Raw genomic sequence first — 72,089 nt, 5'->3', positions numbered from 1 at the left:
CTTTGTTTCCGGTTAAGGCACATATGTTCACACCCCTCACGTAACATCTCGAATTTTTCTGACTTATTATTTTTTCACGATATATCCGAATGTTGGTGAAATATGAAAATAATATCTCGAGCATATATTTATAATATTGTCTTTCTTAAATTACATGTAAAATGATTGTGTGCTTAATTCATAGACTGTTTCATGAAATCTAGATCATTTGCTCATATATTGTTAGTTTTTTGTTTTCAAAAGAATAATATTTATGAAATAACAATGATGATTTATTTTATAAAATTGACTTAGTATTTTAGTCATAATGATTCGTTATAATCCGGTTTGGTATTAAAAAGTTCGTTTAAGCTCGAAACTCATTCTAAAAGGGTCATTCTGGTAAATATGATTATTATTATATTAAATAAAATTCCCAACCCAAAGACGAAACCCAAAACCGACCTGCCTCCTCTCCTTATCGATTTCAAAACACACATACCCTTCAATTCAATCTTGATTCTTGTAATTGGTGGCTCCTTTGAGTGATTCTAACCATTCCTAAGGCTAACTGGTAATTTTTATGTATCAATTTCATGTTTTGACGAGTTCTTGAGAAACCCTATATGTCCAATTGACTCATTGATTGTTGTTCTGTGTTTAGAGTAATGACTACATGTTAGTTTGATCATAAGTGCTAAACATTTGATTGTTGTTTTATGAAAATCCTATTGCTCTTGGTGAACCCTAGGTCCAAATTTCCGTAACATTGAAGATATAACATGATTATGATATTAATTGATATTATTTTGTCGATTTAGAAGCCTAGATATATCATAAATATGTTAGGGTTTGAGTTTTGATGACAACAGTTTGCTGACATATCCATACTTATTTATTGATTGGACTGCAATTCGATGATAACATGATGCTTTTGATCGATTATTTGTTTTAGAATATAGTAATATGGGTCTAGTTTCTAGAAAGCTATAGTTTGTAATTTTTGGAAGAGTTTTTAATAGTATTTATGATTTTACAAGATTGTGTCTCAAATCTGATTTGGGGAGTCATTTTCTGGTCTGTCTTCCCGACATCATAACTCTTTCATGACAACTCCAAATGGGTTGATTCCACTTATGGAACTGAATTTTAAGAGTTATTAATATAACCCAGTTAGTCTTTTGCTTGATTTGAATCTATGTTGTTAAAGCTCCATGCCAATACTTTTCGTTGTACAATATGATGAACTGTTTGTACCTAGCTTTAGTAAAATGAATTATTTTGATCATTGTATGCATGATAAAAATATTATACAAATTGTTTAAGAAGCCTAAGTCATTTACGCTACTGTGTAAATGTTTCCATAATTTGTATTTATATTATACTAGGTCAATAAAATCAGCCTTTGCATGCTAAAATCTGTCTCGTTAATTGTATGATCAGAATTTAAGTTACATCATAAATGCTTGCCTGATTGATCATTGCATGATGTAGGATACAAGTTAGAACATATTAATACTATTAACATAAGGCTATCACTAACGAGTCATCGGGTCAAGTTGTGTATTGTGTGTGGGTCTTTACGTGAGTCGTAGGGTCATGTGTTGTTGAACACACTCTCATAGTTAAGAACTTGTACTCGGTATCGGGTAACGAGTCAAGCACGACCTTTTGCTTTCCGTGGGAAAATCTATTTTACATGCTCAACAAAACTTATTGTCGGGAATCCTGCATGGCCAGTGCACTTGTTTATTTTCTCGTATACTTAGACGTTTCAGTTAGCTCGCTTAATTGCAAAGGTGAGTAATCACACTCCGTTTTAATCTTGTATTTTGGGGGTAATATGCGTACCACTATTTCAACTGTTTATGTTAAACGAGTCCTCAACCACAATTCTATTAATATGTGTTATGTGTATTGCACAGTAAATTATTTATATGCTACTTGTCTATGTGTTTATTTGTTTATTGCTTTGGCAGTTGAGCCACCTCATCCTCATCCCCATTAGTATGATCATACTACTATTTGAGTTAATTGACTTTGTGTCAAGGGAAAAGACATACTTTTTATATTTGTTCGAGTAACCATTGACCGTGTTCGATAATCATGGCCAAAAGACATGCTATTCGTTTGTTTAAACGTAGTCTGAGTAACCATTGATTGTGTTCTAGAGTCATGGCCAAAAGACACCTCACTTGTTAAATTAATTGTTGCTTTACGGCATCTACAATATAATTGTCTTTTTATATCGTTATATTAATTAAACTTGTGTTTGCACACTCAACTTTATGTTGATCAAATTTATTTTAACGCGTGTTGCATGTTGATAAGCGAAGACTTAGAGAATCTAGAAGACAACTTAGATTGGCTTTAGGTTTGGTAACAATCAAATCATATTGTATAAATTAAATAGTTATTGTCACTTAATCTACTAGTCTTTTGAGCTAATTAACAATCAATGTCACATAATATAATCTCTCCCCTCACGGCTTAATATCTAGACTAGCAAAAAGTGTGATAGTATCTCTATGCCTTCTATGAGTATGAAGACAATGTAATAAGCTTGCGAGCCGGTCATATCTCCACCTATTACCCACCGGTTGCATATAGAATAGGACTAGGATTTTGCTGTGGCTTAGGTTCTAGTAGGAAATAGGATTTATATGGTGATTTATGGTGGATGTGACCCAATTTATTTAAACAACTAAACCAACAATCCAAACTACTGACTGACTGTTATTTACAACAAATACTGACCTCAAACATTAACTCTTTTTGAGTTTTTCTTTGATTTTTCATATTTTTTATAACATATATACTAATACTGACATGAGTCATACGTACATTGTGTACTATGCTCAACAAACAACTTATATACAACTCTTAACATACTGGGTTTCATCCCAAGGGTTAAATCAAAAGGCTAAGGCTAACACGACTTGTAACGTTAGTTTAACAAACGAAAGAGAAAAGGCACAAACTTGGCTCCTAAGGGATAATATAGGGTAGGGAATACACACACACACACATAGGATTAGAATCATGTGAGAACCATATTGAAATTGAGAACTTTGAGAACCATTTTAGACAAAAAAAACTCTTTTTAAAAAAAATAATAAAATTATAAAACGAAATAAAAATGCGAAAATAAAAAAAGTAAAAAAACCAAAAACTTTTATTTTTCATCCCGGTTTCATAAAAAAAATAAAGAAAAAATAAAAAAAATAACGATTTAGCAAAAGTTATACACATATGTATAATACTTATTTTATTTATTGTATACATGTTATTCTTTATAAACATATGTACAATTAGGATAAATGATAATGTACATATGTGTACATTATGTAAATCGAGATTAAATACAATACATATGTGTATAATTAGGTGGTTTTTTTTATGAAACCTAGATGAAAAATAAAATTTTTTGGTTTTTATACTTTTTTTTTAATTTTTGTTTTTTTTTCGTTTTATAATTTTTTTAAATTATGTTTAAAGATGTATCTTTGTGGCACAAAATGGTTCTCAAAGTTCTCAATTTCTTGTCTTAGTATCCTCACCATATGTTTGTGTGAATGTGTGTGCGTGTGTATATATATATATTATTTGTAAATGCCATTATATGTGGGGTTCTACAGTCATATTTTTCCATACAGGTGGTGACATAAAGATATCGACATGTATATGAAAAAAATATTCAAGATATTATTAACATATTGGTTTCACTCTTTATGGTACTCATATGACATGTGTATATATCTATATATTATATGTGAATTATATATAAGGCAAATCTCACCCACACACGGAAGGAAATGGGCTGTCGATATCGAACATGTGTACACGTCCCGTCCCCTTCACTCGTTATCCCCATCTCAACGATCCATTTTAATATCCCTTTTTGAAAAACATTTAATAGGAAGACTTTCGAGAAGCATAAAAAACTGACAATGACCAAAGACCTGTACTCGGCATTAATAATAGCAATTAACAATTTACAATTCCGGCTTTTGCGCACAATCAAGGTACTCTAAGGCAAAAATTTCAATTTTCCCCATCCCCACACTTGAGGTTAACGTTGTCCTTAATATTTAAAATTTAGCATTTAAAAGACATTAACGAGGAGGGGTTAAAATTTACTGTTTATTAATTTTAAAACCGGGCTTAATGTGATGGTCCTAGCAATTTATACCATTGCACTTTTAACAAACAAACTAACAAAACAAAGAAAATTCTGAAAATGAAATAACCTGATATAGTTTTTGTTTATATTATTTCTTGGTTGATTTTACATGAGGTTTTGGTGTTTTCGTGTGAGCAAATAATCTTACAGGTTCATGCATACGAGGTATTCCCATGGTAAAAAGCAGCTTCAGTACGATCCAGAAATTGAAAAAACAGCAAAGAGAAACCGAGCAGCTCAGAGAACGAATTAGAATCAACAACCAGAAACCACAACATCAAAACTAAAATAAGAAGATTCGAATAACCAGCATAATCATTACAGACCTGTCTATGAACTCGAAAACCAAGATTAACCACTGAATCAAGAGCAGCCAATCCCTCAAAATAACCCACCACCCAACCAAAACCATAATGCTAACAGTAATAGAAATCAAGTACACCATGGGGTGGAAACCGAAATCAGAGATAACAGCTAAAATTTGACGATAACCACTCAGTTAGATTAGCCTCACAGAATAGTCAAGTTCCAGTAGAGTTCTGAGAGGAGAGATGATGAGTTAATCAAGGTAATGTCCAGGTTGAGAATTGGAACATAGAGAATGATGCGGATCTTGATTATAAAGATGTAAAAGGGTTTGAGGATGTTCATGGGGTCAGTATCGTTAACAAAATCAAAATCACTACCCTCAAAATAACTAGATACCTCAACAAAACCACCCATAGGATCAGTATCCGGGAAATCAACAACAACAAGCACCTAGATACCAAGACGATTTATCTGACGATGATGTTTGTGATCTTCAATCCATGACTAATGGGTCATTTTTAACGAATGATGAGAATGAATAATGGAGACACTTAAAACGACATGCTATAAATTCCAAGAGACATTCTTACTCAAACAGAATGGTAAATAGGGCAGTTGTGAAAGCAGTAGACGGTAATTTTTCTGAAGGATAAAATGGTCAGATTAGAAAAGAAGTTGGATCAGCTAATGATCACGGGTAAGAAAGAGAAGAGTCAGTCAATAAAGACATACCCGATTTGTGAATAGTGTGGGGGAATTGGGACATGATGTGTTGAGTTGCAGGGTTTCCTATGATGAAGGGTCTGGAGAAGAGTTCAATTATATTCAAGGTGATAAGCATTATAACAATAACATGAATTCGAGCACCTACCACCCTGGCCTTAGAAGCCACCCCATTTTTAGTTACGGGAATGCGAGTTCTCAATCAAACCCGAATTTCCAGTGCAGTTCGCAGAGGACGGTTTATCAGTCAAATCGGAGGAAGTGCATATATGATCAAGGAAACTATGGGGGTAATAAAGAAGAGTTGATTAAACATGTCATGAATTTCCTAAAAAAAATGAAGAAAGATCAGAAATCTCAAAATAAAAGTGTTAATCAGAGACTACAGTTCCAAGAGAAGGCCAATGCTTCCAGGGGTAAATATGTGAGCCAGCTTGCCAAAGAGGTGGCGAGTTTGAAGAGACCCCGGAAAATTTTCCAAGTGACACTGTGAAGAACCCAAATCAACATAATAGCGACTCATCAAATTCTAAAAATGGACACGTTAGTGCCATAATGGATGATAACTGGGGTGAACAACGTGACTGAAGAATTTGAAACGAGGGCACCACTTATCCCTATTCATATTGGCGAGTTTAAGACCACCAAGGCATTAGTTGATTATGGTGCGGAGTGTAAGTGTGCTACCGGGCAGCGCGTATGACAAATTTGATTTAAGGCCTTTACAAGAAGTTGACACCACCTTGGTGCTAGCTGATTCTACCCGAAGACAGCCCCGAGGGAAGCTGGTTGGAGTTGCAGTAAAAGTTGGGAATTTTTATTATCCGGAAGATTTCTTGGTGCTAGATTATGCATCGGTTGAGAATGAAGAAGAATCCCATGTGATATTGGGGAGACCGTTTTTGGCTAATTCGAATGCTCATATTAATTTCCGAGATGGAACAGTTTGCATGACCTTTGGTAATCGTAAGTTAATATTAAGTATATTTTCAAATTTTTATGATTATTATTTTGAAAATAAATGTTCTAGGTTATGTGTTACTGATAGGTGTCTTCCTCGTACGAGTAAGGATGCCACCAAAAAGGAGACCAGTGTTGAATTTGACATGTCTAAACGTGAACGAGAGAAGGAAGAGCTAAATACAGTAGAGCTAAGAGTGGAGCAACAGTGCGTTCAAAAAACAATACTAAGACAGTGATGGTAGTGGTGGTCAATGAGGAAAAGGATGGCACAAGCAAGAAGAAACCACCAAGGAAAGAGAAGGTAAAGAAACCACATGGGTTTGAGAATGAACAAAAAAGGTTGTCATGTTTTGGGCCAAGGTGGAAGACGTCAGAACTACCATTGTGTCGGAGAAGCACATGAAGCGAGATGGAGGAAGGTAAGTACTCCATTCGACCATTTTATATTTTTTTTTATTCTTTTTGATTTTTTTTATGGGGGAACAATATCAATCCCCCCATCCTCACACTTGAGGTTAACATTGTCCTCAATGTTTAAAATTAGCATTTAAAATACATTAACGATGACGGGGTTAAAATTTATGGTTTCTTAAATTTAAAACCGGGCTTAATGTGATGGTGCTAACAATTTATACAATTATACTTTTAACAAACAAACTAACAAAACAAAGAAAATTAATAAATTGAAATCACTTCATATAGGTAACGTGGGTATACTCATGTTAACCTAGGCGAACCTGTCTCCTCAACCCACTCAACAAGATCTGCAAACTCCCAAAAGTGTAGAAGCACGCTTCTCATGTAAGCCCCCGATTCCGGTGCCCTACTTTGGCGTTAAATTTACTCATAAACACAGTTCTAAATATCAGAGTTAATTAAACTTTTCGTGTAATATAAAACTTCATCAATATATTACATAATATTTCAATTCATCTCATGATAAACAAACTTTTTTCATTAAAGCATAATATAAAAGTCTTATTAAAACATCACAACATTCTTCTAAAGATGTCATCCTCTTCAGCTCAATGCCATGTATCTTCGTTCAAGCTAGCTGCCTTAGCATATTTACATGCGTGCATAAAAAAAGTCAGTTACGCTGAGTGGGTTTTAGTTAATCACTCAACATACATTTCATACACTTACTTATATATACGCATCCGAAGATACATATTATATACTTTACCTGTCTACCTTTCTTTCTTACACACATTTATTCATTCATACATTCTTTCATACTTTCATACTTACATACTCTCGTACTTTCATACTACATTCATAACTATCTTTACCATCTCAGATGACATGCATAGAGCCCCAGGCATCAGAATCTAGGGGCGACAACCCCTAGATGGGTGGTTGTGGTCGAGCTGAAGTTCAAACCAATCGAATCGAGTTTTCAAACCACTCAAATCTATCGTTTACGTATGTATACACCGTATATCTATCGTTGAATTGGAAAATCACTTAGGTCCGTATAATTCATTGGGTGTATAAGTCATCCCAACGCATAAGTCATCCCCCGTATAAGTCAGTCCACGCATAAGTTAGTCCACATATAAGTTTCTCCGTATAACATATACGTTTGTATAAGTTATATGCATAAGTGACTTATGCGTTCTTTATATACATATTCGCTAAACATATACATATACGCTGAACATATACACTCGTATAACATATACGACATATATGTTCAGATATGGTTTCCCTAAACGCGTTTTCGGGTTTTTCCTCGACTCTGGCGCCGCCAACCTTCGTTGTTCGTCGTGTTTGGTCGTTTCTGATCTAGGTAGGCTCAGGTGGTTCATAAAGGGACTGTGGTGACCTTTAAGCTCATTTATCAACCGACTAACCACCTATTTCATTTCTAGATCTTGAATCTGACGAACCTCACGACGCCCTTTGGCTGCGGTGTCGAGTATTATATTATTGGCTTAGTTGAGAGGTTCAATAATATACCTTCGGCTTGCTTCGGAACGGATTATCGAGCGGTGCAGAGAGCGTTTGGCTTATGTGTGTGTTTTTGATGTGTAGGCTAGTGTGTAGAATGGATTGAGATAGAAATGATTAGGGTTTAAGGGGTATTTATACTCCATAAGCCCAAGGACCTTAGGCCCATCTTCATCTAAGTCCATGATTTAATTTCATCTATTTTAACCCACCATATTTTTATTATTTTTATTATATTATTATTATTTTCTAATAACTTAAATTAATTCTTCCGGAGTAATTAATATTTTAATATAACTCATGGAAATCTCGGGATGTTACATCTCACAACTGTTATGATAGGTCTTTTAAACCGTTTGCAAAACTGTTAATTGTAATTACCAAGTCGAGATAAATAAATTTCATAATTAAATTTGTTAAATGAGTAAAAATGTTAAAAGACCTAACTCACTTTCATAGGAAATACGATTGCATTTAGCGTATGCAACAAGCCCTTTAAACCTCTGGGTAACCTGGGTGAACCAGTGTACCATCCCGAAATTTCTAAGAATAATATTTAATATATTATTTACGTCGTAAGAATTATATTGAGTTAGTAAAATAATAATAAAGATAGAAGGATAGTAGGCTAATTAGATAGAATTAATTATAGACTTAAAAGGGAAGATGTGTCTAAGGTCCATGGGCTTAAGGAGTATAAATACCCCTTAAAACCTAATCCTTTCCATATCCATCCATTTTACTCCTTAGCCCCCATCATCAAAAACACACACTTAAGCCAAACACTCTCTACACTATTCCATTTAACGATTCAAGACCAACCGAAGATAAGAAATCATTTATCTCAGCTGACCCAACAAGATAAAACCGGACACCGCAGCCCTGTGATGCCGTATGAGCCGTTTGGATCTAGATCTAGCTTTATTCGGGTGTTTAATAAACCAAAAACTAGCTTAAGAACCACATTAGTCCATATCTGGACACCCTGAAGCTACTTGGATCACAAACGGTCAAACTCCGACCAACCATGGTGGTTAGCGACGGCTGACGGCGCCTGAATCGAATAAAAACATTAAAAACGCATGAAATAGAGCTGAACTGCCCTTATATGCCGTATAAGTTGTAGCGTATAAGTCTAAAAGCATATATGTATGTATGAAGCGTGTATGTATACAGCGCATATGTATGGAGCGTATATGTATGAATGCAGCGCATAAGTACATAACAAATATGTATATGTAATGCCCATATATGCATAAGGCGTGTATGTATGTGCCCGTATATGTATACCACGTATATGTACATAGCGTGTATGTATGCGCTGGATTTACTTACGCGACCATAGTGACTTATACTGACTTGAATAATTTTACAAAATAAACGAAAGATAAATAGCGTAATGATAGATATGGACTTATATGATGGGTAAGATAAGAATAAATAAATAATTAATAATGAAAGGTAAGGTTTAAAATGAAGATTTGATTTGATTAATTAATTGAACTTCAGTTTTTGACAGCTTAATCCCAGCCAGGGGCTCTACTCCTTGGACCCTGCTAGGGGCTACCTCCCCTAAAACCTCGCGGCTAGGGACGCTGCCCCCGGACCCTGTAGCAACGGGTTACAATAACCTAGAAATATGATATGGATATGGCTAGTAATTGATACATGTAATTGTTATACAGTTAGGCGTGCCCAATTAAGGAAAGGAGTTACCATTAACTCTGATTGGAATCGGACCCAGGTGAGTTTCTAGCCGCATTTCCTTGTTATGTTTTCGGGACTGTGGCATACTCAATGTGATTAGTTAATGCACTTACCTTAAATGGTAAGTGTATGATATGTGAATGTGTATGAATGATATATGTATGTGATTAGGAGTATGCATGAAAGTATATATTAAAATGTATGTGTAGAAAAGTGTATGTATGGTTGTATGGAAAGAAGGGACCAGACCCTACCAATATCTGAGATAGAAGGGACCATACCCTAATCATATCTGAGATAGAAGGGACTAGACCCTAATCATATCTTAGACAGAAGGGACTAGACACTACAAATATCTGAGATAGAAGGGACCATACCATACACATGTCTGAGATAGACTTAATACCAGGAGCACAGCCCGTCACGAAAGCACCTTACCACCTGGCGCCTTCCGAGATGAAATAATTTATGTCACAACTACAAGAACTCCTCGACAAGGGTTTCATTAGGCTGAGTGTTTCTCCGTGGGGCTCACCGGTGTTGTTTGTTAAGAAGAAGGATGGAAGTATGAGAATGTGTATAGACTATCATGAGTTGAATAAGCTTACAGTGAATAACATGTATCTGTTTCCATGGATTGAGGATTTGTTTGACCAACTACAAGGTTCGAGCTGGTTCTCACGAATAGATCTTAGATCAGGTTACCATCAGCTAAAGGTGAAAAAGGCGGATATCCCTAAGAAAGCGTTTCAGACGCGGTATGGACACTACGAGTTCCTCGTGATATTGTTCGGTCTAACGAATGCTCCGGCAACATTTGTGGATATGATGAAAAGGGTATGTCAGCCGATGTTGGACAAGTCAATCATCGTTTTCTATGACGATATACTGATTTATTCAAAGAGCGAGTCTAAACGTGCTGAACATCTAAAAGAAGTATTGGAGATCTTGAAGAAAGAAAAATTGGACGCTAAGTTTTCGAAGTGTGCATTCGGGTTGCGCGAAGTGCAGTTTCTTGGTCGCATAATCAACCCTGAAAGGATTTTTGTGGGACCCAGCTAAAATTGAAGCGATAATGAATTGGATAACTCCGCAGAACCCGAGTGATATACGCAACTTCTTAGGGTTGGCATGCTATTATAGGAGATTCATTGAAGGATTTTCCAAGTTAGCCACACCATTGACCGGTATGATCCGAAAGTCTGTAGTATTCAATTGGCGTAAGTTTCAGGAGCAGGCTTTTGAGGAATGGAAGAAAAGACTCACGCAAGAACCAGTCCTTGCTCTACCCAATGGTGACCATGATTTGGTTGTTTGTACAAAGGCTTCGCATCATGGGTTAGGTTGCGTGTTAATGAAACGAGGAAAAGTGATAGCTTATGCGTCCAGTCAGTTGAAAGTTCATGAAAGTACTTGCCCGACACATGACTTAGAGCTAGCAGCAGCAGTGCATGCTCTCAATATTTGGAGACACTACTTATATGGTACTAAGTGTACTAACTACACCGATTATAAGAGTTTGAAGTATTTCTTCGAGCAGAAAGAGCTGAACATGAGACAGAGGAGATGGCTAGAGTTGATGAAGGACTACGACTGTGATATCAAGTTCTATCCTGGTAAGGCTAATGTGGTACTTACACCAAGGTCTCTGATGGATATGTATGAATGCAGCGCATAAGTATATAACGAATATGTATATGTATAAGGCGTATATGTATGTGCGCCGTATATGTATGTATGTAAGCAGGACTTATACCTTCAGAACTACTTATACGCTAGATGACTTACACGTTGGAAAAGGACTTATACGCTGGATTTACTTACACGCCCATAGTGACTTACACGGACTTGAATGATTTTACAAAATAAATGAAAGATAAATAGCGTAAAAGATAGATATGGACTTATATGATGGTTATGATAAGAATAAGTAAATAATTAATAATGAAAGGCACATTTAAAATGAAGATTTGATTTGATTAAATAGTTGAACTTCAGTTTTCTGCAGCTTAACCCCAGCCAGGGGCTCTGCTCCTTGGACCCTGCTAGGGTATGCCACCCCTACAACGCCGCTTCTAGGGAAGCTACCCCCGGACCCAGTAGCAAGGGGTTACAATAACCTAGATATATGATATGGATAGGGCTAGTAATTGATGCATGTAATTGTTATACGGTTAGCTCACCCAATAAAGGAAAGGAGTTACCGTTAACTCTGAAAGGAATTGGACCTAGGTGAGTTTCTAGCCCCATTTCCTTGTTATGATTTCGGGGCTGTGGCATACTCAATATGACTAGTTAATGCACTTACCTTAAATGGTAAGTGTATGATATGTGAATGTGTATGAATGATATATGTATATGCTTAGGAGTATGCATGGAAGTATATATTAAAATGTATGTGTAAAGAAGTATATGTATGGTTGTATGAAAATAAGGGACCAGACCCTACCAATATTTGAGATAGAAAGGACCAGACCCTAATAATATCTGAGATAGAAGGGACCATACCCTAATCATATCTGAGACAGAAGGGACCAGACCCTACAAATATCTTTGATAGAAGGGACCAAACCCTACAAATATCTGAGATAGAAGGGACCAGACCCTACAAATATCTGAGATAGACTTAATACCCGGATCACAGACGGTCGAAAGCACCTTACCACATGGTGCCTTCCTAGATGAAATAATTGATGTCACAACTGCAAGAACTCGTCGACAAGGGTTTCATTAGGCCGAGTGTTTCTCTGTGGGCGCACCGGTGTTGTTTTTTAAGAAGAAGGATGGATATATGAGAATGTGTATAGACTATCGTGAGTTGAATAAGCTTAGAGTGAAGAACATGTATCTATTGCCATGGATTGAGGATTTGTTTGACCAACTACAAGGTTCGAGTTGGTTCTCATGAATAGATCTTAGATCCGGTTACCATAAGTTAAAGGTGAAAGAGGCATACATCTCTAAGATAGCGTTTCAGACGCGGTATGGACACTACGAGTTCCTCGTGATATTGTTCGGTCTAAAGAATGCTCCGGCAACATTTGTAGATATGATGAATAGGGTATGTCGGCCGATGCTGGACAAGTCAGTCATCATTTTTATTGACGATATATTGATTTATTCAAAGAGCGAGTCTGATCATGCTGAACATCAAAAAGAAGTATTGGAGATCTTAAAGAAAGAAAAATGTATGCTAAGTTTTTGAAGTTTGCATTCGTAGTGCGCGAAGTGCAGTTTCTGGGTCACATAATCAATCCTGAAGGGATTTTTATGGACCTAGCTAAGATTGAAAAGATAATGAATTGGAAGACTCCGTAGAACCCGAGTGAAATACGCGGTTTCTTTTGATTGGCAAGCTATTATTGGAGATTCATCGAAGGCTTTTCCAAGATAGCCACACCATTGACCGGTATGACCCAAAAGTCAGTAGTATTCAGTTGGGGTAAGTTTCAGGAGGAGGCTTTTGAGGAATTGAAGAAAACACTCACGCAAGAACCAGTCCTTGCTCTACCCGATGGTGACCAGGATTTTGTTGTTTGTACGGATGCTTCGCATCGTGGGTTAGGTTGTGTGTTATTGCAACAAGGAAAAGTGATAGCTTATGCTTCCAGACAGTTGATAGTTCATGAAAGTACTTACCGGCACATGACTTAGAGCTAGAAGCAGTAGTGCATGCTCTTAAGATTTGGAGACACTACTTATATGGTACTAAGTGTACTATCTACATCGATCATAAGAGTTTGAAGCATTTCGTCGAGCAGAAAGAGTTGAACATGAGACAGAGGAGATGGCTAGAGTTGATTAAGGACTACGACTGTGATATCAAGTACTATCCTGGTAAGGCTAATGTGGTTGCTGATGCGCTAAGTTGTAAAAACGAGAAAGTCATTGCAACTGTGAAGTCTTATAAGTTAATCATTAACTCAGATCTCTTCGAAGAAATCAACAAGGTGCAAACTGAGGTGCTTATAGATGAAGGGTTAGTGAAAAAGGAAAGAATTTTCGGACAACAAGACGAGCTGATGGATAGCACTCATGGTGTTAAGACTAGGTTTGATCGTATGTGGATTCCATGCCATGGGGAGCTTAGAGGTCGAATCCTTGAAGAAACTCATATGTCTATATGCTCGATTCATTCAGGATCCACCAAGATGTATCAAGATCTGAAGAGAGACTACTGGTGGCCGAGCATGAAGAATGACGTAGTAGATTATGTCAGTTTGTGCTTAGCTTGCATGAAAGTCAAAGTAGGGCACCAAATTCCTTATGGGAAGATGCAGCCACTAGAAATACCATAATGGAAATAGGAACACATCACCATGGATTTCATAAATAAGCTACCATGTACAGCTAAACATCATGACACCATCTGGGTTATTATGTACCGTCTAACTAAATGTGCTCACTTTCTGCCAATATGAGAGACTATCTAGCCAGAAACTATAGTAAACGTTAACATGGAGTGCTGATATCAATCGTGTCTAATAGAGATACTCTCCATACTTCGAATTTCTGGAAGAAGTTCCATGAAGCTATGGGAACAAGATTGAACATCAGTATGTCGTATCATCCTCAAATAGATGGACAGTATGAAAGGACTATCCAAACCCTTGAGGATATGCTACGTGCTTGTGTTTTAGATTTTGGAGGAAGTTGGGATGATCATCTGCATCTGGCAGAGTTCTCTTATAACAACATCTACCATTCGAGTATTGGTATGCCACCGTTTGAAATGCTATATGGCAGGCGTTGCAGAACCTCGGTATGTTGGGGAGAGATTGGTCAGAAAGAGATTGGGAGTCTAGAGGTCGTGCAAGAAACCTATTCAAGGTTTGATCAAATCAAGGAAAGAATGAAAGGTGCTCAAGACCTCCAGAAGTCCTATGCTGATATGTGGCGACGATCGATTGAGTGATTTAATTAAATAATTGAACTTCTGTTTTCTGCAGCTTAACGCCAGCCAGGGGCTCTATCCCTTGGATGTAATTGTTATACAATTAGCCACCCCCAATTAAGGAAAGGAGTTACCATTGAATCTGAAAGGAATCGGACCCAGGTGAGTTTCTAGCCCCATTTCCTTGTTATGTTTTCGGGGCTGTCTGCATACTCAATACGATTAGTTAATGCACTTACCTTAAATGGTAAGTGTATGATATGTGAATGTGTATGAATGATATATGTATGTGGTTAGGAGTGTGCATGAAAGTATATAATAAAATGTATGTGTAAAGAAGTGTATGTATGGTTGGTTGTATGGAAAGAAGGGACCAGACCCTACCAATATCTGAGATAGAAGGTACCAGACCCTAATAATATCTAATATAGAAGGGACCATACCCTAATAATATCTGAGACAGAAGGGACCAGACCCTACAAATATCTGACATTGAAGGGACCAGACCCTAATAACATCTGAGATGGTAAAGAAAGTTATGCATGTAGTACGCAATTACGAGAGTATGTAAGTAAGAAAGAATGTATGTATGAATAAATGTGTGTACGAAAGAAAGGTAAATAGGAAAAGTATATAATATGTATCATTGGATGCGTATATGAAAGTAAGTGTATGAAATCTATGTTGACTGATTAACTAGAACTCACTCAGCGTAGCTGACTTTTAGTATGCACGCAGGTTAATAGGTTAAAAGATCTAGCACGAGGATGACACATGGCATAGATGGAATGGCTGACATTTGCCGATGGAAGAATAATGTTTTATCTTATGTTTTATGTCGAGAAAATTATGGTTTCTAAGAAATGGATGACGTTTATTATTCCGTGAAAATTTTTTAATTAACTCTGATATTTAGAACTTTATTTATGAGTAAATCCAACATTTAAGTAAGGCACCGGGATCGGGACTTTAAACATTGTTTAAATACAACAAAAATATACACATACCTAAATCAACTGTAGCAAAAGAACATGAATACTTTGGGTAGCTTGATTGGATACTCATTAAATTATGTTTCTTTCACCGAAATGCTACAAAACTCCAACCTTTCTCGTGTGGCATACTCACACTTGACTTTTGCTACAATGGCACACTTGAAATAAAACGGTAAACACGCTACAAAATTATATAAAATATAAACTGAAAAATAAATCTAGGTTTCCTCCATTCAGCGCTAAGTTTTGTTAAGGTATTCAGCTAAAGAGTTACTTGATTTGGCGGTTATGGTGGTTGAATGGAACATTTACCTGCTGAGTTTCCAATAAAAGTTCGGTAGCTGACACGCCTCAGCATTGCTTCCTTTGTCATGTTGAACATGACTAATAAACTAATATGGGCCGATGAGAATATACATTTACCTTCAGAGTTTCCCACATATGGTAGTTAACAGATCCATCCTGCACCGTCTTTCTTGAGATAACATTAGGATTCGATCGTGGTCGAACTGAATATTTTCCCACCGAATTTCCCATGTATGCTCGTTAGTTGAAGTGTTGTATCTAGATTTTCTTTATTGTGGTGGACACGCCAATAAAACCAATATGGGGCCATCTTTTATTACTTTTCCCACTATCCTTCACCTCCATCTGCCTTTTCTTAGAGTTCAAACCATCATCCCCAATTTTACCTATATGAATATTGTTTAATTGAGGATAATCGGGATAACCCTAAACTATCTTAAACTTATATTCTTTAATAACAGCTAGGGTTAGGCGTTTGACTATATGCTTCGACAGATGTGGACCCATTCCTTCAAAATCATCATATTCAACAAACCCAAGTGTTCATTTTGTGGTTCTTTAGGGTTCTTTAGTAATTGATGGATTCGGTGTAGTATTAGTTTCCACAACCTCATCTTCAACTTCGTTCTATGAAAGATCGATAGCCTCATCTATCACTTCATCATTAATTATGACACCACTAGCCAACTACTCCGGTCTCATTTAATTTGGGCCACATCTTCAAATAGTTGACATATTAGCTTATCTTGGGCAACATGTGACCTTTATTGGCTTTCCTTGTACTTTTTTTTTCTTCTCCATCACCTCTTTCATCAACATCATTAAAGCATCATGATCACATCATCATGGTTATACTCTTTATGATCCTCATATAATGGTTTAGAGTATTCATGGTGATGATAATATCTACTTATTGATAACTTACAAAAGTTGGCGTCTCGGGCCCATCACTGTCATACTATGTGACTCATAAAAGCATTGATAATCAGGTCGAGGAGATGAATAATTTTGGAACTGCCTGTTGTGAGCCTGCTGGTTGAAGTTCCCTTAGTTATAATTATATGGCTCGTAATAGATTTGAGGGTTTGGTGAAGGTGGTCATGATATGAATGTGGATAATCCGAATCATCAACCTCCATGACCTTAGGGGGTGTTTGGTACAGAGAATGGAATTGTAGAGAAATGGAATAGAGAAATGGAATTGCAGAGAAAGGGAATTTGTCTGGAGAATGAGAATTGACTGTTCTGTTTGGTAGTACAGAGATTTCAGTAGAGAAATATAGCTGAGAATCATTTCTCTTGTTTGGTACATAGAAAATAAACAGAGAATTATATCAACTTTATCATTAGCACAAGTATTTTTTTCATAACAAATATTTATTAAAAAATAAAAAACATATAAAAAGATGCATAAATTCCAACCAAAATATGCATTGATCAAACCAATTCACATACAAAACATAGTTTTTAAGCAAAAAATATCAACCATAGTTAAAACCAATTCACATACAAAACATACTTCAACCATACACAACTATCCCATTGAACCATCGGTATACAACTCGACCATCTCAATGGTTAAAAATAGTTAAAAATCTTTTCGGAGTTGAATACAAAAAAGGAACTGGAAACGAGGAACATACACCCGATAAATGCAAGGAAACAGAAAATGTTGACCGAGGTACGCATTGTATCTGAGACAGCATAACACCGTTTATGTCATAACGACTCAAAACTGGTTCTGCACCCACAGCTAAAATCTGGAAATGATCGAAACAACATAAGTAAAATAAACAAAGGGAAGATAACTTTCACATAGAGTATATGGCCCACAAACTAAAATAAATAAAAGTAGTTACTTGATTATCATCAAAGCATATATCTTGGATGCAAGCACGTGTCGTGATCCCTGAAATTCTTTCAGAAGCTGAAAGATTCCACACTGATAAATTTCGCCCAGACCCACATGCCTACAAATATATGTTCAGTATTACTTAAAAACTAAAACAGAAACACATGCGAAGGCATGTGGTCACAAAAAACTAGAATATATATAAAGATTGTTGCCTTACCAGCCACTTTTCATTAGCATCAAGAGCAATGCAACTGACATATGAAAAGAACTCTTTAGATTTCTTATCTTTTCCTGGCTCAATAACATTAGTACACTTTCCACTTCTGCAATCTGCAATAAACTAACCAAATTAAGAGTTGGCCGGTCGATAACTAATACCTATAATTCGATTGCAGAAACTATAAAAAATAGCAATCTAATTATTTAACCAAAGTGTTTTGGGATACGTACCCCAAATTCTGGCTGTTCCATCCTCTGAGCCAGTTATAATCTACAAACAGAGCAGTGGAAAACAAGATTAACTAACAGAATACATTAACTGAAAACAAAATTAAGTAAGAAGAGAAAAAAAACGTATCAGCATATACCTGATTACAAGAATTTCGGGCAACAACAGAACGTAGATAACCAGAATGCCCTTTGAAAGTCAGTTTGATTTTAGATTTCTCCTGAAAACGTATTGCACAACATAGAACTCCATTTATCCAAAAAGGGAAAAAGAAAACTAATCTCTGTATTTGATTATTTAATCACATTCAGGAAATACATACCACATCCCAACAATAGGCACATGAATCACCAGCAGCTGCACATATGGAACCTCCCTATGGTACATGAAAAATCAACTCAAATCTTACATACATGTTTATCTAGTTATAAATGCCAACAAATGTTTTTTTAAGGAAAAGCATACAGACCTGAGTATCAACAGCAATAGCATTAGTTTCAGGGATAGGAGAAAGTGCACCCCAAGGACCTCTGAGGAGAAGAAAAAAAACATTACTTAGAACTAAACTAACACACTCATAATTTATCATCGTTTTAAGTTTATGTGACTAACTTATGTTGAGGATTTGCTAAGTCAAGTTGCGGCTTCAAAAGGCCACCTGCAAGAATAATGTGTAGAGTGAATAAAAAGTGTATCAAGATTTTGTCAAAGAACGAATATATCACATTTATTGGACTGTAACTCAAAACTTAATAAAATGATAATGAATAGAATTTCGCGTGACAAACCATTATGCTTTGCTTCAAACATATCCATCCACTTCCATCCTCGAATCCGACCATCATCACCACAACTAAATAAAAACATAAGTTAACAGATATAAGACGATGTTAATCCAACATAAATTGTTTATGTAGGTTCCCGGACGGATCTTACACGGGATATCGCTATCTACGTAGGTGCGGAATCCCTGCGTAGGTAGTTACGAGCGTAGAATACGTAAGACAATCACACGCGATACAAACGAACACGTTATATATTATAACTTGAAACCCATCTATTACAGACTCTATCTCTCATCTATAGACTTGCTGAATTACACGTGATTGACCAAAACACTCACTCCTAAACCGTAAACCCGTAGGCTATATAAATACACGACAACTTCGCCTCAGGCGAAGTTGTCAGTAACTTCGCTCGTTGAACAAGTTCGCCTAGGCGAACTTGTCGACAACTTCGCTTGTTCAACAAGTTCGCCTAAGCGAACTTGTTGATAACTTCGCTTACATACATAAACATAAACTTAAACATAATTACATTACAGACTCGATTACAAACGCTAGACTATGAGCTACTGACATTTATGTACCAACAGACTCCCCCTTGGCAGTAGCTTCATATCTTGATCTTCAAAGCTTGTGTCTTGTAATCTCTCGTCTTCTCTCTTCATCTCTTCAAGCATGCACTCCCTGTCTAACACATACAGAAACCAACTTCTGGTACTTCTTAGCTTCTTCTTTCCAAGCAGGAATGTATAAAATCTTCTTAGCATGTAGTACCTGCAAGTCAGCTTGAGACAGATTGACTAAGTGCATAGGATCATACACTCTCATGATCTCTTGCTCATCTTCATCCTCCATGACCGCTTCAGCAGTTTCACAATCCACGTACCACCACTTCAAGTCTTTCAAGACGTTCTTGGGCATCACCTTCATCGGCACTTCTTTTAAATGACGGACTGGTTTATACTTCATAACCATCCATGGTTTGCCGTCTGCCCTCATCCCTCTATCTTTGTCTTCTACTAACTTCCCTTTCTGAGGCTTCAGAAGTTCAAACTTTTTATCTTTAATGGCCTCCTTCCAAACAATTTTCCCAATTACTCTCGCCATGTTATCATCGCTTCTGTTTATCAGCCCCAGTCTTGCTAAGTCTTTCACCTCACACTCCGGTAAGGTATTCAGGGATCTTAACATCTTCTTGAAGTACTGAATGCCGTCGTAACGTTTGATCACAAATAGTTTCAACTCTTCATCGTACAACCAGCATATGATTCCCTTCTTTGATTCTGCATATCCCTTTATATTATACGACTTTTTGAACATCGTCGGTACTGCTGGCTTCTTCGTCTTTACAAACCACTGAGCGCAGCCTTCCTTCCAGTTTGGCTGATCTTCCCACTCAGTGTTGTCAACCACAGCATCTTCACATATAGTCGACTGTTCAACCACAGGGATCTCATGCTCTACATTTTCTTCAACAATCTCTCCTTCTTCTATCACATTCTCAACCACAATTTCTGCACCAATCTTTTCGATCTCATCGATTGGCAGAACATCATCTTCATTTATCAACTCATCATCCTCTAACATATCGTCTATCTCTTTCAGCGCATCAATCATATCATCAACATCTTCATCATCACCAACAGCAACCACATCATCACCAGCGGCAGACTCCCCCTCAGCTGTGGAAGCCCCAAGAGCTATAGTAGTTCTTGGCAACTCACCACCTGCATCTTTCGATGCATTGGGATCATCGTCTCGGTCTTCTCTTCTTTTGGTCCTCAGCTCATCTCCTCTACAGCTCATCTCCCCCTGAGATGCCAGGAACACCTTCAAGGCATCTATTACTTTCCCGTGCTCAGCCAGGAGGGATGCCTGCAGTTGATTTGCTTCCACTAGGCTTTGAATAGTCTTGGACTGCTCAGCTACAATCCGCTCTAGTGAAGCTATTCGTTCCGAGTCTGAAGTGGGCGTGACCGCAGGTGGTACCGTACCCGATAACCCTGCAGTAGTGGTGACCGTTGACTCGACAAATCGTGCTACTACCACCGATGGAGTAAGCGTTTGAGGTGGTAGAGACACAATTGCTGGAGTCGACGTCTGAACGGCCGTGATCGATGGAATGTCAGCCGACGATGTAGCCACTACGGGAACAACCGTAGCGCTTGTACTCGATACCTGCACAGAGGTAGGAACAAAGGACATACCAGACAGGGCAGGTGGAGCAAAACGTACCAACCGTGAAGTCTCTCCATCTCCTACACCCATACATGTCCTTTCCCTTCGTGAACGCTTTCTCACCAGCTGCACAGCTTCTTCTTCATCATCTTCCTCGTCGTCGTCGTCAACAATTCTCTTTTGTTTCCCAACTGTTCTCTCATGCGTTACCATCATCCGTCTAGCCTCTTCCATCACATCATCAAAATCAGCTTGTGGACCCGAGACTTGAATATTCTCTTGAGGATCAACTCGGTCCATATCAAACATTCCTTGGCCTCCCAACATGGCATCAAGGTCAATCTCTGCAGCTGACACAGTAGCAGATACAGCAGGCGCAGCTGATACAGCCTGGGGTGCTGCCGCCTGTTGTGGTCTTGGGTCTCTGAACTCGTCCCCTGCCGCAGGCACATACTCCGGGTTTATAAGGTACCCAAAGAGCGGAGTATGCCTGGGACGCAGCTCAGGCTTGCTTCGTGCGCTGGAAGTGCGACACTGTGCAAAGATACGTTTTGTCACACTTTCCACGTATCGAATAGGGCGTCGTTGAGGCAGCGTCGGAGCCACATGATTGAAAATCATCTGTAGGAATCGTGGATACATTGTAAACCGCTCACGCGCCACAGCCCTTCGTTGCCTATCGATCTCGTAAAAGATCATCTGGCTGAAAGAATATCTTTTATTATAAGTCAACGCAGTCATAGCAGACTGCATTGTCGCACCCATACCATCAGTGCCTGCCTTCCGTCCTGACATACATACGATCATGACGTGCATAAGGAAGCGCCACTGATCTAAAAGGAATCCCTTCCTCCGTTGAGTGTCCCCTAAGAGACCAGAATACCCCATCCTGAGGAACGCCCCATCACGGAATGGCGCAACAAACTCCGTTGGGTCATCCCTCGTCTCTTCACCAAACTGCAACGCCACCCGTATTTGTTCAGAAGAAAACTGAACAACTTGACCGTTTACGGTGGCTCGCATAACCGGAGGCTCAACCCGGCAATCGTACTCTACCGTCTCCCAAAAGTCTTCAATATTCGGTAGGGAAATAGGCAGGGTAGTTGTTATTGCGTGATATATCCGTGAGCACAGGAGAAAAGTAATTATCTCCCTGTAGTCCTCCACGCCCTTTGCATCTGGGTCAAGTGTTATGAACTGGTTATGAGCTGGGAAGAATTGTCTGTGATCATCACCGTCATCGCCTACACCTCCTGCACCTCCAACAGCAGCCATATCTGCACTAAACGAACCAAGTTAGATAAACGTTTAAGTTGTACACAAGTTCGCTTGATTACCAGGAGCGAAGTTGTGATCAAACCTGTATAGGCGAAGTTAAAGGTGAGGCGAAGTTGGGAACAACTTCGCTTCATCTTTAAGTTCGTCTAATTAATTCTAAGTAAAATGGTCTGGGCGAAGTTAGTGATAACTTCGCCTCTTCACAACATCGCCTCAGGCGAAGATAAGGGTTAGGCGAAATTAAGTCTCAGGCGAAGTTGCGGATAACTTCGCCTCAGGCGAAATTAAGCCCCAGGCGAAGTTGCGGATAACTTCGCCTAAACCCTAACTTCGCCTGCATCAGAATAGGCGACTGTTAGGATTCTGACAGCCGGAATCCGATGATTCGGCAAAGTTTGACGATCCAGGAGACTCTAACACATGATATTACGGATGGTTAGATGAAAAGATTGTCCATGAACACGTAATACAAGTTTGTAAATCTCGGTTTTGAAAGGTCACCGGACCGAGGTCACGAAACCGTTCAAAACGACCTATGAAAAGCATCACTGTCTTTGGATATACGGTTAATCGATAACACACACCTTGAATCTATTGAACGAAACGGAGAAAAAGGATCGAAATCGGAAACGAATCAAGTTCGCCGGATAATAGTTAAGTTCGCCGGGTTTCTTGGAACAACTTCGCTGATATTTTGAAATAATGAATATTTTACTGTTTGAAATCCTTATATAGGGTCAGAGTTGGTCAGGCGAAGTTACGGATAACTTCGCCTAGGCGAAGTTATCCACAAGTTCGCCTGATTCAACAACTTCGCCTATATTTTCATAACCAAACCTTATAATTTTGAACAATTTGAATTAACTCTTTAAAAACTTTCCTTTAAGAAATAAACGACATGATCAATTCTAAGTAACCAGTTAAAAAATCATAAAGCTATCTAAGTACAAAAACTTAATAAATTTAAAGTATAAGGGATCAAATTTCAGTCTCAATAGGGACTGCTACGTTTTAGAAAAGATCCGAACAGGAATCATACTAACTACGTGACTGTCACATAGATCCGTGTTTAGCTGTATTATGACATATAGAGACAGGTTGTAAGCAGGTAATATACCGCAGAATCCTCTTCACATAGATCCGTGTCGACTTCCGACTCTGATTGCACCCTCCATAATCAGAATCCGTATAAGCAACCAGTTCCACGTCTCCTCCCTTCGGGTACCACAACCCTAGCTTCGGCTTGCCTTTGAGATACCGCAGAATCCTCTTCACACCCTTCATGTGAGATTCCTTTGGGTTTGCCTGAAAACGAGCACAAAGACAAACAGCAAACATTATATCAGGCCTAGAAGCAGTCAAATACATCAAAGAACCTATTATAGCCCGATACTGAGTTGGGTCCACATCTGCGTCACCGTCTATTTCAGCTCCCAACTTGTGGTTGACGCAAATTGGAGTGTCAAATGGAGAAGAGTCCTCCATCTTGAAGCGCTTGAGGACATCATGAACATATTTTGTTTGATGAATGAACATCCCATCCTTCTTTTGATCAACCTGCAATCCTAAAAAGAACGTTAGTTCACCCATAGCACTCATCTCAAATCTTTTCTTCATGACGGCCTCAAATTCCTGACACATGGAGACTCTTGATGCAGCAAATATGATGTCATCCACGTAGACTTGAACTAGCAGGAAGTCACTTCCATCTCTCTTCGCAAACAGTGTGCTGTCAATCAAACCCCTTTCAAAACCATTCTCTAGCAAGTAGTCCGATAACGTTGAATACCAGGCACGAGGTGCCTGATGTAATCCATACAGCGCATTGCTCAACTTGTACACGTGATCAGGAAAGTCTGGGTCAGGAAAACCCGGAGGTTGCTCAACATACACAACCTCATCAACTTTCCCATTGAGGAACGCACTCTTCACGTCCAACTGAAACACTTTCATCTTCTTAAAAGCAGCAAACGCCAAAAACAATCTTATCGCTTCCAACCTGGCCACCGGAGCGAACACTTCATTATAATCTATCCCCTCTTGCTGATTAAAACCTTTAACGACCAGCCTCGCCTTGTTTCTTATAATAATCCCCTTTTCATCTCTCTTGCACTTAAACACCCATTTTGTGCCTATCGAATGCACATTCCTTGGTTTTTCAACCAAAGTCCAAACTTCCATCTTCTTAAATTGAGCCAACTCTTCTTGCATGGCCTCGACCCACGAGCTGTCCTTAAGAGCCATTTGATAATTTTTCGGTTCAATCTGGCTAATAAAGCATGAGTACAAACATTCGTTCATTATACCCGTTTCCTTAATGCTTGTATAAACACAGGTGTGCTCATTCAAGCTACTTCTGGTTTGTACACCGGAGGACACATCACCTATAACATTCTCCAAAGGGTGTTCTTTGTGAATTCTCGTGGTCGGAACAGCACCGACATGCAAATTATCTTCTAAATTAGAAGAGAGCTCATCAATGGTTGTTTATGGCTGAGAGTGAAATGGATTGATAAACTCTTCTTCAGGAGAGACAGCAGGGGAAACGATAGAATTTGATGAGGAAGGTTGACAATCATCAAATAGCTGCCTATGAGCCAAATTTTCCTCCTCATCTAGAATCATCTTCGTAGCAACACGTTCTTCTTCTTCTGTACAAAACAAATCAGGTATGTTAAAAGACTTGAAGAGCCTATCATAGTCGAAAATCCCAGGAGGTCCGATGCTCGGTCTTGGCGATCTGTAACTCGTAATGTCGGTGTTACATACCACCACAACCTTGCCGTTCGTTGTATTAAAGACACGCCTGTTGGGAGTCCCAACTTCATAGCCAACTAAGATTCCTTCATCGGCTGCTTCACCAAACTTTGAATGTGCCTTTAAAATTGAACACGGGGACCCGAAAGCTTCAAGTCCACACAAATTGGGCTTTCTCCCATGCATAAGCTCGTAGCATGTTTTATTAAGTCTTTTTACCGTTAAAACTCTATTCAGTACATAGCAAGCTGTAGAAACAGCTTCAGCCCAGAACACCACCGGAAGCTTCGAATCAGCCAACATAGTTCTGGCTCCTTCAATTAAAGTTCTATTCTTCCTTTCAGCCACTCCATTCTGTTGCGGAGTACACGGAGCGCTGAATTGGTGTTCAATCCCTCTTGACAGACAGAAGATCTCCATTTCAAAATTTTTAAACTCGGAACCATTGTCACTTCTGATGAACTTCACTCGTTTATCCATAATGTTCTCAACTTTGGTAATCAGATTCTTCACCATTTGAGCCGTTTGGTCCTTTGATTTCAGGAAGTATACCCACGAGTATCGTGAGTAGTCATCAGTGATCACCAAGCAATAAGTTGTACCACCTAGACTTCTTATATTCACAGGACCGAAGAGATCCATGTGAAGCAGCTCTAGTGTACTGGCAATTGAATTTACTTTCTTGGTGAGATGGGACTTCTTGTGCTGCTTTCCCTTTTTGCACGCAAGACATTTGTCTTCAAAATTGAAACTTTTTAAGGGAACACCCAACACAAGCCCATGTCTGACAATATGGTTCATCTTCCGAAGATGAATGTGCCCCATTCTCCTGTGCCACAGTTCAGATTCCGATTCGCTTGCTTTCGTCAAAAGGCACGATTCTTCCGTTGACATTTCAGTTGAACTTAAATCCATCATATACGTATTTCGTTCACGTGGAGCCTTCATTACTATCCACTCCTCTGGTATTTGAAAACCAGGCTTCAACACAATCGCATCAGTCTTCGTGAAGTGTACGGTATAATCTTTATCATAAATCTGCGACACACTCAGAAGATTGTGCTTCAGTTCTTCAACAAAGTTCACATTTTCTAACGTCATCTTCCCGTTAGTTACCGTACCCCTTCCTGTTATTTTGCCTCCACTCTCACCGGCAAAACTGACTCTTGCTCCTTGAACAGGTTTTAAATCTTGTAACAAATCCTTGTTACCAGTCATGTGCCGGGAACAGCCGCTGTCCACAACCCAAAGATTATTGGAAGCCCTGTTCAACTGTTCCTACACAAACAAAAGAGATTATTAAAATTTGGGGACCCAAGACCTCTTGGTCTTGGGTCGATTAACCTTCTTAACAGAACTCACACACCTTGGCTGACCAAAATTAGCATTAGATAAATTTCCACGAGTCCTAACAGGATACCTCCTTGGAGACTGATAGTGAGGCCAACCAAACCGACGAACATTAAAAGAATCAAAAGAATTATAGCATTTGGTTTGGTTATTAGTAGTGTAAAACCGAGATGTGTTTCTTTGAAAACCTGTATTATCTCTCAAATTTGAATGGTTTTCATTTTTAACATTTAAACGATTACCAAAAACCTTAGTCTCAGTTTTCGAGGGCCTCACCTCTCTGAAACGCTGCTTCAGAGGGCAATCAGCAACAAGGTGCCCTGTTTGATTACATCTAAAACAACACCTATGTTCAGCTTTCTTTTCAGCAGATGTTTTAGATGTGGAGGCAGTATTACCAACCGTACGTCTCACATAAGGTGGGACATATGGGTTGAGTGGAGTACTCCTTTTAGTTGAATTAACTTTTTCTCCACTAGTGGGTAACACTTCCTTCTCTTTTGTCTTACCCGACTCGGATGACTTATCCGAATCAGATGAGACTGGACTTGAAATAGAAATTTTAACTTTTGAGACAGGCGAACTTGTTTCGCCTTTACTAATTTCCGGTACTCTACCAGTTTCCTTAGCAGGACCTGTCTGATCAGCTACAAAATTAACAGATTCATGAACACTAGGATTGAAAGTATAATTATGGTTATAAGGTGGTGGAACCTCATGGTAACCAATTCCTCCCCTCTTAGGTGAGGAACCTTGATCACTAACTAGGTGATCAAGAATAGCAGAGGAATTCCGGAATTGCTCCAGTTTCCTATTTAGTTCCACCACTTTTACCTGGTGATCAGCAATCTGTTTTTCTTTCTCAGCAATTAACTTGGTTTTCTCTTCTAAAACCTCGTAGCTTAGATCGATCACATCAATTTTTTCAGCTAATTTTGTTTTTAAACTTTTAACGTCTTTTTCACAAGCTTTAATTTTTATTTTATAATTATTTTCTCTTGTCTTTGTGAAGTGATGATCTTCTTTCAAGGTTTTAAATTCGGCATCCAACTTAACATACTGATCAGTAATTGTAGCAAGCTGTTCAGACAAGTTCTCACATTTAGTACAGATAGGTTTAGTACATACCTCGGAGTTCTGGTCATTAGCCATGAAAGCTTTTTCATTTTCAGCAGCTTTCATACATTCTTCAGCTGCAACCTTCGCCATGTGTGCCTGCTCAAAGAGTTCTCCAGAGAACATGTTCCAGTTGTATTCACCAGCATCAGACATCATGGCATTATCCCCATTGTTATTTCCACTTTGCTGTGTAGTCCTCCCCTGACTACGTTCTACACGTGCATTAGTGCACTCCTTTGCAAAGTGTCCATTTTGTTGACAATTGTAACACCTCACCCTTGACTTATCAAATCCTGGCTTTCCACCTACGAACTTTCTGCCAGTCTTCTTCATGAAACGCTTCACTCTTCTGACTATCATCGCCATCTGCCACTGCAGATCCATCTCCTCCAGATCATCAGGATCGATCTGGTTATAGTCTTCTTCCAAAGCAGCAGGGTCCACAATCTTCCCTTGTATGTAGTTCTCGTAAGAAGCAATAAAAGATGCATAGAGTGCAAACTGCTCTTCAGCAGATTTGACACTCATTGGCATCTTAGTGTAGTTATTGCTTGAGGCACTGGGAGAGAAACTACTCTTGGATGCTTGAGGTTTCGAAGCACTTGATCCTCCAGCAACAAAGCAAACATCACCGTTCATGTTTACTGACACATTTCCTTAATGAGAAGAGTTAGAACCTGACTCTCCTTTGGAGTAGTAAGCAGCAGATTCAGACTTCGAACTTGAGCCTGAGATAACTTTGGCACCATACATACCAGGGTCTTGAACCTGATCCGTTGGTGTCTCTTTACGAACCATATTAAGCTCAAAGGTTCTGAGCTTGTTTACTGCTGTCTCCAAGTCATAATTAGGAAAGTCTTTGTCTTCCCTCATTAGAACAGTGTACATTTCCCACTTCGGTGGGAGAGCATCGAGAAGCTTCTCAACTATTTCCTCCTCTCTGTAAGCAATAGAATAGTTGTTCAGCTCGGTCATTAGATGATAATATCGGGTGATAATATCATCGAGCTATTCGTTCTTCAAATGCTTGAAGACAGAGAACTGGGTCTTTAACAGCTTAATCTTCGAGGCACGAATACCCACGTTCCCTTCGAATCTATTCTCAAGAGCATCCCAAAGCTCTCGTGCAGAAGTGTACTTCCGGAATGTATGGAGAATCTCTTGAGGAAGAGCCATAGTAATTGCAGCATGGGCCTTGCTCTCGGCCTCATACATCTTCTTCTCTTCTTCCTCCATCTTGCTGTACTTCTTTATCACATCCCGACCTTCGTATTCCATTGTCGGTGGAATATATCCATCCTGGATGCACACCCACATCTTTGCATCCTGGTATTTAATATACTAAATGAACCTATCCTTCCACGCCACAAAGTCGGTTCCTTTCATCAACCTTGGGGCCTTAGTAGCCGACCCCGTTTCAACTTCCATTTTGATTAACTCTGAGATGTTAATCGGCGACATCTTCTCGAAAACAAGAAAAACCCGAAAAAACAAAAATTCTTCCGAACAGTACAATAGGCGAAGTTAAGGATACCTTCGCTTAAGTGTTAACTTCGCTGGAAAATCCTTAAATTCGCGTGACTTGGCGAAGTTGATAATAACTTCGCTTAAGATAAGCGAACTTAGGAGGTAAGCGAAGTTGAGGATAACTTCGCTTAGGCGAACTTATGAGGTAGGCGAAGTTGTGGATAACTTCGCTCAACCTTATATCTTCGCTGAAACCCTACTTCCAGCGTCGGCAACTTCGCCTGAAGAACAACAACTTCGCCCGAAGAACACTGAAAATATTCAGATCTGTTTTCGACGATTTAGCAGTTTCCGGTCGGTGTGACGGCTTGAATATGACTGTATAAGGTGAGTATAGCACAATATCAACGAAAACGCGTCCCGCGAATAGGTCAAACGAGACGTTTTCTACACCCGCGTGAAATCCCGAACCACACAATCGAGCCAAAGCTATGATACCAATTGTAGGTTCCCGGACGGATCTTACACGGGATATCGCTATCTACGTAGGTGCGGAATCCCTGCGTAGGTAGTTACGAGCGTAGAATACGTAAAACAATCACACGCGATACAAACGAACACGTTATATAATATAACTTGAAACACGTCTATTACAGACTCTATCTCTCGTCTATAGACTTGCTGAATTACACGTGATTAACCAAAACTCTCACTCCTAAACCGTAAACCCGTAGGCTATATAAATACACGACAACTTCGCCTCAGGCGAAGTTGTCAGTAACTTCGCTCGTTGAACAAGTTCGCCTAGGCGAACTTGTCGACAACTTCGCTTGTTCAACAAGTTCGCCTAAGCGAACTTGTTGATAACTTCGCTTACATACATAAACATAAACTTAAACATAATTACATTACAGACTCGATTACAAACGCTAGACTATGAGCTACTGACATTTATGTACCAACAGTTTACAGAACGAGCATGAGAAAGACATTATCTTAATAACAACTAGTTCTAAGTAATTCTACAGCGTTCATCAATTTATCTTTTCCGACCAAGGGAACATATCATCAATCCGGGAATATGGTCCACTTTAGGAAATAATAGTTTGTATTGTTCTCAAAGTAAAATAGTTATACTTTTTCTTACAAACTAGACTTGATTGTTGAATGGATACTATGAAAACTAAACAAGTCTAAACAAACAAGCAAACAAAAAGGAATTGCCGACACATAATAAGTATATAACTAGCAAGCATCATTAGATGTTTACCTCAACAGCAAGGAATCTTCAGCATCGCCATAGAACTTGACATCATAAGTAGGCCCATCGTGTCCATTAATTAAACAATCTGGTTCAGCTACAAATAAACTAAAGAAAACTACCATAAGCAAGCCGCAAATACACACCCTCATTAAGGGGGTGTTTGGAATCACAATTTTAAAATTTGAAAGTGATCATATGTAAGGACTAATCAAAATCAGATACTCAATCATGATCATAGAACATGAAGCTGTAACAATAATAATAATCACATATTCAACAAACACAATCTAAATGCATCCTCAAAAGGCTTTGTATAATCACTTTCAATTCATAAACTATGCAGTCGATATAGGTGATATATCACCTATATCAGTTATCGGTCCCTTGGTAAAATATTGGCCAGAATATCAGTACCGATTATATCGGCGATATTGATTGATATATCACCGATATTCCCTATATCAGTGTTTAAATTCTTCATTATCCATTTTTAGTGCTCAATGTTAGTATTTTAAGTCTTAATTAGTTCCTACTTGCCACAATGGTTAGTGTTTTGGCAGTTGCAAAAGGTTAATCTGTTAATAGTAAGAGAATATATTGAATTTTACATGATATTAGAATTAGCGAAATCCCATCGCGATGATCGATATCTCAAATATCAATCCTTGACCGATATCCGATATTTATCCGCATTCACTACTTAATTCATAAATAAACAATCATAAAATATAAACTACTTACTTTTGAGCCCTAGAACTCCCAACAGCTGGTGACTGTAAGCAAAAGCAAAGAAATGCATATAAAATTGGTTGGCAAGTATAAAAAAATTAGAGAGTAATAGCAGATTGATGTAACTACAACATACGACGGAGGATATTAGAGAGGATAGCGAATACGATGCGATTGAACCGTCGCTAGAGGCGGCGACGATGTAATTAGGGTTTCGGTCATCAGTAGTAGACGGAGGAGAGAAGACCGTACGGAAGATGGTGAGTGAACTGGATTCCAGGTCATCTAGTATGCTGTCTCTGTAGGCATCTTAAAAATGGCCGTGGAGGAGTTGAGACTGAATGAAAGATGGGAGAAATGAAGGAGGAAAATGGGAGAAATGAAAGCAGAGAAATCCAATTCTCCGCATTTTTTAGAGAAACAAAATCAGAGAAATGGAAATGGTTTATTTCCATTTCTCACCTCTTTCTTTCATAAACAAACAAGAGAATTCTTTCCAATTCCATTTCTCACCCCTCAATTCCCTCTACCAAACACCCCCTTATATCCTTCACGTGGTTCATAAACCCAACTCTACGTCATCCCGAGCAACCTGAACATATGAGACACACAAATACCGAACGTAAAACTGACAAAAATAAAAGAATACTGAAAGTAAACATAAAAATAAACCAGCACTTTACGCGTTGATTCCCCAACAACGATGCCATTTTGATTTATATGTCGTGCTCTAATAAAATACAAGTATTTTATTTAATTAACTAAAATACCTATAACTAGTATGGGAAGTAATGTCGTCTCCATAAGGAATTAAGGGAAAGTGAAAGTAAAACTCATATTTTATTAATTACTAAACTAGGCAATAAGTCGATGTCAAGCGGTTTCAAAAGGAATTTTCATAAAACATTATTACTTTAACTTGTAAACAATTATGAGAAACATAATTCACTTCAGGTTTAGGTAACGCGATAACAAACAAATCACATATTCAATTAAGTTGATTGCGTAGTAATTGCTAGACCTAGTAGTTTGCTTGTGATGACAAACAAAACCCTATTCAATTTGTTCACACAACTGGACGTGACCTACCCAATTACCAATTTATATTATGAAAATCAAGTGTTAAGCAATGACTAACGATTATTGGTTCAATGACACAAGAACCGAGTCCTAAATGTTGATGAACAAAACCTAATAGTTGATGCAATATTTGATAACCAAAAACACAAACTGTTTAAACAATCAATTGATAAATCGAACAAGATCAAATAAAAAAACTCAATCAAGTTCTTATCATTAACGCACATAGAATCGGATCAAAGTTAGTGTCTACAAAACCCTAGCCTAAAGTGAACACAATGGTTTAGCCTGGCATCGGCAATACGAATGACTCATTTATTTGATAAAAGGATGGAAGCATGTGACGATCTAACGAACCGAGGTCTCAAGGATGATGCAAAATCGTCCTAGGGTTCTTCAGTAGCTGCTGAAATAGATGATATCTCGAATGGGGGTTGAAAATCGATTATAACACAAACTAGGTTTTTTTCCCATTTTATAAAATCCTTCGTGTAGCGCGAAGGACTTTCCCCATCAGTTCGTGTCGCGCAAATAAATAAGACGACATAATTAGATTTTATCATGGAGAAACCCAAAATTCATATATTAAGGGTCCCACAACTCATTTTCTAAGCCGAGGTATGTCCATTTTACTTCTAAACGTTCGCGAATCACTTTTGAACTCCACCCAAACTTCAAAGCAGGCATGAAATAGGCTCCAAATAGTATCTTTAATGCTCATACACCTAAAATACACAAGCAAGCTTGAAGTACCAATGTTCACACTATATTTAAACTAAAACAAAACAATTTATATAATAATTTACAGAATTTATACCCGACCATCACATTCCCACACTTATCATTTGCTTTCCCTCAAGCAAACTATCATGAAACACATACACCTCGATCAATCATCAATTATTATCATTAATACTAGTAAGGTATAAGGTCATACCCAGGTACCAAGACTGACACTTTCAATATTGATAACCCACCAAATAATTTGACAATGCATTAAAAAACAACAAAAGCACGCAAACAAGTTTACCTTGTTTCCGGTTAAGACACACATGTTCACACCCCTCATAAATATAATATCTCTCCTCTCATATTAAATATGCACTAAAAAAGTGTGTTAGTATCTCTCTGCCTTCAATGAGTATGAACATAATGTAATAAGCTTGCAAGCCGGTCATATCTCCACCCATTACCCACTGGTTGCATAAACTTTAGGACTATGATTTTGTTGTGGCTTAGATTTAGGTAAGAAATACAATTTATAAAGTGACTTATGGTGGATGAAAATCAATTTATTCAAACAACTAAAGAAACAATCAAAACTACTTAGTGATTGTTACAACAAATAGTGACTTCAAAGATTAACTCGTTTTGAGCTTTTCTTTAATTTTTCATTTTTTTTTGTAACAAAACTTTTTGTTGTTTTAGTAGTAAACAAGGTGAAGACGTTTTGTTCAATTCACTGGCTAGATGTGGCATAGGTTCGATGACTCCTCCTATCTTTCTTTCTCCGTTTGTTTGCTATATGGGCAAGCTAAAAAACATGTGTTCCTCGCTCAGTTTTCTCTCATACATTATTCATCTTCAACTGAGATTTTCTGGCCTATTTCTTTCTTTATACGCGTCTGTATGAGAGAGAACATCATCATCATTCGCTCACTCCCAATCTAATTTTCGGCAACGCAATAATAAAATATGATACTTGGGAACCCGTATCCATGGGGTTTCTTTAGAGAGAAATATATTTGCCCAAGCGATAGCGACCTGTGCGGCCTTCTATCTATTTTTCTTTTTTGTTTCACTCAATGATAGTGAGCTCAACCTTATCGATTGCTAAATGTCATCGATTTAACTTTTTAGGTTGTCGAAGGTTGTAGCTGTGTTCTGTTTACAAACGACCATGCGGAACTGACGGTGGTCTTCCATGGAGGTTAAACTATTTTACAGTTATCTTTCTTGCCTTTTAGGGTTTTCATTTTATTCTTTAAGTTACTTTGATATTTGGTATAATCATTCACTTATATTGAGTCAAGGCTCATTTGAGAGTTAAGACGTAATTCAGTTTTCGTAATTTGATGTTGGATTAATTTCAAGATGTGATTATACACTTAATGTAACAGTTCATTTTAATTGTTGCGTAAAGGATTTTACAATGCCATGTGTAAGTTGTGTTCTCAACTTTGTTTCTCATGCGGGTTGTCACTTGAATCTTATGTTTGGGCCACGATGATTGTCCGTTATTTGGAAGGGTTACATTATGTTGCAACTATAACAGATATGTGAGCCTTAAACTTATACATTTTGTTTTTCTTTGACATATACCCTACGCAAAAAGGTATTTGGCATTGGTTGTTTTGGTTTGGGTGCATTTGTGTTACGGGTGTTGACCTCAAGTTCTGCTGTTTCCAGATTTCATATCGGAACCTTAGGTGATAGTCATGTGATTTTGGCAGTAGCAAGGCGAGAGTATGTGCTTCATTTTCATGTTGATACCATGGAGACAGTTGCGACCTTGATTTATAATTTTGTTGGTTTCTATTTCGGAGCTCATGGTGATGGTTTTCTGATGGTGACAATTGTCGGGTCCCATTTCAGCTGTAGCGACATTGGTGTGATGGTCGTTAGATGTGACTGTTGTGCCAAAGTGGTGGAATGTTATTGTGGTGATTGCAAATGATTCAATCTGTTTACACGATTCTTGGTTGTCTATCTTTCCCGAATTCGGATTCCGAACCATAAACGTAGCTCCTTTTTCGGGATGTAATATCTGAGCCTCAGAATATTTTGTGATTTTAGTTTATTTCTTCGGTTTGTATTGCTGTTTGTTACATTATGCGGGGGTTCTTATGCTATTTTGGGAATAATTGCTATGCAACACACAGAACGAATGAGAATTAATTTATTAAAAAGATGCGACCATTATATGACACTACGGGTACTATACACCAAATTCTTATAACTGTTCTCTAGTTATTAGATTTAAGGATTATGTTTACGCTTTTTCACATGTGTTCATTTCTTGATTCTAGGTGAGTTAGCTGATAGTCAAGTGCCAGTCATGCTGCAGTTACACTTGAATGGAGGACAAAGTGGTAGTTGTTGGTACTCTGGTGTAGTCAAGTTGGTTTTAACTGTTAATTGGTTTAGGTCTTTACCTGTAAATGGGGTGCAAAATTAAATCTTAATTATGTAATAGTCTGGGCTGTATAATTTGGGATGTTTGTAAACTCATATGAGAAGTCTTTGTTTTATAGTGATCCCAAACCAAAGTTTTTGTTGCAAATTTTGAATTTGAGTATTTGTTTAATGTTTAAATATACGTCGTGTTTGTAGTGTGCGCATATAATGTATATATGTGTGAGCCATATATCCATATGTGTGTTTTGAGGCATTTGAGGTAATTAATCATTATTTTTCATAAACTGTGTTGCACAAATTGATTCTTTGTTATCGTTTAAGGTTTGGGAGGTAAATGTTGCTAAAGTGACAATTAGCCCGGTTTATTGTCTTCCCTTTTAGGTTAGTCATTGCAAAACTATTTTACTTTATTAAGGACTTCAAAACCAGAGTAAAAAAAATAAACATAAATGTATTTTAGTCCATTTGGCATTGGATATATGCATAGACGATATTGACCGACTAACTTTGAGTATAAAATATTATAGTGCAATAGAGATTTGTTTTTACTAGTCAATGACAATATGCATAATCTTTGATAATATCTTATCCAAATTTATCGTTGTTTTCTCTTCATTGTGCAGGTACATGAAGAGGTAGGTCCCAGCAGAGCCCAGTTGGACCCGCAAGACTCACCTTGAAGAGGGACGTCTGCGCAGAAACCAACTGGATCCGCAGGACCCACCATGCTCAGAGACGTGACGTCCTTACGCGCAGTACGCAAACTGTTCCCGCAGGAAATGCCTCCCAATGGTGAAGGACTCTGCCTGTTCCCACAGCTGCGGATACAAGCCATCAGGGAAGGCCACCCGCGCAGCAAGGCTACACGCACAAGGCACTTAGCTCTCAATCACAGTGTCACCTGAAGGAATGAGCAAAGCCGGGAACAATCCCGCACAAAGGCGGGAAGGGGAATACTCCCGCCCAGCTAAGCCAGTCCGTACGATACGGGAAGATCTTCTGTACTGTACCTGACGAGGTATGGGCAAAAGATCTGACTAAAGATACGACAGCTTATTGACAACAGTATGGCGAGCAGCATGCTCCTGTACTGTATGTCACTATTAGCCGCTGCCTACTCACCAACTCCTGTCATACCACGTGCATAGCCGGCAGTTGGTGGAAAAGGAATAGTACACAGCAGGCCTGGTCACTGTCAGCCGCTGCCTACCCACCAACTACCAGCAGGGCACATGCGTAGGCCACAGTTGGTGGAACAGGAATACTATTCAGCCGGCCACACCTCCTTGGAAACCTACCTTCGGCTATAAATACCCCAAATGGTATGATCATCTCATCTTATCATATCTATCACATTACCATCATATTATCATATTATACCTGATATCTGCTCTAGCAATCTCTTAATATACATTTATATTTAAAGAGCAATCTAGTCTGATTCTCACGCCGGAGGGTGGTCACAAGGAGGAACCCCCCCCTTCTCAGTGACAAGCTCACGGTGTCTGTTTTGCAGGTTATCAGAAGAACCATCTTTTTTGGGTCTAACCCCTCGTGGGAAACATCTATCTAACCCCCAGGTTACTCGTAATCTGCCCGGGGTCCGGTTAGTGTTTCTTCATTGGCGCCATCCGTGCATAAAAGCTAAAACTTCATTTCTTTTCAGTTTTTCAAACTTCTGGAAAGATGGTTAAGGAAACTCCGGTAACCACAACCCCAGCTACTGGGGGGAATACCGGCTACACAGTCTTTACAAACACTACCCCGGTTACCCAAGCCGGGGCAAGTGAAGTAAATCTTACGAACACTACCCCAGTTACCCAAGCTGGGGCAAGTGCAGTAAATAATCGCTCACTGGGATTCACCGATACCCAGTTAGAGAAACGAACAAGACTCCCCCGCCAAACACTCGATGAAGTTAAGGCATGGGCGGAGGCACGTCAGAAGGAATTCCAAGCTGAGTTTGACGAACGCTTGCGTTCCGTCCAATAGGCTGACGAATTCGAAGACTACTTGGACGATGACTCGGAGGAATCCGACACCGACGCGAACCCTCGCCATAGGGTAAAAGGGAAGCGTAAGAAAACGGACTCCCAACCGAGAAGGCGTTTTGGAGAAGCCTTCAAACCAAAAAACACAGGTGGAAATCCACGTGACTTCTCCAAAACATTCAGACCAACTGTGGCAAATGCGGGAACGTCCAAATTTGCAAGGGACATTGCAGAAGCAATCGCCCCAAAAAGTGCCAAACAGATGTCCAACATCGGCACTTATGATGGTATATCTGATCCAGACGATCATTTGAACAGATTCATAGCGGGGGCAACCGTCAGCAATTGGACGGAACCTACGTGGTGTTACATGTTCCAAATGACGCTTGTTGGGCCAGCTAGAGCGTGGTTCGATCGTCTACCGGTCAACCACATCTACGACTGGGCAGACTTCCAACAGAAGTTTAGCCAACACTTTAGCCAACAACGAAAGTATACCGAAGAGCAATGGACAATCCTCAAATGCATTCGAGAGGAAGATGAATCTTTGCCAGACTTCATCTCTCGCTTCAACTCAAAGAAGCTAAGTCTGGGTAACATTAGCGAAGATCTTGTTCGCGCTGCCTTCATACAGGGCGCGAACGACCCAGAGCTCATCCGCACCTTAACGGGTAAAGATGGCATGCCATCCACATGGGATGCCATCATGACAGCAGCAAAACGCTTTGCGGAAACGGAGAAGCAACTGGGTAGAGATCTCCCACAGAGCACAAACCTCTACACCCAGAAAACAAGAGAAGACAACGTCCTTACCGCCCGATTAAACAAAAAGCGGAAGCTAGGCATTTGGCAGTCAAGGGTAAACTTTGACACCTCATCCGGCTTGCAACATCGGTTAGGCGGAAGGGATAACGTACGGTCGAACCAGAACTCCAGATGGACGCCACTCACCAAAAGCGTCACCGAGATATTCGCCACTGAGGAGCTCCCATGGCCAAAGGCTCCAATAATCCGACATCGTCCCAACGCTGATCGGAGCAAATACTGTGACTTTCACAGGACAAAAGGCCACAACACTGAAGAATGCACAGACGTAAAGGATATGGTCGAAGCATTTGTCAGAGATGGGACGCTCGCGCACCTCGTGGCGCAATGAACGCTGAGCAGGCTGATCCGTGTAGAACCCCAGCTGGGGAAAACACGAATAAAATTTCCAGCTTCAATGTGGAGACTACATGCTGCGTAAAGAACGAGATCCCGAACCAGGTGCATATCGGCTCGATGGCACTCCCATCCCAACAACATGGAAGGGAGCTCAATTACACAGTTTGCATGTAGATCAATTCCAAATTTGTAAAGAAAAGGCCCAGAGCCACTTCTAATGGAAATGATTCTCCTTAGAACATCGACGCTGATGATTTTACATTTATACTTTATGAACTTTCAACACGGATATGCCGGTTTTCACCGCATAAATACGTGGAAAGTCGTTGCGTGGGGAAGGCGGCAAAACCCGCATAAACCCAAAAAACGGCAAACCTTCACGCAGGTCAGTTGAAGGGGAAAAGTTCAGTGATCCCACTAAATGAAAGTGCCGGTCTATCCGCATGAATCATGATAGAGGAAACTGAACACTAACCTATTAACAACCGCGCGTCGAACGGTTAATTTATTCAACACGGATATGCCGGTTTTCACCGCATAAATACGTGGAAAGTCGTTGCGTGGGGAAGGCGGCAAAACCCGCATAAACCCAAAAAACGGCAAACCTTCACGCAGGTCAGTTGAAGGGGAAAAGTTCAGTCATCCCACTAAATGAAAGTGCCGGTCTATCCGCATGAATCATGAGAGGAAACTGAACACTAACCTATTAACAACCGCGCGTCGAACGGTTAACTTATTCAAAACAGAGAATTTCTAACAAAAGGATGAGGAAAACCTACACGCAGGTCAGATATAGGTAAAGTTTAGCCATCCTACTAAGTGCAAGTGACGGTCCTACCCGCACAATCACGAAAGAGGAAGCAAAACTTCAACCTATTATCTACCACGTTCAAAGGTTAACTTATCCTAAACACTTAGAAATTTCAAAAAAGATGAGGAAAACCTTCACGCAGGTCAGATGTAGGTAAAGTTTAGCCATCCTACTAAGTGCAAGTGACGGTCCTACCCGCACAATCACGAAAGAGGAAGCAAAACTTCAACCTATTATCTACCACGTTCAAAGGTTAACTTATTCTACACTTGGAAAATTGCTAATTTAAACTAAAGTATGCAAGACATATAACGTTTATAAAGCAAGGAATCCAGAGAAAGTAACGGTTTTACCCGCACAAAGATTTATATTTCATATTATTCATTACAAGAATGGCCGGGTAACTACCCGCCTAAAAGAAAATAAATCTATACAAGCTAAATCTATCCTAGCAGTGGGAAGGGATCTTCAGGATCAGGCTTCAGGGCCACTTCCACTTGGACCAGCACCATCAGTAGAGCGTGGCAGTTCAAGGAAAGCTTTAAGGATAGCTAGCCCATCATCAGCAGCAGCAACTTGGTTCACCTTCTCCACCACCGGATGCGGGAAGGCGGCATACTGATTCACTGCTTGGTCGTAAACAGCTTCAGTATCAACATTATACAAAGGGAAGTTGGAAGGCGGGATGCCTTTCTCAACGAACCCTAGACCAAGCAGGAAGCCGGCCTTTTCCCCATCCTCGTGAGAAGCGTTGAGGGCTGCGCTCATAGCATCGTCATAAGACGTATCAGCAAAGACCCGATGCACAACCTACAAGAAAATATACAAGTATCAGAACCTTTTCTATTTACAAAGAAAAGCGTAAAGACATGAAAAGCATACCTGAGACAACGCTTCTCGAAGAAGCCATTCCTTGGCAACCAGAGCTTCTTGGAGGGCAGCTTGAGCTTCGTTATGGGCGCGTTCGGCTTCACTCTTGTTGAGGTTGCCAAGCAACACTTCTTTAGCCGCAGCCTCTTCGACGCCCTTTAGCTTCCGCTCAGTGTGGTCAAGCAACCCCCTCTGGTCCAAGATCTCTTGGAGCTTTTTGGCGTCTTCCATCGCCAAGGCATCATGAGCCTGCTGGAGAGCCTCTAATTTGGCTTTAAGCTCTTCATTCTCCACGCGTAGAGGCTCAGCAACAGCTTCAGCCTTGGTGGCCCTCTCGGTTGCGTTCCTTGCAGTTTCCTTAGCCAGCCGAAGCTGTGCATTAACAGCTTGGGCAGCCTTGGAACGGGCCTCGAGCCGGGCCTGAACTTCAACCTCGAGGGCCTTGAAGGCCTTCTCCTTTTTCGCAGCCACTGCGGTAAACCTTTGGTTCTCCTCCCGGACAGCCCGCGCCTGAGCTACTTCTTTAATGCGAGCTGCTTTTAACTTGTCGTTTTCACGACAAAGCAGCTCGACGCGCGGATGCATCCGGGCCAGGAGAACCCGAAGCTCATTGGTTAGCCTACCCTCCTGGTAGCTAGCCATGGCTTCCCCCAACGCACCACTGGGAGCAGCGTGACGAGCCCACTCCACGCACTCCACAGGTGTGCGAAGGGTTGTTCCTCGGCGGATGTTCCATCGTGGAACATACACTTCATTGGAATCCGACACTGCAAAAAACATAATGCAGTTAGGAAAAGATGATAAAAATATGAAAAGGGCCAAAAGAACCCTACGCACCTGTAGGGTCAATAACAGGCCGATAGCCGCCAAACCCATCACCTGAACCCAACGGAAATCCATCCAAGAGGTCAGGCAGATGGGAAGGAGGCAGAGGTTGGCGATAAGCCCCAGGCATACCTGAAGGATCAGCCGTCGTTGCCGATGACGGAGGCGGCATGGTAACAGCCGCCGCGGTCGCCGTTGCGCAATCCGCAGCAAAAGTAACCGCCGGCTCAGTGAAAGATGCGGTAAAAATGGCACTGACAGCCGGCGGTGAGGTCATCACAGCTGGAACAGTCGGCTCAACGGAGTGAGCAACTGAACCAGCGGAAGCAGGCGCAGGCGCAGCCGCCTGGGTCGTCGCCTCAGGTAGGCTGACCAAGCCTACCGTCATGGGCGGAGGGGTACTCCTCTGCGCTCCACCCTGGAATGCGTCAACATCCACGCCTGCACAAAGAAGATAAAGTGTTAATGACGAAAAGCTATGAAGTTAAAAGATAAATAAAGTTTGTACTTACGGGTTTTCTTGAGCCTAAATGTACGGACAGGCGGGGATGAACCCGATGGAGCCGGCCTCTTCACGCCGCTCACCATTGTCATCCTGGGCTCTCCGGAGGTGACAGTTGCAGCCTCCGGAGCGGTGGTCTTATCACCACCGGGATTCCCCGCCACCTCTTCGCTCTCGGTCTCCGAATCAGACCGAGGCACCGGATCGGCAGTGGAGGCCACCTTCTCCTTCCCCTTCCCGCCGGCAGCCTTCTTCTTCCGCACCAACGGAGGACCATCTGCGGATTCCTCATCAGAACATACGATTAGAGGAATTCCAGCAGAGGTTTCAACATTGAGGGGTCGAGGGTTGAATAGCGCCTTACCTGGCCGCCTGGCGCTCAGGATCTCGTGGCCTAGCGGGTAGACCTCCACAAACCGATCCGCCGTTTGTTCTAGGATGGGCAACTCGTTCTCGTCTAGAGCGCGAGTACACATCCGAGCGGGACCGTCAGCCTCCCGCGGGTACATGAGCGACTGCAAGTCGTTCCCCTCTGAAATAAACAGGAAAGAAGTTAGAAGAAATTCTAAATCAACAAAAAGAAACAGAGCATACCGTAAGGAACAGAGTTCGAACCGTATTCAAGGACGATTGGGATCTTTTGCGCATCCGCATCCTTCCACACCCGGCTCATCCCCAGCATCACCATCCCGGACTCCGCAAACCGGTAAACCGGAGATTGGACTCGGGATATCTTCGAGAACCATTCCGCCTCCTGGTAGTTGGAGGCGTGAAGGTTGGGAAGTGCTTGCCCATTTTTGAACTTCATGGCAAGGGGGATGGCGCGAGCGGAGATAAAGAAGAACTCCCGCTTCCACGAGCGAAGACTGCGCTCGGTTGCGCAAATCTTCAAACCCTTAATCCGGGTTATCAACGTGTACCACCCCTGGATGCACCTCCAGGAGTAGAAGGTCATCAGGCGGTCGACATAGGGCTCAATGCCCAGAATCCGGCACACCCACTCGAAGTGGCGAATCTTGGCAATCGCCATCGGATGCACCTCGGTCAGGTGCACACCGTGCCTCTCAAGGACACGGTAAACAAACTTTGTCAATGGGAACCTAAGATTCCCATAAACAAAGAATGCAGCATATACCCCGATCTTGCCTCTGGGGGCATCATACACCGTCTGATGGGGTTCAGGAAACTCAGGCTCGAGAGACTCGAGCATGAACTTCCTGACGACGTACTGATACAGATCGACAGGCAGAGCACACTGGCACTCGCCAGCAGTACTTTTGTCATCGGCTGTAGATTCGAGATCACGTGAAGACATCTTGCAGATGAAAGAAGAAAACGATTTCAAGGGAATGCTCGACTGAAAAGATGAGTATTCGCCAGAAATCGTTTTGAAGATGAAGAGTGAAAGTGTGGATTACAAAGAACCCTCTCCCCCTTTATATACTAATCGCAATTAATGCGATGAATTTAATGCGGAAGAGAGAGAAATCGAAGGTGCAATGAAACTATGACACGTGGCAAAAAGCAAGCTGGCAACAGCTGTTGAAAGGACGCATACCATTAATTTCGCGGCCACGCGCCCGAAAAATCGCGCCCACGCGCCTGAAAAAGCGTCTGGAATGACCATGTACTGTCACGTCACCATAACTTCCTGCACGTCCTGACACAGTCAGAAGAAACCGTCGCACGACGTTTCAGAGGTTTGGACTGTTCTTATCCTTTCACCAACCTTTCGAAATTCAAAAATTCAAAAAGATTCAAAAGTAAGCGGGAAAATACCCCTTACCTTGGCAACCAAGTAACCATAAGACGGGTGCGGGTACAGTGTTAAGGCAAAACCCTTCACATACTTAGCACCTGCGGGGAATTGAAGCCAAGAATACCCCGGCAACCAAGTAACTATAAGACGGGTGCGGGTAGAGTGTTAAGGCAAAACCCTTCACATACCTAGCACCCGCAGGGAATTGACGCCAGGAATACCTTGGCAACCAAGTAACCATAAGACGGTTGCGGGTATAGTGTTAAGGCAAAACCCTTCACATACCTAGCACCCGCAGGGAATTGACGCCAGGAATACCTTGGAAGTAAAGTAACCGTAAGACGAGCGCGGGTACAGTGTTAAGGCAAAACCCTTCACATACCTAGCGCTCCGCAGGGAATTGAAACCAAGAAGGATCTTCTGGGCAATGCTTGCGGAAACGGAAATAACATCCCCGCATAGCGGGAACGTCGAGAACTACATTGTTTGAAGCTCCAGGATGGAATTGGTGGTTTTAACATAATTGATCACTATGTTCAAAACTACCAAAACCTCATGGAGAATCCACACAAGTGGGACTCAACGCTCCTGACTTGCGAGGAGGTTACAGACCTACCCGCATCATACCCAAAGATCAAGCAGGAAAGTCGGGAATTTCTGCAAGTGACAAGGACTTCCGCGGGAAGAATCCCCATGGAAAACCTTAAAAAACCCCTTTTCAAAACCCTTTGCTTAAGTCCAAAAGTTCACCTCACTTTATTAAACATCCATGAGAAGAACATTGGACTGGGGGGACTTGAAGAGGTAGGTCCCAGCAGAGCCCAGTTGGACCCGCAAGACTCACCTTGAAGAGGGACGTCTGCGCAGAAACCAACTGGATCCGCAGGACCCACCATGCTCAGAGACGTGACGTCCTTACGCGCAGTATGCAAGCTGTTCCCGCAGGAAATGCCTCCCAATGGTGAAGGACTCTGCCTGTTCCCGCAGCTGCGGATACAAGCCATCAGGGAAGGCCACCCGCGCAGCAAGGCTACACGCACAAGGCACTTAGCTCTCAATCACAGTGTCACCTGAAGGAATGAGCAAAGCCGGGAACAATCCCGCACAAAGGCGGGAGGGGGAATACTCCCGCCCAGCTAAGCCAGTCCGTACGATACGGGAAGATCTTCTGTACTGTACCTGACGAGGTATGGGCAAAAGATCTGACTAAAGATACGACAGCTTATTGACAACAGTATGGCGAGCAGCATGCTCCTGTACTGTATGTCACTATTAGCCGCTGCCTACTCACCAACTCCTGTCATACCACGTGCATAGCCGGCAGTTGGTGGAAAAGGAATAGTACACAGCAGGCCTGGTCACTGTCAGCCGCTGCCTACCCACCAACTACCAGCAGGGCACGTGCGTAGGCCACAGTTGGTGGAACAGGAATACTATTCAGCCGGCCACACCTCCTTGGAAACCTACCTTCGGCTATAAATACCCCAAATGGTATGATCATCTCATCTTATCATATCTTATCACATTACCATCATATTATCATATTATACCTGATATCTGCTCTAGCAATCTCTTAATATACATTTATATTTAAAGAGCAATCTAGTCTGATTCTCACGCCGGAGGGTGGTCACAAGGAGGAACCCCCCCTTCTCAGTGACAAGCTCACGGTGTATGTTTTGCAGGTTATCAGAAGAACCATCTTTTCTGGGTCTAACCCCTCGTGGGAAACATCTATCTAACCCCCAGGTTACTCGTAATCTGCCCGGGGTCCGGTTAGTGTTTCTTCAGTACACTAATGGGAGCTAATGGAATGCACAAACCTGAAAAAAATAATACTATATAGTATGTAATTTCCAATAAAAACCATTTAGTTAGTAAAGTTGGTGTATGTTTGGACAATGGTAACTCAAAAATTGATAGTTGTGTAATTATCATTGTGTGTTAGGAAAAATTATTAGATTCAGGTAAAAGTGTATGTTAAGACGAAGTATTAGATTCAAGTCAAAGTGAACATTCGAGCCACAACATATGTACGGGTCACATACTTTTTTTTGAAAATTGAATCAAACGTTGAAATCGGGTCACATGTTTATAGATTTAAAGACAAGCCACAACAACTGCAACATACGAGTTATACAATTCACAGATGTTCGTGGCGTGCTTCTTTGATGAAAATAGTGAGGTTAACATTTTCAACCGTTTACGTTCTTTTGACTCTGTCCGGGAATGTAGCTTTTTTTCTTTGTCACCTACCCAGTGCAACGCGCGGGTTCTAACGTCTAGTTAATAATATTATAATATATTCCTTGTTATGAAGACATTTATTTCATGGTGTTTTAAGATTTAAAAATTTTGATTTAATGGATTAATATATATTACCAATGTGAATCTATGGATCATTATGTTTTGGTCTTATATAGTTTAAGTGTTATTTATAGTTTTTGTGAGTTATCATATAGAGCGCATGATTCATTCTAATAATGAATAAAACTTACTTATTTGAATTATATGGTTACCACATAATAACATGACACGTATGAAATTTAAAGGAAAGTTGCATGCTTAAAATGCCTACTTATTTGAGAAAAAAATTGAGATCGAGGCATGACACTCGAAATGTGAGACTCCCTAAAGCTCATTATAAAATGTGCAAGCTTCTAAGGTTTTAAATCGATAAATATTAATGACTCGATCATATAATTTTTTTGATTTATATAAAGTGATGAGAAGTTTATTCATAAAAATGTTTCAATAAAAGAATTTCCACTATTAAACTGTAAATCTACTATTAAACTAGCAATATTTACAAGGTTTGAAACACCACCATAAAGGTTGTGTGATGCTAACCCATTCCCTAAAGTTAATGTGATGATAGAATGATCAATGTGAAGGTTGTGATCATTACGTAATCAAGGAAATTGTAGTGATGCTATCATTCAAGTTAACTTTCATGGTTTTTAATCAATTTCTTGAAGTGAATGTGATGTAATATGAGCCAAATTAGATATATAATATATAAATAATTCTTACATTTTTTAATCGGGTTTGAGTTAGTTTTCATTTAATATTATTCTAAAGTGATTCATATTTGATTTTAAAAGGTTCATAAAAGAACGAGCTAAATGAGTTAATTAACTTAAATATGAGACTAAAAGATATATTAAGATTGAAGTTTGTAAACTCATGTATAGTATTACGTTAGTTAATATATTATAATTCACCTAATCTTTAAATATTAATTCTTTCAAAACATACAATGTCTTAATTTGATTTTATTTTGGCATTACAGATGCATTCACATGAAAGATAATAAGTTGAGTTTGTGGCTTTTATTATATATGATCTCCATATTGTTCAGTGGGCTAAAGATTAACAGTGGATCATCATTATTGTTCTTTCTTGGAAACCGTGAACAAGAGAAGTTGAACAATAGAAGGTTTGAAAGGCTAGTACTCATTCGGTGAAGAGCTTAATCAAGAGGGATCGAAGATTCACGGGTTTTATCACCTTTAATCTTCCGTTGCCTATTTCAAATTTATGTTCACCATGAATTTTATTCTTGTTTTGTTTGATTTACTGATGCTAGGTTAAACATATAGACTGCCTAGGCTTTATGATGAACTTTTGTCGACGTTGGATTTTGTTTTGGGATTTGTTTTTGTTATTGTTTATGACTAAGTAAGAGATTTCTTGATTTCATTTGATGCATATGTGTGCTTAGGATTGTTTGATGACTTTTATTGTTTCATAGTTTCCTTGGTGATTGTTTTAGATAATAGGATTATGTTAGGTCATATATTGTGTGGTTTTGATTAGTTTGTGGTTGATTTGCAATAATACGATAGAAACAATATTAATAAATCAAGTAGACCTAAGTGTGATGCTAATCTAAATAGCTGTAATATGATACGTCTTGGTTGATAATTTGCTAGATTTAGTTATCTATAAGGAGTCCGTCTAGGTTTGGTTTATTTTTCATGTCTATCTAGTCGAGTGAAGTCTTTAAACTACCTTTTTCTACGTTGTAAGGTAGGATTTCGTATAGAGGTACTTGTTATAAAATAAATTAGTGACCGTGAGCGAGTCTAATTAACACCGGTATTTTTAATAACTTATTAGGGTTCCATAGGTGTCTCCTTGAGAAGGGTCAAGGGTCATGTTCGGTTTTCCCTTAAGTGATTAGTTTAAGATCTCGGTTCCATAACTTAGCATTTTCCCAACCATTTGAAAATTGATGCATTAGGGATTCTTGCTAGGTGGCTGCTTGTCATCATCTAAATTAAGTCCAGGTTCTAAGTCTAGTTTTCTTGAGATTTATTAATTAGTTTTTATGTTAGTGTATATTAGATTTTAGTAAAACCACCTAGTAATAAATAAATAAATAGTCGTGTCTGTAGTTGAGTCTAATTTAGTTAATTTACGAAATTTATAGAGTCTGTGGGTTCGATATTCGGACTTATTAAAATGTACTAGAGTCGACCGGTACACATGCCGGTTAGTAGTTTTAGTTAAATATAAGAGTCTAGAATTTATTACCTAGTGTCTAGATTAGCGTGTTTTTATACAACTACTTGTAGCACATCATGATGATATAATAATAAGTTTGAAGTATGTGATCATGGTCTATAATAAATGATGTCTTATATTCTAGAAAATCTTGAAGAAACTTAATAAGTTTCAAATACAGTCATATAAATGGTTATCACATTAAAATCATGACAAAAACAAAGAAGATGATATTTAATATCTTCATGTTACGTCAACTAGTATGGCCAGAAGGTCATATTAGAAAACAAAATATTTATCGACTAGAATATATAGTACATAATAAATCACATAATAAAAAAATATGGTAAGTAACTAGAAGTTACTAACCATATGCACTTTATATGTTGAGAATCCGCTAACTCATTTCTCACATTAGATGAATTATTAATTAAACGATTATAGTTAATCGCTCATAATGAGATGAATATTGTCATCTCCACATGAGCGTATACTACAACAATAATCAACTTAAAACCAACTGCTAATCACAAATACTCCCCAATATTCTCCAAAGCTAACCAATTCGGTCCTACATTAAAATATTAGGTAGTGCATGCTATGTAACAATACTGTTTTGGATAAAAATCAGCTAAGGATAATGTATCCAAATCCGTAAATGTGAGGTCTAGTGCTATGATATTAACAACGAATGTGTGAACGAAATTGAGATGAACACATCGATTTGTTGCGAGGAAAAACCCTTTGATCTTGTTTGGATCAAAGGAAAAAAACCTGGGTGATGACAACTCGTCAATCACCAATTTATTAATCAAAAAAGGTTACAAGCGTTTTGGAGATTACGATGACAACTCGTCAATCACCAATATGAATTTTGCTCTAGTGTGTGTGAGTACAAGTGAGTCTAGTTGATCGTTATGTCGATGTTTATAAAGTAAATAACAAATAACAACAATTCCTAGCTATCCGCCACTCTTCCACAACTCCTCCAACATTCATTGACCACGTGCTTGGGAGCTTCCAGTAGCGAACTTTAAGGTAGACCAAGTCATAAAGTCATTATACCTGGCTAACACATCACCATTCAAATACAATCATTAGTAAATAAATAATACCAAGGATCCTTGATCCTTCATAACTTGAAACATATCTCAAGGATAATCTATCCACAAGACAGTCAAGAATAATAGATCCTCAGCATAAAATTCATGCCCTAACAATTGACCCCAAAATGGCGGGTGATAGTGGAACACAGCTGTCATTTTTGAAATTCAAATCCCTGAAAATTGGAAACGATTAGACGTGTGTCAGATGGTTATTATCACTAAACTCATTGATATACGCCGCCTATATATGCGATGATTATAACCATTTTATAATCACACATCCAGCCGTCCTTCAGGTATCCTTCTTTCTTCTTTTATTTTCCTTGAACATGTCTACTGTTTCTGTATCCTCTTCCTCTTCTTCTTTCGATCATACCGACCCCGGCGAACTTTATTCGCAAGGCATCCTCAAGCCCCTTCTTTCAAGATCTGTAAGTTCACGGATCTAGAAATTGATGAAATCCGATCACATTTTCCGGCCAATACTGTTTTCCGACCCTTCGATTCCTTAGCCCGCAGCGACTGCATATCGAAAAAACTAGGTTTGTTTTCCAGCCCAACCGTTCCTTCTAGGCTTCAAGTATCCCTTTCCTGATTTCACCCAAAGATTCTTCACCTTGGCGGGAATCGGTTACGTCCAAACCATGCCGATGTTATGGAGAGTCCTTCATATCATAGAGAGGATAATCGAAGAAGAGGGTGTCGAGTTCGGCTTGTCAGAGTTAGCGTACCTGTACAACCTGGTTACCCACGGCTCCAAACGCTTTGTTTTTAAATCAAAACCTCACCAAGTGATCCCTATCTCCAAGGTTACTCTGAATGGTACCCTCTAGAGGAATCAATTTTATTTTGTCAAAAGAGATTCCATTCCGGGTGGACCCGATCTTCCCAAAAGGTGGATCCAGAAGGGTAGTATCTAGGATCCTTAGGTTGTAGTTGAAAACTTTGCTTTACTGTCTGAGCTTCCTAGAGTCGAAGAGAGAGTCGAGAAATTCTTGTCACTGGATCCTACAATCAGAACCTTTCAAGCCAAATGTATCGAAGCTTTTCAGGAGTCAAACTTAGAGTCAAACATGTCAAGTAAGAATAACATATTTTAATATTGATAAAAATAATTGAAAACTTATATGCGAATTACTTTTTACAGGTGCTCAGAAGTCAGGAAAGTCCGCATCCAAGTTTTCTCTCGAAGACATTGACTGCATGTTCACCAAGAAGGAGACCCCGAAATTGACTCCAGTGCCTGAGCCTCGCCCAGTCACAACCCGACCCAAGTTAGGAGCAAAGAGGAAGAAGAGCTCTGATCCAGAGAACCCCTTTGAGACCAAGAAACAGCTTCTCGAGATGCTCTCGACCGTAAGGATCGTTTATCCTTTCAATCTTTATTGTTCAAGTATTCTTCTAAGCTTGTCCTGTGTTCTTATATAGGCTGTTAATTCTGCTCGAAACCATCATGAGAAGATTGTTGGGGAATATGAGGAGGCTCTTACTGCGTTGAGGTCCATGGCTGCTGCTAAAGTAAAGGCTTTCTCCAAAAGACCAATGAGAATAAACAGGCGGAGGATCATGCATCCACACTCGCGGTCCAGATGCAGGAGGAGATCAAGCAAGCTACCGACGAGGCAAAGATCTGGGCAGCTAATTCGGTTCTCCAAGCTAGGATCAAGCTGGTAGCTGAGGCTAATGACCCATCTTTTGACAAATCCTCATGGGACATCAAGCAGTGGAAGCAAGCCTTGTTTGACTTGGGTGGAGGTGAGGACGAAGAGGAAGGTGAGATGGGTGATGCGAGCGGAGCAGGTGTGAGTGGAGTGAAGGATGCAGGGGAGGTTGAAGAAGAAAAGAAAGCAACCGCGGAGGGTGAAGCAGCCGCGTAAACGGGCGATGAAGGGTATAGAAGACAAGGCCCGAGCCCGTTTTCTTTATTTTGTTTTATGATGTTTTTATGAACAATGGTTATGGTTTGTAATAGACAGTAGCAACTAAGGTAAAGGATCCATGATCCTTAAGACAATTTGTGGGGGTAGCAAAGGTGGATGGATCCTCTGTTTGTGGGGATGAAACCTTTGGTACCCATGTTCTTTATTTTCCTGCACTTATGAACAATTAGTACTACATCCTTAACCCGGGTGGATGGTCCATTTTTTGTATGGTGAAATCCGGGTTAAGGATTTTGGATAAATCCAAGTGACTTATGTTTAATAATATAAAACTTTTAACTATCTGTTTGTTATTGTGAAAGTTTGTTTGATATAGATTTAGCTTTATTGAAAATTTCAAAAATTATTCTTGAAAAGAAATGTTCAGGATAGAATATTATCAAAAAAAATTAAGATATAATATACTTAAAATTAATAGAAACAAAGTTTTAGGATAGAATATCCTTAGAGGGATAATTCAAAAATGTCAAATCTTTAAACAAAAATATTTAAAATCATTCTAGCTAAACCGATACAAAGTTACAAGTAGGAATTGTACCACAAGGTCTAAGTGGACCTTAGTTACCATAAGTGCAGAATCTTCTGTGATCCTTGCAGAAGTAATTTATGGATTTCGAATCCGTAAGACTTGATCTTCGTAATGAACTTAGAAAATCTGTTGCAAATAACTTATAATGTTAACTGGGATCAAACCCATTAAGCTGGGGACAAGCCTAAATAATCAACTGGGGAAAAGCCCATGCAACTGGGGACAAGCGCGTGAACTGGGGACAAGCCCAAAAACTGGGGACAAGCCCAAATACTGGGGACTAGGCCAAACTGGGGACTAGCCCAACGATACTGATGTCAACTGGGGACTCACCCAAACCGGGATTTAGCCCAAACGTGAGATAACATGAAAATGTTATAAACCGGTGATACGGTACGTCTAGCATAAATCGTAGGATCCTCCGTTTAGCCGAAGACAACGAAATTGTCAGCCACTAAGCGTGTACTGGTCCCGCTGCCCTGGACTATACGTTGGATCGCATGCGCTCCAGGAGAGAGTGTAGAAACTCTAATTTATAAGAAAGGTGAAAACCTTTAAACCTTAGGGGATATGACCATCGGGGGTCGTACCCAATCGTGGGCTAGGCCAAGGGAAATAGCTTAGTACCTTAAATATAAAGGGGAGGTGGCCAACCTCTTGATCGTTGAATATCTCATTAATATCCTAAATTGTTACTTAAAACTTGGAAAATACAAATGTTAGGAATATGTTATCCTTAAATAAGAAAAAATCAAAAATGAATAAGTGATTAGATATGATCCTTGACCCTTTAAGGATATTTGATCCACAGAGGATACTTGATCCTGATTAGAAAAAGTATTTCTTGAGGTGCATAGCATTCCATGCTCTTGGTAACATGTTGCCTTCCATAGTGAGCAAATGATATGCCCCATTTCCTGCCTCCAACTCGATCAGATAAGGACCTTCCCACTTGGGTGCTAGCTTCCCATATGCCGGATTGGTTGTATTCTGGAAGGCTTTTCTCAAGACTAGATCTCTTTCTTGAAATCTTCTGATCCTTATACTTTTGTTATATGCCCCAGCTACCCTTTGTTGGTATGCCGCCATTCTGATCTTGGCTAGTTTCTGAGTTCTTTAACAGTATCCAAGTCTTCAAGAAGGATTCCATCATTGGCTTCAGGATTACGGATGCTTGTTCTATCTGTAGGAACCACCATCTCCGTAGGGATTACTGCTTCTGACCCAAACACCAATGAGAAGGGTGTTTGGCCTGTTGCATTTTTGGGTGTTGTCCTATCGGCCTAAAGAACATAAGGTAGCTCTTCTGCCCACTTGCCTTTCTTGGATCCTAGTTTCTTCTTCAAATTGTTGATGGTTATCTTTTTACTTGATTCTGCTTGGCCATTAGCTTGAGGATGCACTGGGTTAGAGGTAATCATCTTGATGCCCCAACTGTCATAAAAGTTAGTGCTTCTTTTCCCGATAAACTGGGAACCATTGTCACAAATAATTATGAAGGAATGCCAAATCTAGTAATAATATTTCTTTTAAAAGAAAAGATTCTGCCTCTATCCACTTTGAAAAGTAGTCAGTCATTATAAGCATGAATACTTTTCCTCCTGGTGCCTTAGGTAGCTTACCCACAATATCCATACCCCATTTCATGAAAGACCATGATGAGGATATAGGATACATAGGTTCTGCTGGTTGATGAAGGATGTTTGCATGTCTTTGACAAGCATCACACTTCTTTGAATATTCCATGGCGTCTCTCTTCATTGTTAGCCAATAGTATCATGTTCTAAGAATCCTAGAAAATAGGGCTCTTCCTCCAGTGTGATTACCATAATCACCTTCGTGAAAATCTTTGAGCACCTCTTGGATTTCAGGATCTTCGATGCATCTCAAGTATGGACCTGCAAGAGATTTTCTGTATAGCATATCATCTAATAAAATATATTGTGATACCTTGAGTTTGAAAGATTTGGGATTCTCTGTGGCTGGAATCTCTCCGGTTTGAATGTATTTCTTAATTGAAAGGATCGAGGATCCTTGGCTAGCTGAGGATAATGGATCCCAAAGTACGTTCTGTTTGTCAGTTGTTATTTCTCCAACTTCTTGTGCTCTTATTGCTGGCGAGAGTATATGGATGATTGGGATCTTCGTATCTTCTGGATTTTTCAAGGATGAGGCTAAATTTGCTAAGGCATCTGCCCCAGCATATCTCTTGGTACCTGTATGATACTAAACAACTCGAAGGATTTTGCTAACTCCTTTACAATTCCTAAATATTTGATCATTTTTTTCACCTTTCACGGTATAAGAACCGTTAAAGTGGTTAGTTATAATTAAAGAATTCATATAAACCTGAAGATACCTGATCCTCATTTTTTTGGCTAAAAGTAAACCTGTGATGAGTGCTTCATACTCTGCCTCATTATTGATGGCTTGAAATGCACATACAATGGACTGAGGTATTATGTCCCCCTGTGGCGATTTCAGTAGTATGCCCAAATCCCGTTCCTCTTATGTTGAATGCTACATCTGTGAAGAGGATCCAAGGATCCTTGGTTTCTTCTAGTTGTTGGACTTCTAAATCAGCTTCCTTTTGCATGTCACTGCTGAAATCAGCCATAAAGTCTACTAATGCCTGCGATTTGATAGTTGTTATAGGCTCATACTGAATGTCATATGCACTCAGCTTCACAACCCACTTGGCCATTCTACCTGACAATTCTGGCTTTCTAAGACCTTTCTTAACATGATAGTTAGTTCTTAAAATAATAGTATGAGTCTCAAAATAATTTGTTAATTTAGTGGAAGCCATAATAAGTGCAATAATTAATTTTTTTGAATGAGAATACCTGGCTTCTGCATCTAATAGACTTTTACTTACAAAATAAATTGGATGTTGTTCACCTTCATGATCCTTCACAAGGACATCACTTACGGCATTTCCTGAAACAGCTAGGTAGAGATATAAGGATTCTCCATCCACAGGCTTCATTAGAGCTGGAGCTGAGGAAAAGTAATCATTTAATGCTTTAAGGGCGACTTCATGCTTCTATGTCCATTCAAACTTCTTGTTTTTCCTAAGGATGTAATAAAAGTCTTTGCACTTCTCCGAGGATCTGGAAATGAATCTGTTGAGAGCAGCTATTTTTTCGGTCAGTATTTGGACATCCTTAGCATTCACAGGGGATTTCAAGTTGATGATGGCTTCTATCTGCTCAGGGCTTGCTTCTATTCCTCTTTTGGTCACCATGTATCCTAGGAACTTCCCAGCCTTGACACCAAAGTGGCATTTTGAAGCTTCTTCAAGATCTCTGAGGTGATCCTCATCTCTCATTGACTTCACCACCATATCATCTATGTAGACATCCATGATTTTGCCTAGCTGATCCTTGAAAATCATGTTAACCAGTCTTTGATATGTTGCCCCTGCATTTCATAGTCCGAACGGCATAGCGATATAACAATATATGCCAGTAGGAGTCATGAATGTTGTATCCTCTTGATTAGATGGTTCCAACTGAATTTGTTGAAATCCATAGGAAGCATCCATAAAGGTGAGCATCTCATGTCCTGCCGTTGCATCCACCATGGAATCTATATGTGGTAACGGGAAAGGATTCTCGGGCATGCCTTGTTTAAATCAGTAAAATCGACACACACCCTCCACTTTCCATTCTTTTTAGAAACAACAACCACATTAGCTAACCATCGAGGATACTTAACCACTCTGATCATACCGGCCTTAAGAAGTTTTTCAACTTCTTCTTGTATGATCGTGTTCCTCTAAGGCGCGAATTTCCTTCGCTTATGATGGACGGGTTTAATAGATAAATCAAGGCCTAGCTTGTGAGTAATTACCTCCTTAGAAATACCTGTCATATCTGAATATTTGAAGTCAAATGTGGACTTTCTTCGCTTTAGGAAGGATAACATATCCTCCTCAATTTCACTAGGGATACCGGATCCTAGGAACACTTTCGCATCTGGATCCTCGGAGTCCAAGGATACTTCCTTTAAGTCCTTCTCACGAGCTTCCAGCACTTCCCTGGGATGTTGCTGTGGTTGCTATGCTATCGTTTGTTTAGCTGCTGGCTTCATTGATGGGGAGTAGTAGTTCTTGGCTTCGACTTGGTCACCATCTATCCTTACCACTCCCCAAGGAGTTGGTAGTTTGATGCATTGATGGTAAGTAGGGGCCACTGCCTTCATCCCATGTAGCCAAGGCCTGCCTAAAATAACATTGCAACAAGAAAGGTTATCTATAACACAAAATTTTTGGTAAGAGTTTAACCCTTCGATGTATATTGGGAGTTTGATATCCCCCAATGTCTTATTGGTTTCTCCACTGAAACCGACTAACACCGACATCCTCAGGATGATTTTTGAATCTGGGATGTTCATCTTTTGAAGGACATCATGTTGGATGATGTTGACCGAGCTTCCACCATCAACAAGGATCCTGCGTATATAATGGTTAGCAATAAACAAAGTAACAATCAAACCGTCATGATGAGGATCCTAGATGCTTGATTTATCTTCTTCATCAAAGAAGATCCTTTTTTCTGTTGTCAAGGTGGTGGATATAACCGGTCGTTCCCCGTTATCCAACTTGGTCTCTTTGGCCAGCCTCTTAGCTGCGGAGAAAGAAGTTCCACATATGTCTGAGCTACCAGAATCACTTGAGCATCTGGTGGGGGCGGAGTTGCTTTTTGGGGAGCCTCTTCAGGATTCTGGATCCTGGACTTCTTTCTTCCCAACAGTTCCTTAAAGTGGCCCTTGCTTAGGAGGTATCCGATTTCCCTCTTCAAACCAATGCAAATGTCCGTCATGTGGCCAAAATCTTCGTGGAAGGCGCACCATTTGGACTTATCTCTGAAGGTGGTTGACTTTTCGTTCTTTCGGGGCCACCTCGCTTTCTCACCTAGATCCCTCATGGCATAAATTAAACCATGACTATCTACTGAGAAGCAATATTCTGAGATGCTGGGGTAATCCTCATCATCATCATCTTCTTCAACAGCTCGAACGTTTTGATTGTTGAATTTGAAGTAGGGCTTCGAGTTGTTGTTCTTGAATGAGAATCCTTGCTTCTTGTCGGAAGATTCTTGCTTTGTTTGATTCCCCAGATGATCCCGGATCCTCTTGTCATCTTCCAACCGTATGAATCGGAGTGCCCTGTTTCTGACTTCATCTAAGTACCTGCAAGGAGTCATCACAAGATCATCATAAAAGGGGGAGCCCTTCTGAAGTCCCATTTTGAATGCTTCAACAACGGTAGCCATGTCAAGATTAGGGATTTCCAGAGCTTCCATGCCAAACCTCGTAACAAAATCCCTAAGGGATTCATCACTAGGTTGGATAACTTGGTATAAATCACTAGTTAACTTCTCAAATTTCTTACTACAGGAAAATTGACTGTTGAACAAGTTAACTAAGTACGAGAAAGAAGTAACAGAAAATGGAGGAAGACTTAGCAGCCATTTTAACGCGGATCCTGTCAGTGCGAATCTGAAGACCTTGCATAAACAAGCCTCCTTGAGCCTTTCAGGAATTGGATTGATCTCCATACGCTCCCTATATTGGGGGTTTGGAATCGCTTTGGGATTTCAGCATCACAGATAGGTGGAGCAAATCTGAATAACTTGTGGCTCCCTTCTGGTATCTCGGGAATTGGACAGATCACCCCGGGTACGCTGGATATCATATCCTTAAGTTTTTGTAGTTCCTTAGCCATAGCTTGGTTGATACCTGCATCCTGCATGCAACCACGGTTAGAATCTAAGGATATAGGATCATAAAAGTTACCTCTTTGCTGGGTGAAGGTTAGCATCCCTGATGAGTAGCTGAGGTAAGAAGCGCCCGCTACAGGGGTCAGTCCTCCAGAGGCAATGGTCTGCATGGGAATTATATCTCTCTCATGGACTTCGGAAGATAGCTGATGCTGAACTCCTAAGGATCCTTGATTAGGGATAAAGGATCCCAGTGGTTGAGAGTTGAAGGATCCTTGAGGATATGATCCGTAGGATCCTGGTTGGAAGAACAATAATCCTTGCTGAAAGGTAGAGAATCCTTGAGCTAACTGACCCATGGACCCCGGTTGAAGGATGGATGATCCTTGCTAAAAGGTTGAGGATCCTTGATCTAGTTGACCCATGGACCCCAGTTGAAGGATGGATAATCCTGGTTGAAAGATCGAGGATCCTTGAGTTTGTTGACCCTTGGATCCTTGCTGGAGGATAGATGATCCTTGCGTGAACTGAGCCAAGGATCCTGGAGTGGTGAAATCCAGCATCCTAGGCATCAAGGGGGTATGATCCTCTGTTAGCCTCTTAGTCTTCTTGAGATCCTCTATCTCCCGAAGGATCCTTTGGTTAGTCTTGGTTTGTTGCTCCATGTAAGCCTTAACCTGCGAAAATATAGAGGAAACATCGTTGTTAGTACTAACCACCGGAGCGGCAGCAGTGGTTTTCGAGCTCTGGAAGACTGGAAGTTGCGTCTTGTTTCCAGAAGCAGCAGCCTTTGTCATTCCCGTAAATGGATGAGGCATCTGTGGCAAAGTTCTTGAGGAGAGAGGAATCGAATATGGCATAGTTGATGAAGCAGAGGTTGATTGAGAGGCCATTGATAGTGATATGGGTATGAAAAGGTTGAAAATGATAGGGTATTTTCTGGGTTATAGCACCAATTGTGCCACGGATGGCGCCAAATTGTTTTGGATAAAAATCAGCTAAGGAAAATGTATCCAAATCTGTAAATGTGAGGTCTAGTGCTATGATATTAACAACGAATGTATGAACGAAATTGAGATGAACAAAGCGATTTGTTGCGAGGAAAAACCCTTTGATCTTGTTTGGATCAAAGGAAAAAAAACCCCGGGTGATGACAACTCGTCAATCACCAATTTATTAATCAAAAAAGGTTACAAGCGTTTTGGAGATTACGATCAACGTTACAATGAATGCTAGTGTGTAGAGAGAAGTATGAATTCTGCTATAGTGTTTGTGAGTACAAGTGAGTCTAATCGATCGTTATCTCGATGTTTATAAAGTAACTAAAATAACAACAATTTCTAACTATCCGCCACTCTTCCACAACTCCTCCAACGTTTATTGACCACGTGCTTGGGAGCTTCCAGTAGCGAACTTTAAGGTAGACCAACTCATAAAGTCGTTATACCTGGCTAACACATCACCATTCAAACACAATCATTAGTAAATAAATAGTACCGAGGATTCTTGATCCTTCATAACTTGAAACATGTCTCAAGGATAATCTATCCACAAGACAGTCAAGAATAATGGATCCTCAGCATAAAATTCATGCCCTAACAAATACCGCCACCAAAGTTCATTAAAAGAGGACCACGTAAAGACTTGGTATTTACATTAGCTTTAAGTAATATTCATTTTTGAATGACTATAAATATTAAGATAAGACTTATTTTCAGCATAATATGCTGACTGTCAAATTTGATACAAGAGTATAACCAGTCTTAGTGGGAGATAATATAAAGAAAGACTGGTAAGATAATATATAACGTAGAGTGCATCTATAAAAATTTTGATCTCGGGAGCGATCAATGAAAATCTGAAGTCCAAATGAGCAAATATATTTGCCAATAATAGCAAATGAATTACTCGATGCATTCACAAACATAGAAATAGTGGCAAAGTCACATATACGATTATCATATTTAACTGATCAAATAGAAATAATCATAGAAAGATTACCATACATAGAAAACATGGAAGCCAAATCGGTTCTAAGATAATACTCACCAAAAACTCATGAGTAGAATAATGCAATTGGTGTAACCCTAGAAATAGTAATATATATACATCCAGAAGATGTTATTGTTAAGACCTCAGTAGAGTTTAATGTCTCAGAAGAGACAAATTCAATTCTAAAATATAAAGACGAGAACCCGGAAGAGGTAACGGTCTCATAAGAGGCTAATATGATTTCAGAAGGAACACTTGTATTAAATGAAAATGAGATCTTTACAAATTATGTATAAAATAGTACAACATGGAACAAAAACAAAACACATGTTGATAAATATTTGCATATGCTATGGATACAGGTTAATCTACGAATAGATTGCTTCCATAAAAGTGTGTAAAAGTACATACACGTATATAACTAGCCAAAATGGCTAGATGCCATAAAGGCTTAATTCGCTCGACAAGCAAAAAATTTTCTGACATGTAGTCCGAATACTCATAGACGTGAAACCAGTTGGTTATAAATGGGCGTGTTTAATATAAAAAGAAACGAAAAGAATATTATGCGAATAAGGCACAAATTTTAAAGCAAGGGCTTTTCTCAAATAGTACTAGTTAAATATGAGGAAACTTTTATTCGATCCCCTATAGTGGATACGATAACCCATTGATATTTAATCTTCCTCGCGTTCTCAAAAAGACTTCAGATAAATCTTATGAATGCCGTCATCATGAAATGGTATGGGACACTTGAAATGACATTCACATATAATTTCCTAAAGGGTTAAAATGCCTCAAGCATTAAAAACAATACCTTGAGATGTTTTTATATAAATTTCAAGAAAGACTATTATATATTGTTAAATAGAGGTATAAGTTTGATAACAATAAGACATGTGTATTTATCAAAATTTTGTTCTTAATAGTCCATATAATCGTAGTTTATATTTTTGATATAAAGATCATCAAGAAAAATTATCAAACTACTAAAGAGTATAGTCTTGACATAAATAAAATTTGGACACATCCAAATTATTCCTCGAACGGAATTTCGAGAATATATGTATTTATCAAAATTTTCACTATTCATGTTCACTATAATCAAAATTCTAGAAATTTTGAAAGACATTAACATAATGGAGTTCGAGTATATGTTTTGACTGAATATTTTTCTATCAATCAAACTATCCATATAATGTTAGCATATTTTAGTATGTGCAAATTTTATTCTCTAAGCACACTTATGATATATACAATCGCCAAACATACAAAATGATCCCAATTAATTGTTCCATTAACAAGGGCGAAGAAGTAATTGGTCCAGAAGTACCATACCTAAAAGAAAGCAATCTACTAGTATATCTAAAATGATGTTGCATTAATATACGTGCAAGAGAAATACACACATGCACTGGAACGTAATAAAAACATATATTCTGATATATTTGTGTGACACAATAAAATAATAATTATAACTCTCTCTTAGTTGGCTATTCTTACAATGGGTATATAATGGATCGACTTCAAAGATGATCATAATTCTTTTACGTGTTTCACATACAAGGACACAATATTTTCTACCGACAAAACAAACCACAAACTTATCAATTCATGGCGAACGTTCAAGAATATTTAATATCAATCAAGAATGTTTGCATCCAAGTTCAAAGATCCATCAGATTCAAGAAGCATGCAACTCATACAGGTAGAAGAAGCACCAGATGACTTTATGAAGACAATGCAACTTACATAGTTTGAATAAGAGAAAACCACATCAAAGATCAAGTCAACCACTTATAATAGAAGGTTAAGTTATACATATTCAAAGACGTGTATTGGTTTGAGGGGAGCATTATACGTGATGCACTATTTTTCCATTGACTAAGCTTTGTCCCACTAGTTTTTCTAGAAAGGATTTTAATGAGACAACATAATTGATCGGCTAGTATAAGTTTACTTTATCGGTCCTGAAGTACTGATTTAACGTCATCCTGAAGTATGATGTTAATGTGTATAATGAATAGTAATGTGTCTGAGGGGGAGTATTATGAATGATCATAATGAACATACATAATGTGTCATCATTTTCCTACATATGATTTAATATACATTACAACTAGTACGAGTAGTATATATATACACATTTGTATTGTATTGTATTGCTGAAGTTATATCAATGAATATGAGTTTCTCGCTATTTCTCTCTAGTTTATAACATAATAATAATAATAATAATAACAATAATAATAATGATTCCACCAAATAATAATAAAAAAGGACATATTGCTGGAAAAAAAAACAAAGGGTGCAAGCTCAATAAATCGAACCTGATTTCCTCTATCCTCGCCCTATAAAAATTGCAAACCACCAGCTACGCTACAAGGCTTTTCTCAATCAATGTGTTTGTTTATAACTTTATTATGTACATCTCTAAATTGATTTTTTTTTATTTTAGGCCCCTAAATTTTTGGGCCGTATGTGGTGACACGGCCTGAACATGCTTTGGGCTAGCCGTGGTTCCACCTTTTTAATAATACGGAAATTTAAAGAAACAAAAATTCATGAAACCTATATCGATAAATGGTGTGAAGTTGTTCATGATTGTCTCGTAGAAGATTACCTCACCGAACGTGTAACAACTCGGGTTTCCATATAATATATTAAATACAAATACCTGACCCGTTTTCGTTTTCGGGTAATCTTTATCAATAACCTTAGTTTTAACCCACATTGTATCCACACCCAAAGTTGAAGGACTTAATTACAAATCAAGTAATTTATTATACTATAACCCATAAACCAATTTGTGACCCAAACCCGTATTTGACCCGTAACCCACAAACCGATTATTCTTTGAGCCTAAATCTTTGTCTTATTTTGGGAATTGATCATGGCAAATCATCTTTGTTGCCTAATAGACTCACACCGTCATACTAATTGTATAAATTCGATCAAAACTGATTTCGCATGCATAATATACAAACCATCATACTGGATGTTGGTGCATGATGTCAGTAGTTCAGTGTCGAGTGTCTGTAATCGTGTTAGTTAGATTTGAGTTTTGTATGTAAGCGAAGTTACTAACAAGTTCGCTTATATGGGCGAACTTGTTAGACAAGCGAAGTTAGGGACAACTTCGCCTGAACATGCCAGGCGAAGTTGTCGTGTCTATATAAGCTGTTTGTTACGGCTTATTAATTAGACTAAGAGTTTATTAGTGTATTCGAGTCAGAGAGTTTGTAATCAGTGATCATAGTATCACGTGTTTACGGTTGGAATACAACGTGTGTTTGGTTATCGTATCGTGTGTTAGCTCGTATTGTTTTCTATACTCGTAACGTCTTACGTAAGGATTCCGCACCTACGTAGAACGCGATATCTCGTGTAGATCCGGCTGGGAACCTACAATTGGTATCAGAGCTTTTGCTCGATTGTGTGGTTCGGGATTATCACGCGGGTGTAGAAATCGTTCCGTTCGACTATTCGCGGGACGAGTTTTCTGAGTTTTTGTGCTATACTCTCCTCCTACAATCATAAACAACCCATAACACCTTCACAAACCTCGAAAAACCCAGAAATCTAATCTGCAGAAAGTTCGTGTTCATCAGGCGAAGTTGCCGTCACTGTTAGTAGGGTTTCGGCGAAGATATAAGGTTAAGCGAAGTTATCCACAACTTCGCCTACCTCTTCAAGTTCGCTTACCTCAAGCGAAGTTACCCACAACTTCGCCTACCTCCCAAGTTCGCTCAACTTAAGCGAAGTTATTCTCAAGTTCGCCAATCCGGCGAATTTAAGTAAGTGAGCGAAGTTACAAATTCACGCGAAGTTAAGTTGTAAGCGAAGTTATCCACAACTTCGCCTACAGTGCTGTTTGAAAATAAAATTTTTTATTTTCGGATTTCTTTGAGTTTAGAAAAAGATGTCTTCGATAAACATTACCGAACTGGTAAATATGGAAGTAGAAGCGGGTTCGGCTACAAAGGCACCTAAGATGCTTAAGAAAACTGATTATGTAGCGTGGAAAGATCGTTTTGAACAATATGTCAAGTATCAAGATGCCAAAGTGTGGGTGTGCATACAAGATGGTTACATTCCACCTACTGCTGAGTATGAGGGTCGTGATCAGATCAAGAAATACAAAGAGATGGAAGAAGAGAAGAAAATGTATGAGGCAGAAAGCAAAGCTCATGCAGCAATTACAATGGCTCTTCCACAAGAGATACTTCACACCTTCCGAAAGTATAAAACTGCTATAGAGCTTTGGGAAGCACTTGAGAACCGGTTTGAGGGCAATGTGGGAATTCGTGCCTCGAAAATTAAACTTCTAAAAACCCAATTCTCGGTCTTCAAGTATCTGAAGAATGAATCACTTGATGACATCATCACTAGATATTATCATCTGATGACTGAACTCAGCAACTATTCAATTGCTTACAAAGAAGATGAGATAGTTGAAAAGCTTCTTGATGCTCTCCCACCGAAATGGGAGATGTATACTGTGTTGATGAGAGAAGACAAGGACTTTGCTGACTATGACCTGGAGACAGCAGTTAACAAGCTAAGAACGTTTGAACTGAACATGGTACGAAAGGAGACATCTACCGATCAGGTTCAAGATCCGGGTATGTATGGTGCAAAGGTTAACTCTGGATCAAGTTCGAAAACTGAATCATCTGCTTATTACTCTAAGGGAGAGTCAGGCGCTAGCTCAACACACGAAGGACATGTATCTCTCAACATGAACGGTGATGTGTGCTTTGTAGCTGGAGGATCAAATGCTTCTCAACCTCAAGCGACCAAGAGTAGTTTTTCCCCAAGTGTGTCAAACAACCACTACTCGAAGATGCCCATGAGTGTTAAATCTGCTGAACAGCAGTTTGCTCTCTATGCATCTTTTATTGCTTCGTATGAGAACTACATTCAGGGTAAGATTGTTGATCCTGCAATTTTGGATGAAGATTATGATCAGATCGATGCTGATGATCTGGAGGAGATGGATCTGCAGTGGCAGATGGCTATGATTGTCAGAAGAGTTAAGAGGTTCATGAAGAAGACTGGCAGGAAGTTTGTCTGAGAGAGGCCAGGGTTTGATAAGTCGAAGGTACGTTGTTATAACTGTCAGCAGAATGGCCACTTTGCAAAAGAATGCAAAAATGAACGTGTAGAACGCAGTCAAAACAGATCTACACAGCAGAGTGGTAGTGGTAATGACTATAGAGCCATGATTTCCAGACAGAACGAGGAGTACAACTGGAATCTGCATGTTAAAGAAGTATTTGAACAGGCCAATTTGGCAAAAATCGAAACTGCAAATAGTGAGAAGGGATCTGGCGAAAATGAAGCTTATATGGCAGATGTGGCAGACCAGCTCTCTGAGGTAAGTACCGAACTCCCTTGTACTAAGTGTGAACATCTGTCTGAACAACTGACAACTATAACTGATCAGTTTGTTAGTTTGGATGCGCAATTTAAAACTTTAAAAGAAGATCATCATTTCACTAAAGCTAGAGAAAATAGTTACAAAGTAAAAAATTAAAGCTAGTGAGAAGGATATTAAAAGTCTTAAAGCAAAGCTTGCTGAAAAAATTCAAGTGATTGATCTTAGGTATGAAGTTGTAGAAGAAAAAACCAAACTAATAGCTGAAAGGGAAAAACATATAGCTGATCACCAGGTAAAAGTGGTGGAACTTAACCGGAAACTTGAGCAATTCAGAAATTCCTCCGCTATACTTGATCACCTCGTTAGTGATCAAGGTTCCCCAAAAAGGGGAGGAATTGGTTATCATGAAGTTCCCCCACCTTTCAATCATAATTACACTTATGACCCTAGTAATCAGAAATCTGTTGATGTTGACTATGGTCAGACAGTTCCAGTTCAAGTTACTACTAAAGAACCAGAAGTTAGTAAGCCTGTTGCAAGTGTTAAGATTTCTGCTCCGAGTCATGTCTCATCTAACTCAGACAAGTCCTCTGAGTCGTGTGAGACAAAACAAGAGGAAGTGTTACCGAAAAGTGGAGAGAAAAATAAAACACCTGAAAAGAAGTCTCCACTAAACCGGTATGTCCCACCATATGTGAGACAAACGGGCAGTAATACAGCCTCAACATCTAAGACAACTATAGATAAGAAAGTTGAACACAGGAGTTGTTTTAGATGTAATCAAATAGGACACCTTGTTGCTGATTGCCCTCTGAAGCAGAAATTTAGAGGTGTGAGGACTTCAAAATCTGATAAAAGAACTAACGCTAATCAATAAAATGGTAAAAACGAAAACCCATCAAATTTCAGAAAATGGACTAATCCAGGTTTTCAAAAAAATAGATCTCAGTTTTACACTGCTAACAACCAAACCTTAAGTAATAATTCTCTTAATTCACGAAGGTTTGGATGGCCTCATAGTCAATCCACAAGAAGGTATCCTGTTAGGACTCACAGAAATTATTATGATACTAACTTTGGACAGCCAAGGTACGGAATGTATCGACCCAAGACCAATCGGTCTTGGGTCCCCAGATTTTAATCATCTGCTTTAATCGTGCAGGAACAGTTGAACAGGGCTGCCAACAATCAATGGGTTGTGGATTGCGGCTGTTCCCGGCACATGACGGGTAACAAGAAATTGTTACACGGCTTGAAACCTGTTCAAGGAGGAAGAGTGAGTTTCGCAGGAGAGAGCGGTGGAAGAATTACAGGAATAGGGACGGTGTCGAATGGAAAGATGACTTTGGAGAAAGTAAATTTTGTTGAAGAACTGAAGCACAATCTGCTGAGTGTTTCGCAGATTTGTGACAAAGACTACACCATACATTTTACAAAGAATGAAGCGATTGTGTTGTATCCTGGTTTTAAGATACCAGAGGATTGGATTGTTATGAAGGCTCCAAGAGTGAAGAATACGTATATCATGGATATGAGATCTACTGAGATGGCCACAGAAGAATCGTGTCTTCTGTCAAAAGCAACTGAATCGGAGTCCGAGTTGTGGCATAGGAGAATGGGGCACATTCATCTTCGGAAAATGAACTACCTTGTCAAAAATGGGCTTGTGCTGGGTGTTCCCTTGAAGAATTTCAACTTTGAAGACAAATGTTTATCATGCAAAAAGGGAAAGCAACACAAGAAATCCCATCACACCAAGAAGGTCAATTCAATTGTCAGTACCCTAGAATTACTTCACATGGATCTCTTCGGTCCCGTGAATGTAAGAAGTCTAGGAGGAACATCGTATTGCTTGGTGATCACTGATGATTTCTCTCGATATTCCTGGGTATATTTCCTGAAGTCAAAGGATGAAACAGTGCAGATGGTAAAGAATTTGATTACCAAGGTTGAGAATATCATGGGGAAACGGGTTAAATTCATCAGGAGTGACAATGGAACTGAGTTCAAGAACTATGAGATGGAGATCTTCTGCTTACAGAAGGGGATAGAACACCAATACAGCGCACCGTATACACCGCAACAAAATGGAGTGGCTGAGAGGAAGAACAAAACCTTAATTGAAGGAGCCAGAACCATGCTGGCTGATTCGAAACTTCCCGTGGTGTTCTGGGCTGAAGCTGTTGCTACAGCCTGTTATATCCTTAATAGAGTGCTAACTGTTAAAAGATTAAATAAAACCTGTTATGAACTTATGCATGGGAGAAAGCCAAACTTGAGTGGTCTTGAACCATTCGGGTCCCCATGTTCGATATTAAAGACCGATTCTAAATTTGGTGAAGTAGCCGACGAAGGAATCTTAGTCGGATACGTTGTTGGGACTCCCAACAGACGGGTCTTTAATACATCGAACAGCAAGGTTGAGGTGGTGTGTAACACTGATATCACAAGTTACAAATCACCAAAACCAAGCTCGGGACCCGCTGGGGTTTTCGACTATGATAGACTTTTTAAATCTTTTAACATACCTTATCTCGATTTTGCAGAAGTTGAGGAAAGAATTGCTACGAAGATGATATGCGATGAGGAAGACACTTTGGTGCAACGACCACAGTATGATGAATGTCAGCCTTCCTCATCAAATGCATTCAATACCCCTGCTGTCTCTACTGAAAAGGAATTCATCAATCCGTTTCACTCTCAACATCAATCACCCATTGATGAGCTATCTTCGAACTTGGAAGATAATCTGAATGTCAGTTCGGTTCCGACTACGAGAATTCACAAAGATCATCCTTTGGAGAACGTGATAGGTGATCTGTCCTCCGGTGTACAAACAAGAAAAGGCTTGAATGAGCACACCTGTGTTTACACAAGCATTAAAGAATCAGGCATAATCAACGAGTGCTTGTACACCTGCTTTATCAGCCAGATTGAACCAAAGAACTATCAAATGGCTCTTAAGGACAACTCGTGGGTCGAAGCCATGCAAGAAGAGTTAGCTCAGTTTAAGAAAATGGAAGTATGGAACTTGGTTGCAAAACCAAGAAATGTGCATGCGATTGGCACGAAATGGGTCTTCAAATGTAAGAGAGATGAGAAAGGGATTGTTATCAGGAACAAGGCGAGGCTGGTTGTTAAAGGCTTTAATCAACTAGAGGGGATTGATTACAATGAGGTGTTTGCTCCTGTGGCAAGATTGGAAGCCATTCGGCTGTTTTTGGCATTTGCTGCTCATAAGGAGATGAAGGTCTTTCAGTTGGATGTGAAGAGCGCGTTCCTAAACGGTAAAGTCGATGAGGTTGTGTATGTTGAGCAACCTCCGGGTTTTCCTGACCCTGACTTTCCCGATCATGTGTACAAGCTAAGTAAAGCGCTTTATGGACTACATTAGGCACCTCGTGCCTGGTATTCAACCTTATCAGATTACTTGCTTGAGAATGAGTTTGAAGGAGGTAAAATTGATAGCACATTGTTCTTCAAGAGAAAGGGTAGTGACTTTCTGCTGGTGCAAGTCTACGTGGACGACATTATCTTTGCTGCATCAAAGGTCGCCATGTGTCAGGAGTTTGAGGCTGTCATGAAGAAGAGATTTGAAATGAGTGCTATGGGTGAACTAACTTTCTTTTTAGGATTGCAGGTTGATCAGAAGAAAGACGGGATGTTCATTCATCAGACGAAGTATGTCCATGATGTTCTCAAACGCTTCAAGATGGAGGACAGCACTCCATATGATACTCCAGTCTGCGTCAATCACAAATTGGGTGCTGATTCAGACAACGATGCAGACGTGGACCCAACCCAATATCGGGCTATATTAGGTTCTTTAATGTACTTAACTGCTTCTAGGCCTGATATAATGTTTGTTGTTTGTCTTTGTGCACGCTTTCAGGCAAACCCAAAAGAATCTCATTTGAAGGGTGCGAAGAGGATACTGCGATATCTCAAAGGCAAGCCGAAGCTGGGGTTGTGGTACTCGAGAGGAGGAGACTTGGAGCTAGTCGCTTACACAGATTCTGATTATGGAGGGGGCAATCAGAGTCGGAAGTCTACAACTGGTGGTTGTCAGTTTCTTGGTGGCAGACTAGTGTCGTGGCAATGCAAGAAGCAGACCTCAGTTGCAATTTCAACCTGTGAAGCAGAATACATGGCAGCATCCAACTGCTGCTCCCAGGTTCTTTGGATTCAACAACAGTTGCGCGATTATGGTCTGAATTTCTCACTTACTCCTATTTGCATTGATAACACTGCTGCTATCTCAGTAACTAACAATCCCGTAAAGCACAGTAAAACTAAACATATTGACATACGTCATCATTTTATACGGGATTGTGCTGAGAAGAAACTGATTGAGCTCGAAAAGGTTGACACGTTAGATAATTTCGCTGACTTGTTCACGAAAGCGTTTGACAAAACTAGATTTCAAAACCTTGTTGAGCTGAATGGGATGATCAATCCCGAGTAACCATGTCATATGTTTGTGTTATAAAAAAAAAAACGTCACTATCGCTTAGAATTATGTCGGTTGCCTCAGTTTGAAGGATATGTCTTCGGATATGTTTGGTCCTCATTTCTACTTGTAGAATATGAGGATAGCCATTAACCAGATGACTGAAAGTGACGGGGGCGGTTTATGATGTGTTTTCATTCTTTCGCTGAAAATTAGTCGATCATACTTAGTTAGAAGGACACATACTAGTATGTGGTCGGTCCAGCTGATCCATTGGATCTTCGGGATAGCCGTTCACCTGAAGACTTTGATTTGGTCGGGGCGATTGATGTTAAAATTTTTTTCTGGGAGATGAATTTATTTTTCAAGTCTACTACTTCGTAAGAAGTTACTTTACTATGATTAACAGAAAATTGATCCAACCTTGGAAAATGATAGATATACTGATTCTGTGTGCTTAACTAGTAAAGTTTTAGGCCTAACAGACTTTAGAACAGTCATTGTATGTCATGGTAGCTTTTTATGGTGCGTAAAAGTAGAAGTGATACTAACTAAATCTACTCGATTTTATGTGGAAACTCCATAAGAGTTGTGCATGTCTTCATACATATCTTTCCGAATGATAGGCAGAAAAGCGATTACCCAGTCATACACGAGCCCGAGAGTGGTCTGATTCCCGTGAAGATAGCGTGTCAAGACGCTGCAGTGATCCAGATTCGGGACTTGCAGTTGTTTTCTACTTGAAGGTGTGTATATACATGTTAAATAAAAAAATTAAAAAAAAAAATGTATTCTAGAGTTCATAATGTTAGTGATTATCAATCAAGACGCAAGAAGGTGAACGGGAAGCGGAGTCTAAGATCGAAGAGTAATTGTTACTTAATCAGACACTACGGGTCGAGGTCAATTCGGGGTGACTTGGGGAAAGCCAAATACGCCTTGAGAATAGATAGGAGGCATCATAATCTCTGAGTTGTTGCCCACTTAAGTTTTGAGCTTAATTGAACCTAACTCGTATCACAGAAACGATGAAAACCATTTTAAGTAGATTACCTGCTTACAACCTGTTTCTTTATGTCATAATACAGCTGAACACGGCTCTGTGTGACAGTCACGTAATTAGTATGATTCCTGTTCGGATCTTTTCTAAAACATGGTAGTCCCTGTCGAGACTGAAATTTGATCCCGTGTACTTTAATTTTTCAAATTTTTGTTACTTTTGTAATTGTTTGATTTTATACCTGGTTACTTGGTCTTGATCGTATCATTTAACGCTTTAAAGGATGTTTTTGAAACTTTATTTAAAATTGATAAAAGTATAGGGGTTGGTTTTGTAAATACAGGCGAACTTGTTCATAACTTCGCCTAGAATAGGCGAAGTTATCGATAACTTCGCCTGTACTAACTTTAACCCTATATAAAGAAGTTTATAGGTCAAACAGTTCCATTATTTCAACCTTCAGCGAACTTATACTCCGAAACTTTAGCGAACTTATCGATCTCAATCATCTGTTTTTCTTACCTCGATTCAAATCAAATTCAAGGTGTGTAGGGTTTGTTTATCATATTATCAATGTCTTTTGAGGTTAATCATCGGTCGTTTCGACTCGATTCTCGACCTCGTCTTTCGAAACCTTTATCACCCGATTTCAAACTTGTTTTTACGTGATAGTAAACTACTTGAACGTCTAAAACTTCATAAAATCATGTATTTCGGAGTCCTCGATCTCCGAAATCATCATCTACACGTCGTTCGTAAATCCTAACTGTTGCCGATTCGAATTCGGCGAAGTTACAGTTTAGGCGAAGTTATCCGTAACTTCGCCTGAGGTTTAACTTCGCCTGATTATTGATTTTGAAACAGTTTATGAGGCGATTTTGTGATTAGGCGAAGTTATCAGTAACTTCGCCTGGACCATTTTACTTAACTATTATCAGACGAAGTTCAAGTTGAAGCGAAGTTGTTTCCCAACTTCGCCTCACCTTTAACTTCGCCTATACTGAATTGATCACAACTTCGCTCATGGTAACAGGCGAACTTGTGATTCGCTTTGACGTTTATCTAACTTAACCTGTTTGTTGCAGCTATGGCTGCTGTTGCTGGAGCAGGTGGTGCAGGCGGTGATGACGGAGGTGATCACCAGAGACAGTTCTTCCCGGGTCACAACATGTACATAACATTAGACCCGGAGGCGAGCGGAGTTGATGATTTCCGCGAAATCATCACATTTCTTTTACGCTCGAGGATATTCCACGCGATTACAACAACTCTGCCAATATCCTTGCCCAATGTTGAGGATTTTTGGCAGACCGTGGAATACGACTGTAGAGTCGAGCCCCCGGTGATGCGCGCAACAGTCAACAATCAGATTGTTCAGTTCTCTTCTGAACAAATCCGGGTGGCTTTACGATTTGGGAATGAGACAAGGGATGACCCAACAGAGTTTGTAGCTCCTTTCCGTGATGGAGCGTTTTTGAGGATGGGATACTCTGGTCCCTTGGGGGATACGCAGAGGAGGAAAGGATTTTTACTTGATCAGTGGCGCTTTCTCATGCATGTCATGATTGTATGCATGTCAGGGAGAAAGGCGGGCACTGATGGCATGGGCGCGACCATGCAGTCAGCGATGACTGCTCTGACTTACAACAAGCGATTCAGCTTTAGTCAGATGGTCTTTTATGAGATTGATCGTCAAAGAAGAGCGATGGCGCGTGAGCGATTCATCATGTATCCAAGATTCCTACAAATGATCTTGAATCATGTTGCTCCAACGCTTCCTCAGCGCCGTCCGATTCGATATGTAGAGAGTGTGAACAAACGGATCTTCGCCCAATGTAGATCCTCTAGTGCGAGGAGCAAACCTGAGCTCCGTCCTCGACATACTCCACTCTTTGGGTACTAGATCAACCCGGGGTATGTGCCTGCTCAAGGGGACGAGTTTAGGGACCCGGCACCATAACAGGCAGGAGCACCTCAAGTTATACCTGCTGCACCTGTTGTGTCACCGGAGGAGAACGTGGACCTTGATGCAGAATTTGGTGGTCAAGGCTTCTTTGATATGGATCGGGTGG

At 39.7% G+C, this 72,089-nt stretch overlaps 1 protein-coding gene across 1 annotated transcript; it reads right to left on the bottom strand.

The window, feature by feature from the left end:
• Positions 1–17,583: 17,583 nt before the first annotated feature.
• On the bottom strand, positions 17,584–35,059 carry LOC143576103 (THO complex subunit 6-like). The gene is made up of 13 exons (XM_077060289.1): positions 34,816–35,059; positions 31,379–31,551; positions 31,255–31,286; positions 30,520–30,618; positions 19,104–19,168; positions 18,928–18,973; positions 18,785–18,845; positions 18,638–18,691; positions 18,455–18,535; positions 18,318–18,357; positions 18,085–18,197; positions 17,872–17,982; positions 17,584–17,772 (listed from the first exon to the last, which is right to left on the bottom strand). The coding sequence occupies exons 1-13, from the start codon at positions 35,057–35,059 to the stop codon at positions 17,584–17,586; spliced, it is 1,308 nt and encodes a 435-aa protein (XP_076916404.1).
• Positions 35,060–72,089: the final 37,030 nt, after the last annotated feature.

The sequence above is a fragment of the Bidens hawaiensis genome, unplaced genomic scaffold, assembly GCF_021521415.1.
Source record: "Bidens hawaiensis isolate Kalapana, Puna unplaced genomic scaffold, B.hawaiensis_p1.1 tig00027993_1, whole genome shotgun sequence".
Lineage (NCBI taxonomy): Eukaryota > Viridiplantae > Streptophyta > Magnoliopsida > Asterales > Asteraceae > Bidens > Bidens hawaiensis.
The sequence above is the reverse complement of the archived record's forward strand: the minus strand, read 5'-3'. Positions and strand labels throughout refer to the sequence as shown.

Coding starts and splice junctions, on each gene's coding strand:
- LOC143576103 (XM_077060289.1), bottom strand. CDS start 35,059: ATGGTTCGGAATCCGAATTCGGGAAAGATAGACAACCAAGAATCGTGT. Junction 31,287..31,378: donor CCTCTCTAATATCCTCCGTC/GTATGTTGTAGT, acceptor TTTTGCTTACAG/TCACCAGCTGTTGGGAGTTC. Junction 18,974..19,103: donor GTTTGAAGCAAAGCATAATG/GTTTGTCACGCG, acceptor TTATTCTTGCAG/GTGGCCTTTTGAAGCCGCAA.